General features: G+C 44.5%; 1 protein-coding gene across 1 annotated transcript; it reads right to left on the bottom strand.

Annotated features, from left to right (window-relative positions):
- Nucleotides 1–15,961: 15,961 nt before the first annotated feature.
- Nucleotides 15,962–49,121, bottom strand: LOC309565924 (uncharacterized protein). The gene is made up of 8 exons (XM_082270954.1): nucleotides 49,002–49,121; nucleotides 45,895–46,033; nucleotides 38,962–39,092; nucleotides 34,575–34,710; nucleotides 31,780–31,889; nucleotides 25,104–25,136; nucleotides 17,531–17,609; nucleotides 15,962–16,361 (listed from the first exon to the last, which is right to left on the bottom strand). Exons 1-8 carry the CDS (start codon nucleotides 49,072–49,074, stop codon nucleotides 16,124–16,126), a joined length of 939 nt encoding a protein of 312 aa, XP_082127080.1. The 5' UTR covers nucleotides 49,075–49,121; the 3' UTR covers nucleotides 15,962–16,123.
- Nucleotides 49,122–72,089: the final 22,968 nt, after the last annotated feature.

The following is a 72,089-nucleotide window of genomic DNA, read 5'->3' as shown; positions in this document are numbered from 1 at the left end:
TGCTAGTGTCATTGGTACAGTGACAGTGCATATTTTTAGCATTGATCACTGTATGAGAATCACTGGTCCCCAAAAAAGTGTCACAAAATGTCAGTTAGATGTCCCATCTGTCCGCGGCAATGTTGCAGTCCTGCTAAAAATCGCTGTAAAAAAAAAAATATCCCATAGTTTGTATACGGTATAACTTTTGCGCAAACCAATCAATATACGCTTATTGGGGTTTTTTTTTTACCAAAAATATGTAGCAGAATACATATTGGCCTAAATTAATGAATAAATTAGATTTTTTTCATTTTTTTTATTGGATATGTTCTATAGCATAAAGTAAAAAAATATTGTTTTTCTTCAAAATTGTCAGTCATTTTTAGTTTATAGCGCAAAAAATAAAAACCCCAGAGGTGATCAAATACCACCAAAAGAAAACTCTATTTGTGGGAAAAAAAGGACATAAATTGTATTTGGATGCAGCATCAAACGACCGCACAATTGCCAGTTAAAAAACACAGTGCCGTATCACAAAAAAAATTAAAACCTGAAAGAAAAAGGCATAATGAACTAGTATGCATCACTACCTAGCTTATTATGAAATACTTACCTTATAATGAAGCCCCCGGATGGGTGGAGGGTGGAGTGGGAGCTGCTCCTGGTGGAGGGTCTTATCAGTGGAAGTAAAAATACAGTGGCAAAAATCAAAAACCAAGAGGAGAGTGGGCTGCTCTAAGTTTAATATTATTTATTAAATAATAGAACAAATGGTAAAAATGCACTCATATTTAGTAAGCAAAACAACAGGCAATATACCAAAAATTTGAGCAGGTATGGAATTTTTGGTATTTTGCCTGTTGCTTTAATTATTAAATGTGAGTGCATTTTTAACATACAGTGGGTACGGAAAGTATTCAGACTCCCTTAAATTTTTCACTCTTTGTTATATTGCAGCCATTTGCTAAGATCATTTAAGTTCATTCTTCTTCCTCATGAATGTACACATAGCACCCCATACTGACAGAAAAACACAGAATTGTTGACATTGTTGCAGATTTATTAAAAAAGAAAAACTGAAATATCACATGGTCCTAAGTATTCAGACCCTTTGCTCAGTATTTAGTAGAAGCCCCCTTTTGATCTAATACAACCAGGAGTCTTTTTGGGAAAGATGCAACAAGTCTTTCACACCTGGATTTGGGGATCCTCTGCCATTCCTCCTTGCAGATCCTCTCCAGTTCTGTCAGGTTGGATGGTAAACGTTGGTGGACAGACATTTTTAGGTCTCTCCAGAGATGCTCAATTGGGTTTAAGTCAGGGCTCTGGCTGGGCCATTCAAGAACAGTCACGGAGTTGTTGTGAAGCCACTCCTTCGTTATTTTAGCTGTGTGCTTAGGGTCATTGTCTTGTTGGAAGGCAAACCTTCAGCCCAGTCTGAGGTCCAGAGCACTCTGGAGAAGGTTTTTGTCCAGGATATCCCTGTACTTGGCCGCATTCATCTTTCCCTCGATTGCAACCAGTCGTCCTGTCCCTGCAGCTGAAAAACACCCCCACAGCATGATGCTGCCACCACCATGCTTCACTGTTGGGACTGTATTGGACAGGTGAAGAGCAGTGCCTGGTTTTCTCCACACATACCGCTTAGAATTAAGGCCAAAAAGTTCTATTTTGGTCTCATCAGACCAGAGAATCTTATTTCTCACCATCTTGGAGTCCTTCAGGTGTTTTTTAGCAAACTCCATGCGGGCTTTCATGTGTCTTACACTGAGGAGAGGCTTCCGTCGGGCCACTCTGCCATAAAGCCCCGACTGGTGGAGGGCTGCAGGGTTGACTTTCTACAGCTTTCTCCCATCTCCTGACTGCATCTCTGGAGCTCAGCCACAGTGATCTTTGGGTTCTTCTTTACCTCTCTCACCAAGGCTCTTCTCCCCCGATAGCTCAGTTTGGCCGGACGGCCAGCTCTAGGAAGGGTTCTGGTCGTCCCAAACGTCTTCCATTTGAGGATTATGGAGGCCACTGTGCTCTTAGGAACCTTAAGTGCAGCAGAAATCTTTTTATAACCTTGGCCAGATCTGTGCCTTGCCACGATTCTGTCTCTGAACTCTTCAGGCAGTTCCTTTGACCTCATGATTCTCATTTGCTCTGACATGCATTGTGATCTGGAAGGTCTTATATAGACAGGTGTGTGGCTTTCCTAATCAAGTCCAATCAGTATAATCAAACACAGCTGGACTCAAATGAAGGTGTAGAACCATCTCAAGGATGATCAGAAGAAATGGAAAGCACCTGAGTTAAATATATGAGTGTCACAGCAAAGGGTCTGAATACTTAGGACCATGTGATATTTCAGTTTTTCTTTTTTAATAAATCTGCAACAATGTCAACAATTCTGTGTTTTTCTGTCAGTATGGGGTGCTATGTGTACATTCATGAGGAAGAAGAATGAACTTAAATGATTTTAGCAAATGGCTGCAATATAACAAAGAGTGAAAAATTTAAGGGGGTCTGAATACTTTCTGTACCCACTGTATTTTCCATATTATTTAAAAAGAAAAATAATAATACTACACTTAGAGCAGCCCACTCTCCCTTTGGTTTTGTTTTTTTGCCAATGTATTTTTTACATCCACTTAAAAAAGACCATCCACCAGAAGCAGCTCCCTATCCACCCTCCATACATCTCCATTGGGGACCATCACAGGGATGCCACCTGCTGGACACATTGAGTAAAGCCTGTGTTACACTATCTTCATGTGAGTGCATATCATAATTCATTTTTTAGACAGAAAAAAAAAATGAACTAGGGCCTGATTGCGAAACAATGTAAAGCAGCTGGCACTATACCTAGATACAGAGTACAACAAAATGCAAACTAACAAAGTGCAGCTCTAAGTGAATAATGTATACAGAATTAACCATGAAATAGGCATAGAGGTGAAAACATAAAATAAATCAATGCACAATCTCAGAACTTCGTATAGTGATCAATATGCTTAATGCGTCTCATTAAAAAAATACGTATAGAGCCAAAGGTTCGAGAATGATAAAAATCTCTGCAATTCCCTCTGGTATGCTGGCAATCAACTTTTGGGCCACATCCTGACTGATGGCAGCCCATTCTTCCATAATCAATGCTTGGAGTTTGTCAGAATGTATGTGTTTTTTTTTATTCACCCACTCTTGAGGATTGACCACCAAGTTTTCAATGGGATTAAGGTCTGGAGAGATTCCTGGCCATGGACCCAAAATTCCTATGTTTTATTCCCCAAGCCACTTAGTTATCACTTTTGCCTAATGGCAAGGTGCTCCATCATTCTGAAAAAGGCATTGTTCCTCACCAAACTGTTCTTGGATGGTTGGGAGAAGTTCCTCTCGGAGGATATTTTTGCACCATTCTTTATTCATAGCGGTTTTCTTAGGTAAAATCGTGAGTGAGCCCACTCCTTTGGCTGAGAAGCAACCCCACACATGAATGGTCTCAGGATGCTTTACTGTTGGCATGACACAAGACTGATGGTAGCGATCACCTTTTCTTCTCTGGACAAGGTGGGATGGGAGACCCGGGCGAGCCGCGGAAGGCGGCGGGAGGGGTGGGAACGTCCCCTCCCGCTCCTTGTAATGACAGCCGAGCAGCTTCTCAGCCACATCGGTTGTCATTACAAGTCAGCCGACCGTCAGCTATGGACGCCGGTACCGGGGTGATGCCTCTAGCTGCAGGCATCACTCCGGTACAAGCAATTTCCGAAATATCGGCAATATCGGTAACCTCCGGGGCCGATTCCGATATATCTGGGAAAGTGCATATCGGCCCTCGATATATTGGTGGTGCCGATAATCGATCAATCCCTACTGTATACATCTCCACAAAAAAAATATGTGCATGAATTAGTAAAATAACAGAAAAGTGAAAGTCACATTAATTGTAATATACAGTAAGTCCCAATGGAGAAGAAGAAAAGGATCTTGGTAGAAACCAATGGATGTCAGCAGCAGACATGGATCACAGAAAGTCCTCCAATCCCAGGGAGTCAGTATATCACACCACCCGAGTGCAGCAGGCGGGGGCTGACCAGAATACAATGACCCCCCAATGAAGAGTGGTCAAACAGCGCTTGATAATATGCATTGGTATGTCACATCACCACAGCAGTAACCCAGTTTGCAGCAGAGATGTATAGTAACTAAGTAGAACTACTTCACTACTGTACTTAAGTACCGAAAGGCGGTATCTGTACTTTCCTAGAGTAGAATTTTTTTCTCCTACTTCCACTTTTACTTCACTACATTTTTTCAATGATTTCAATACTTCTACTCCAATATTTTTTTTTTGTGCTGCATAGTTACTCGTTACTATTATAAAAATTACCACTGCCAGAACAGTAGATGGCAGGTTTCATGAAGCTCAAAACATGTGTATTATCAGCGCATACGAAAATAAATGCTACTGTATGTATAAATAAAAGCTGCATTTGAAATAATAAAAAACAATATGATGTTCAAACTTTTGACTTCTTTATTTAATAACTACATAACACAGTACTTGTACTTTTACTTTCAGTAGCTACTTGAGTAGCAATTTTTTTTTCAAAACTACTGGTACTTTTAATTTCAGTACTTGAGTAGCAAAATTTAAAAAAAAACTACTTGCAATACTTAAGTACAAAAAATGTTGAATACTTTAGTACTTCTACTCATGTCACTTTTTTAATGAGCACTTCCACTTCTACTCAAGTCACTTTTTGATCGAGCACTTGTACTTTTACTCAAGTATGGGTTTCGAGTACTTTATACAACTCTGGTTTGCAGGGACCAACAATATTGCTCCACAGACCATCACTCACGCATTAGACACCGCTCACAGAAGTAGGCAATACTCAGTACTCAGACCTTTACTTTTCTGTTATTTCACTAATTCATGCACATATTTTTTTTTTTTTTTTTTGGAGCTGTGCAAATGTTTTGATGTGACGAGTAATATTGATCACTATTTGAAGTTCTGAGATTGTGCATATACAGGCATACCCCACTTTTAAGTACACAATGGGACCAGAGCATGTATGTAAAACGAAAATGTACTTAAAGTGAAGCAATAACTTTTTTCACTTCTCAATCCATGTAAATACACTAGCTCCATAGGAAATCTTGGTCAGCTTGACATGGCATTGCTCCCAAACCATGTGACAAGGACACCAAGCTTGGGGAGCATATTAAGGGGATCCAGGACTATGACATAGTAGATTACCTAGGCAAGCTGGCCAGCCACAAACAGGATATGTTGTAGTCCTGGGTCCCCTCTCGGTGCTCCCTAAGTTTGGTATCCCTGTCACTTATGGTTTGGGAGCAGTGCCATGTCAAGCTGACCAAGATTTCCTATAGACGCCAATGTTAAAAACCGGGAGTAGTGTCATGCCAAGCTGAACAAGCTGTGTCCTTACTCGCGAGTGTACTTAAAGTGAGTGTACTTAAAGCGGGGTATGCCTGTATTGTTTTTTTTTAATGTTTTTACCTCTATGCCTATTTCATGGTAATGTACATTATTCCCTTAGCGCTGCTCTTTTTTAACTTGAATTTTTGTTTTGTACATGTGGATACGTTAACCTTTCTGTTCCTTTATTTCTTTCAATCTTTTTATTATGATTTTACACAAATAATGTAAAAGAAATCATACAAAAGTGAGGCCTGCACCTTGAAAGAGTATAGAAAAAAATGGAGCGTGGCATAATATCAGGACACAAAAGAACATACTGGAAAAATGCCCAAATATCCCAGTATTAGCAGATAGCATACAAGCAATAAAATGGTCATCCATCCCTGAGAGAGGAACATCATCTCCAGAATATCTGTATGCAGTAATCAAAATCACAACCTGTTTGCCAAACAGTGCTCTATACTCTCACAGCATACACCATAAAAAGGTGTATCTGAAACATCACACAAGTGTGTAGCTCCCTCCTAGGTAGGTGCTAGTGAGAAAGTATAGTTTGAGCTCTGTCTGCTTACCAGAGGGGCTGCAGGTAAATCTATATTGTTCTCTGCCTACCAGAGAGCAGGATCTGAAAGTGAGGTCAGCTCATTGTGCTTAGGATGCAACTCGTTCAATCTGGAGAGTGTTTCACGCTGGTCCAATAGGGAGGCATATTGGACAGTGGGAGGAAACCTGACGAATGGGTGCACAGGCTTTTGATACAGCCCTAGTGATTTGGCAGAGGAAAAGTGCAACTGTGCATGCTGGGATACTGTATAAAATCCAGGAGCGCATGTGCTATAGGTCTTTCGTCTAGATAGCGGAGTCCCGGAGGGAGGGGGGCGGCTGCCTCCTCTGTAGAGGTGTCATGCGGCCTCAGGGGGTCGCCCTGAGGGCCTGGAGAGTAGCCTGACGAAGGAGCACGGATGCTCTGAACGCGTGCAACCCCTATCTTCTCCCTACCAGGAAGTGACGTTGGTCAGACCGGAAGCTGGTAGCCAGAGCCCTGCTGAGAACCCTCCACCGCCGCCGCCCAAACCAACGGACAAGCTGCTGAACAACAGCTTCCCCACGGATCCACCGGTACCACTCCACCCTCCTCCACTGCACTTCCCAAGGAGAAGGAGATGGATGATCTCGCCACACCCATCGTACCTGTTTAACCTTACCTCAGAGTAAGTTGCTACATTCATTTTTTCATTAATAAATTTATGCTACACTAAGCCGGCGTCGCTTTTTATAACTCGAAACCCCTTCTTGCTCCAGTTGGCAGCCGCCGAACGTGGTCCCCCCCCCCATCACCTATTGGATCCCTTTCTCTGCTGCGCCACACCCCCTCCTCCTCCTCATCCCCCTTCCTTGTACTACCTACCAATACTAGAGAGCGCCATGACATAACCCACATTCATCAGAGTAGCAGTGAGGAACTGAACTCAGAGGTCCAGAGAAGCTGACTGAGAGGGGAGACACTGGAGGATCTGTCTCTGCAGTACAGTGAGTACAGAATCTTGTGTCAAAGGGCCTGACCTGAGGTGGGCCACCCCTGCTCCTAGGATAGTCAGTGGATGGGTGTTGGTTGAAAGGGGATGCTAGTGAGAGTGTCCTGAAAATAAGTCATCATCCACCAAGTCGCCTTGTTAGGAAGTAAAGAGCAAGAGGATTACCCATTTCTACACTTGTGGCAGTGTGGATTAAGCAGCCTAGCTGTTGCCAATTAACCTAGAAGGCCTGAAGATAGAAGTCCTCAACTAATGTGAATAGTTCAACTGGAGTATCCCGCTATTCCCTTCTCCTATCCCAGTTCCATATAAACACCAAAAATCCAACACCCCTAGACTGTTTATTTGTGTGACGAGCCATCAGGAGCAAGGAGGGATCCACAGACTTTATCTCAAGGTAACCGTGATCTGGTAATCAGGGGAGCCCGTCAAGTCACTATTCAGCAGGCACTGCGGGGACAGTGCTACAAGTGAAATATGCAACAAGAGAGAAGAAAGAAGAAAGTGAGGAAGATATAGGAGGAAAAAGAGAAGAAAGGAGAAAGTAGAGGGAGCCTGAAGGAGAGATCACAAGATGCACTAAAAGGAAAGAAAATAATGCGGATATTACCAATCTCTAAAGATCAATATGAAACTAGCTGGCCCATGGACTCCAGACACTCTCAAAATGTTTAGAAGTATCATGAATTTTGCTGGCTAGGTGTTCATTGAGCATTATCCAAGGCACCTTGCGCCTAAACATAGAAATCGAAATAGAAGGTTGTTTGTACGAGTGAGCTATGGTAAGCTTTGCAGCCAATAGCATAAAGAAAATCAGTCTTTGCTTTGAGTGGGGGATTTTCTCTACCGCTTCATTTAGTAAGTCAATTCTGGGAGTCTGGGGCACTGGGGTCCCAGGAACCCTCCTAATTATTACAAAAACTCTATTCCAGAAGCCCCATAGTTTAGAGCATTCTCACCAGATATGGTACACAGTGCTAGCCGAGTGACAACCTCGGAAGCACAAAGGCAAGGTATTTGGAAAAGCCTCGAAAGACGGGAAGGGACCATATAGCATCTAGTCAAAACTTTTACATTCGCCTCTACCAAAGAGATATTCAACAAACCCTTGTATGCTGAGGGGAAGCAGGTGTGCCAGTGGCCCAAATCCCTCCCGAGGCCAAGTCCAAGTCCTAGACCTGCATGTAGGTCAGTTTGTCAGCGGTGTCCATAAGTAGCTTATAGATAACGGAGATCCCACCCTTCTGACCTGCATCCTGGGCGCACCATGCTTCATAGGAGGTTACCGTGGGGTTCACTAACACCTCCGGTCCTAATGACCGTAAGAAATGGGAAAATCTGATAAAATCCAAAGATCTCGGAAGTGGGCATTTTCAGTTTGGAACGACAATGTTGCAAGGTGAAGGGACCCCCTAGGGGTCAAGAAGTGGCCGATCCTATAGAGGCCCTTGAGCCACCAACTAAATGCCTCTGGATCTAAGCCCAGTGGAAAAGCGGGAATATTAAAAGGGTGGGACAATGGGAAAAAAGGCAATATAAGATTACGATTGCCTCACACCCCATCCCACACAGCCAAGGACTGTTCTGGTAGATCCTAAGAATATTAATAGCATGCAATGCCAAGCTGCGGTTTCCAAAGCAAGCAAAGTCCTTTCTTGTATTAACAGAGGCATGGACTACAGAGTGAGAGATATCATTTTGCCCCTGTACAAATCATTAGTAAGACCTCATCTGGAATATGCCGTTCAGTTTTGGGCACCAGTTCTTAAAAAGGATATCAGGGAACTGGAGAAAGTGCAGAGAAGGGAAACCAAACTGATAAGAGGCATGGAGGAGCTCAGCTATGAGAAAAGATTAGAGGAACTGAATTTATTCTCTCTTGAGAAGAGGAGATTAAGGGGGGATATGATCAACATGTATAAATACTTAAGGGGTCCATATAGTGAACTTGGTGTTGAGTTATTCACTTTAAGGTTATCACAGAGGACAAGGGGGCACTCTACGTCTAGAGAAAAACAGATTTTGTCTCCAAATACGGAAAGGTTTCTTCAGCGTAAGAGCTGTGAAAATGGGAAATAGACCCCCACATGTGGGAGCTAAAACTACTGGTCTGCCTCTTATGGGTTGCCATTTGATAAAATCCAAGGGATCCAAGTGGACAGCTACTTTCTGTATGGCAATCCACTCAGGTTTTTCATGGCGAGAACAGAATTGAGCCAATTGGGCTACTTGATAATATAATACAAAATGTGGAAGACCAAGGCCACCCCTCATCTGCTACTTTTTTCTCATACTTCTGCTTGGCAACCAAGCTCCAGTTATCTTTCGTCTTTGATGCTAAGCTTTTAACTAATAAAAAAAAAGACATAATACGCCAGGAAGTTACTGAACTCTTTTTAGCGCAGCTGGTCGAGTATGGCTTCTGTCTAATACACTGGTACAAATTTGTAATTCTATTGTATATTGATCCATGATTTCTGTATGTCTTCAAAAGTGTCTTAAAGAGGTTGTAAACTCGCACAACTTTTTTTTTTTTTGAAACCTGAAAGACAAACACATAATGAGCTAGTATGCATCGCATAGTAGCTCATTGTGAAATACTTACCTTAGAACGAGCCCCCGCCGTGCCGCCCGCTCATCTGTATGACGGGCGACATGCTCAGTCGCCCGTCTTCCGGGATCGCGGCATCCGGCCATCTGATTGGCCGGAGCCGCGGTGACGTCACTCCCGCGCACGCGCGCGGGAGCCGACAGTCACGGCATGGGGCTCTGAAGAAAGGGCACCAGCGGCCGTTCCTTCAGAGCGCATGCGCCAGTGACGTCACTGGCTGCATGTAAGGTAAATATCTCCTAAACGGTACATGTTTAGGAGATATTTACAGTACCTATAGGTAAGCCTTATCATAGGCTTACCTATAGGTACAAGTGTCAGAGGAGGGTTTACTTCCTCTTTAAGTGTTACAATATGATATCAATAAATATTTTGAACAGGAAAACATAAAAAGAATGAGGTTGCATAGAGTAAATAGTTAGAAAATATTTCAAGACCTAAAATTGGGTGCCCCTGAATTGGGGAAAAATGGCGGTACTCCAATTTGTCCATATGCATCGTTTTACAGCCCTTATAGGCCATCACTTTAGGTTTAACAGTCAAGGATGGTTCTAGAATGATTGCTCCCACTCCAGCGTGCATAGCTATATGCAACACGTGTAAAACAATCTTTTATGAACACATGCGCATCTGATGCACTCATTTGCATTGGGAAGCGTGTATGTCTTTTTCTAAACTTTATTGTTATCACAAGGGGACTGATGAGCCCCCTATGTGATAGCACAGTACAGGTGACTGAGTGTTCTGGATTAGCTTCTTCCCCAACAGAGTGGCCACATACACTCACAAGCCACTTTATTAGGTACACCTGTTCAATTGCTTGGTAACACAGATTGCTAATCAGCCAATCACATGGCAGCAACTCAATGCATTTAGGCATCTAGACGTGGTGAAGATGAATTGCTGAAGTTCAAACCGAGCATCGGAATAGGAAAGAAAGGGGATTTAGGTGACTTCAAACGTGGCATGTTTGTGGGTGCCACTGCCAGACAGGCTGGTCTAAGTATTTCAAAAACTACTGATCTACTGGGATTTTCAAGCACAACCATTTCTAGGGTTTGCAGAGAATGGTCCAAAAAAGAGAAAATATCCAGTGAGCAGCAGCTGTGTGGAGGAAAATGCCTTGTTGATGTCACAGGAGAATGGGCAGACTGATTCGAGATGATAGAAAGGCAACAGTAGCTCAAATACCCAACCGATACAACCAAGGTATGAAGAATACAATCTACTCCAAAGGCCTCCACACTCACCAGATCTCATCCAATAGAGCACCTTTGGGATGTGATGGAATGGGAGATTCGCATTATGGATGCACAGCTGACAAATCTGCAGCAACTGCGTGATGCTATCATGTCAATATGGAGCAAAATCTCTGAGGAATGTTTCCAACACCTTGTTGAATCTATGCCACGAAGAATGAAGGCAGTTCTGAAGGCAAAAGAGGGTCCAACCCGGTACTAGAAAGGTGTACCTAATAAAGTGGCCGGTGAGTGTGCATTGACCAATAAAACACACAGGGCCTGGATCATTCCTTGCAGCTAATAGCCAGTGGAAGGTTCCATACACATCGGAACTGGATAGAAAAAGAGATCCTGACCACGTATAAAAATTATTTGCTTACTACGCAAACACTATGGGGTTGATTTCCAAAAACTGGAGAGTGCAAAATCTGGTGCAGCTCTGCAGAGAAACCAATCAGCTTCCAGGGGATTTCTTTTGTCAAATTGAACAAGCTGAAGTTAGAAACTGGCTACTATGCAGAGCTGCAACAGATTTTGTACTCTCCAGTTTTAGTAAATCAACCCCTATATCTGTACTTTAAGCAGATCTTTACCCATAACAACTTGATAAAAGAGAGAAAGGAACATACATTCCACATTATTAACCACTACTGCAGCAGAGCGGCTCGGCTGGGTCTGTCGACCTACGTCGACAGATACCTGCCTCTCTTGGCAGCGCGTGTGCGCCACCGGAGGATTACTCCCGCTGTGCGGTGCGCAGTCATGATGGAACAGGAAGGGGACAACCCCAAACGGTTCCCACAAAGTTGGGAGCATGGAATTGTCCAAAATGTCTTGGTATGCTGAGGCCTTAAGAGTTCCCTTCACTGGCACTAAGGGACCAAGCCCCTAAAGACATGGATGAGCAAGTTTGGGGTGGAGGAACATGACTGGCCTGTACAGAGTCCTGCCATAAACACGATAGAACACCTTTGGGATGACTTTAGAGCAGAGACTGCGAGCCAGACCATCTCGTCCAACGTCAGTGCCTGACCTCACCAATGCTCCTCTGGAAGAATGGTAAGCATTCCCATAGACACACTCCTAAACCTTGTGGACAGCCTTCCCAGAAGAGCTGAAGCTGTTATAGCTGCAAAGGATGGGACAACTCAATATTGAACCCCATGGACTAAGACTGGGATGCCAATTTTATGTGCGTGTCGGCAGGTGTCCCAATACTTTTGACAATATTGTGTATGTCTACGTATAGTGTGTCTGAACCTGTAAGCGCCTACATTTTTCTTTTAGTTTGGAATTGTGGATTTTTTAAAAACCCCACATTTGGCATCCAGCCCCCGTGTGTCCAATCTTGGTGTTTTCCTATACCCGGGAAGCACAGGTTGTTGCTGTATAAATAAGTGATCAACCGATATCGGTTTTTCATTGCCGATACCGATATTTTGGTCATCGCGTATCGGTATCGCCCGATATGTGCCGATATTTTTGTACATTTTTAAAAAAACTTTTTTTTTTTTTTCTTGACAGGTACTCTTGTGGAGGGATCTGGGGGTCTAAATTACCCCAAACCCCTTCTTCACTTAAAAGCATTCAAAACGCCAAGTTTGGCTGTTTTGAATGCTGTCATTTTTTTAAATCTGGCGCCAGTACCCGGAAGTGATGTCATGACATCACTTCCGGGTTTTTGCATGGATACCCGATCAGAGCCGAATGCAGCTTTGATCGGGTCTGCAGGCAGGTTGCCTGGGTCTCCTGGTGGGACGGGAGACCCGGGCGAGCCGCGGAAGGTAGCGGGAGGGGGGTGGGGGACATGCGTTGCCATTACAAGACAGCCGACCGTCGGCTATGGATGCCGGTACCGGGGTGATGCCTCTAGCTGCAGGCATCACTCCGGTACAGCACTTTCCTGAAATATCGGTAATATAAGTCACCTCCAGGGCCGATTCCGATATATCGGGGAAAGTGCAGATCGGCCCTCGATATATTGGCTTTGCCGATAATTGCTTGATCCCTAGTATAAATACCTGTAATAAATAAAGTCAATTTATTCATCTGTAAGGGAAGAGCTTACATTTTCCTCTCTTATTGATAGAATACTGCAAACGCCGGGTATAATAATTATAGAATAGCTTTATTATTTACATAAGTTACAAGAAAACTATATGCAGTGATCTAACAGACCATGCATGTATTACACATATTAAAAAAAACAAGCATAGATACAACAAAATAAATCCAAGAGCTGAATTATTTTTTTAATTTTTTCATAAAAATATGTCAATAAATAAAATATAGTCACTATTCATATCTTTATCCAGCATTTCATATCTAAAGTGGTATTAAACCTAAAACCAAAACTGTAAAATATTGCGGCTTACCGATCATTAGATGTGGTCGCTGCATTCCTTTTCTTTTTTTTAAGCTTTTTTCTCTTTGCTTTCACCTGGTGATCTGGCCAGTAACACACCTCCTGTATTAGAGCGCCCCCAATCTGCATGAAGGAGTGTACAGGAGTGTACAGCATTGTCGTTCTCAGTGGCGGCTGGTGAATAAAATTTTTTTGGGGGGGGGGGAGCGGCGGCAAAACCAACAACCCCCCCCTCCCGCAGGACGGATGGCTGGCCTGCAGTCTACTGTACCGCCCCCTCCCTCCTTCCTCCCCGCTCCCAGGATGGATGGCTGGATGGATGGCTGGCTGTCGAGCATCTTACCTGCTCCTTCACCGAGTGCCACTGTGTCTTCTCCTCGGCCGTATTTCCCCTCCCTCTTCCTGGCCAATGGCCAGTAAAGTCATGTCTCTTTATAGCCAATCAGGAAAGGGGTCTCATGACCCGCTTGCTGATTGGCTGGGAGACGAGTCAGTGTGAAAATAGCGAATATTCATTCGCTATTGTCACACAACTGGGTCGCCCACCCTTTTCTGAAGCCTATTAGAGCCTCTGGCTCTAATCAGGTGCTTAAAAAAAATCCACATTGAACTCTATGCGTCCGGCGCCCCTGCATGTAGATTAGGGGGCCGGACGCATGGATGGGGGGGCGGCGCCCCTGTGCCCCTAATGGATGGACCACCCCTGGTCGTTCTAGGCGGAGGGGTGCATAAGATGTACTAGCGTATTTGAATATAGAACCAAACTGAAGGTGAACTCCAGCTAATACTTAATAATCAGTAACCGTTGTTTTTCCTTTTGGGATAAAGGTTTTACATTAATAAATAAAAGCCAATCATTTTAAGCACCCCTGTCGATGGTAAATGGTTTTTCTCATCCCTATAACTGCAAGAAATCCTTTCTGTAATAAAACAAACTTACTGGCTGGATCACCAGATAAAAACAGAAGAAAGAAAGCCTAAAAAGGAAACTAATGCAGCCATCACATCTAAGAAATGGTAAGCTGACATATAATAAATGTTTGATTTTTGGGTTTAATACTGCTTTAAATAGCATGTTCCCCCCCAAGAGGAAATCATCACCAGAAGACAAAAAAAAAGATCTTAGACCTAGACTATACATGCCACTAGCCAGTACTTTTTTTGGCACTTTATTTTGGATGTGGGGTTTCTCAAGGCGCTTTGTATGAAAATAGTAAAATTCTTACATTTCCTGAAAAAAATGCCGCTTGATGCTCCCTTTTGAGCTAGTCGCATGAAGATGATCACATGACCTTCATTGGAGGTGAGGATCACAGGTCAGATTGGCTGGTTCTTTTCTCTAGCAGAGATCAGCCAATCCGATTTCTGACCCCCCCCCCCCTCCCCATCGGCAACAGTGACATGCCTATATTTATGTAAAAATATGGAAGCTTTTGTAAGGAGATAAACACTGGAAGGAAACTTGTGGCAGCATTTTCTCCAAGAACTGTAGGTATTTTAGCTTTTCTATCACTCCTTATTAACGCAAGTAATACTGTAAGCACAGATTTATAGTAACATGTGCATATAGGACTAGTATAGGTCCCTTTTAAATATGGCCATAGATAGCCAGCTATCCACATTACCATATGGACGTGCTGAATATTCTAGCTCCAATCCAGCTTCAACTCAAGCTTCCCTTTTCATTCTATCCTGATTCCATCATAAACTGTAGTTCAAGCCCTGGAGAAGGGAGAATCCTTCCCCCAAAATGTGTTGGTGGTATCTGATGTTATTAACCAATAAACATTTTTAATTAATTTCCAAGCAGGATGAATGTTTGTACTGGGCATTCCTAACCACACACCGAGGAGTTGACCATCGATTGAGTGATCAAAGGGAAAGCAGCCTACGACCAGAACCAAGTCCAAACACACCATACTTCCATCAGGATTTACCTCCTTCAAGCAGAATACGATTTATTTTATATTCATTACAACAAATTCTCATTTTAATTGTTTCAGCACTATCGCATTGTCACCAGGCAGAATATTTCATTTTCGATCATATTTTTACTAATTCAATCATATTCCCAAACACTGCAAAGAATACTTCCATCTGTCACTCTGCAGAGTCCCTAAAATAACAGCTAACAGAACAACAAAACCATCAAAGTTACACAAAAAAATTGAATTTCCTGAGCGGATGTTGGAGTTTGTTAATATTACTGATAGCTCTTTAACTTTTTTTTTTAGGTTTAGAAAGAGTTAAAGCGGAGTTCCGGCCTCAAATACCTTTTTTAACTAAAAATACCCCTATAATACTAATCCATCGCCCTTTACAGAACCGCTATTCTCATACTTACAAGGTGTACAGTATTGGATTTTAGTCAAAAGCTTACTTTAAAAAATGCTGTCTGAGTGCGGCCATCTTAAACGTGGGCATCTGAAGCCGCAGTGTAATCTGCTGTGTCCTTCTTCCTGATTCCAGGGAGTGTTCTGGGAGTTCTTCCTGATTCCAGCCTCCTGGGAGGGATGACAAACAGCTCCCAGGATGCAATGCAAAGGCGGAAGTGATGTCGGTGGCCGTGGCCATAGAGGAGGGGGGGGGCAGGAGGAAGTACAATCAAAAATGCCCTGAAAATAAGGTAAGGGACCCCCAAAATAAATTGAAAATGCCCAATTGTTGATCAGCAAAGCGAGCACTCCAGGAATCACTAAAGTTGCAAAATAGGCCGGAACTCCGCCTTAAAGCATCCATTCTACACAACCGCCTTTGTTCGACAGAGGCTTATTAAGGGCTCCTCCCCTTCCTATTTATTTTCATCCTGAAAAAGTCAAAGGGAAATTCACCACTCCTATAGGCCTTCAACGTGAAGAGTTTTCTTGGACTGCTCATGTGAATAAAAGGATTTATTAAGGAGCTGAAGGGGATGCTTTATAGCAAAGGAGGCCCTTATATGTTGTTCATTGATCCCCCTCATTCTTCTCCAATAGTGTCAAAAGCCATGTTTGTGTAGTGGGTCTTGTAGAGGTTCATTTCTGGGCGAATGACAGATGATCGCCCCTCTATGCTGGTTAAGTTGTCATATAGCATTCCCTTGTTGGCTTGGCTAACGCGTCGATAGATGCCTGTATTGTTCCAGGTGGGTGCTGGAGACTGGATGACGTCTTGTGGCTCGGTCTTCCTTGGCCCCATGCAGCAGATAAACCTGTTCCTGAAAGTAGAAAGATAATTAAATCGATTGTACAGTTATTTTATTTTTAAATAACAATCATGATTTTCTTACCTGCTCTGTGCAATGGTAATTGCACAGAGCAGATCCGATCCTCCTCTTCTCGGGTCCCCCACCAGCACTTCTAGCTCCTCCTCTACTCAGTGGGCCCCCGTTGGAAGCCGCTTCCTATTAAGGCACACCTGTGGGCTCGATCCGAAGCCCCCACTGCCTGCTTCTATAGACACAGACAGCGAGGTTTGGCCCTGCCCCCAGCTTCCTTGCCACAAGGTTTGACTGACCGCAGCGGGAGCTCTTGGCTCCGGCTGCTCTCAGCAAAGCCTGTGAAAGTGGGAAGAATAGGAGAGGGCTGCAACAAACTGGCACATTGCTGGATCGAGTAAGGACTCATGTAAGTATGAGGGGGAGTTCTGAGGGGGCCATACACAGTCTGAAATTTTTTTTACCTTAATGCAGGGAATGAAATAAAGTAAAAAATATTTAGGGTTTACAGCCATTTTATACTAATCATCCTCTTAGTCACTGATTCCCTTTGAGGAAAATGTGCAATGAAGGAACAACCCCCAAAGGGCAGAGGCATTACCCTTAAGCACTGGAATAGCTGCCAAGTAAGCATGGGCGAAGCTAGCCCCCTGCGACTGTGTTGGGACTTGCGAGGGACTCTTGTACAGCAGTAATGGACAGACTAACCCCACTGCTCCCCTCATAGGTGGAATAAAACCCCAAACAAAAAGAGAAGAAATCTTCCAATTCCTCATTGTCGTTGATTTACTGTGAGGAAAATGTACGCTGAAGGAGCAACCCCCAAGGGGTAAAGGCACAACCCTTATGCACTGGAATACCTTCAAAGTAAGCATGGGTGGAGCCAGCCTTCTGTAATTGTGTTGGGACTTGCAAGGGACTCTTGTACAATGATACATGGGTGGACTAACCCAGCTGTTTCACTCATGGGTGTAATAGAACCCCAAAACAAAAGAGAAGAATTATTTTAATGGGGCCACCTTTTCAAGTATCAACCAACAAGTGTGATATCTTCTCATTTTGAGACATTTTTCATGTTGGGTCTCTCTGGGCACAAACTTGGGAATAGAGTTTTTTTCTGCAAAACAGTTCATGGACTTTTTTGGTTGTTGAAAGATTTTAAAACTTACCCCTTCATGAACACAGCTGCAAACAGCAATACTATGAAGATCAGGCCCAGGAAGCATGCCATGACGATTATCTTTATGGCTGTAAAAGATACATAGTGGAGGTAAAAGAATGTTCAAAGCCAAATTCCAAGCACAAGAAAAAAGCTACCCTTGCATAAGTGCCCTCCTACTCTTTAAGGGTTAAATGCTCATTAGGTCTAGGGGCAGAGGAAAAAGGACTAATACTTACCCCCACACAGGGTGACTGGTCCCCCAAGCCTCCTCTGTAAAGCTGGCCATACATTATACAATTTTCTTGTACAATTTTCTTTTAGATTTACCAAAACCATACAATATGAGTTCAAACCTAAACACTTAATTTGTGTGCAATCAGGCAGGCCCTTGCACTACATAACTGAAGGTAAATCTAAAGGAAATTGAATAAGAAAATTGTATAATGTATTGCCAGCTTAAGGCGGTGTTGGTTTCGGTCACATGCTCACCTCCTCTACATACAATAAAGGTCTAATAGCTCTGCATTGTACATGGTGACGGAAAAGGGAACAGCAGCAGCCAGGAGCATCAGGGAGAAGAGGAAAGTGCTAAAGGGATATGTAAAGTACAGCTTATTCCTCAATCACCTAGACCAGGGTTCTTAACTAGGGTTCCTCCAGAGGTTTTGGGGGTTATTTGAGCAATTTCTGCCTCTCAGATAGATTTCCACTGACACCATTGATCTTTTTAGCTATCTGTAAGGGAGTAATTCTTTCCAGTGACCACAAGTGTAAGGAGCATTCCTCCCACTGACCATTATACTAACGCAGAGGCGTAACTAGAACCTTCAGGGCCCCGGTGCAAGAAACCATGAAGGGCCCCCTGGACCCCTGGCGCCCTGGGGCCCTTTACTCTAGTTGCGGGGCCCTTTATTACGGTGAGGGAAGGGAGAATTCTGAAGGGGGGGCAGCACAGAAGGGGGGGGGGACCAGGGGAGCACACAGGGGCCCAGAGACAGCAGAACACAAGTATACTGGATAGGAGAAGTGGCGGGGCAGCGTACAGAGGAACCAATCTCCTCCATTTTCCTCCTGCAGCTACAGAAGGAAAAAGGAGGACAGTGATTTCTCTACATGCTGCCCCCGCCACCCCTCCTATTCAGGTGTACAGGGGAGCCACATGGGCCCCCTTGAGCATGGGGCCCGGTTGCGATTGCAACCCCTGCAACCCCTGTAGTTACGCCCCTGTACTAACGTAGATGGAAACATTCAGTATATTTCCTACCACAGCTCTATGTGAAGATATAACTGAGGAGTCATGATCAGAAGTATATATCTCATACAATCCCGACTAAACTGAGGTTATTTTTAAACACTGGTACATACAGTAAATTCTATACAAGGCACTCTTTTATCTTATACTGTTAAAGCGTATCCAAACCCAAGAACAGACATTTAATATATTTCAGCTCACTAGTCCTTAAATATGGTGGCTGCTTTTTTTTTCCAAGAAAAAAAACTTTATTGAAAGTTAGAACCATAGCATTGCCATACAATACAGTGCAGTACACTGCCCGAGTGGGCTACAATTTAAATCAAGCCAAACAGAAACAATGGCAAAGCGTTGCACAGAAAGTGTACCTCTGCTTGTCAAGACCAACATTTAAATACGTGAGGCAAAACAGATTTCATAAAGTACATGCAAATAAATGATATCCTCACCCAGTGTTAAGTCTCAACAACCTGTCCATAATTGGACCTACGGGGGCTAACCCAGGAACATCTAACCAATTTTATTTAACACTGTTAAAATTCGCCTGGCGAAGGAGCACGGATGCTCCGAACGCGTGCAACCCCTATTTTTCTCCTGCCAGGAAGTGATGTCATCAGGGATCAGAAGTCAGCAGCCGGAGCCCTGTTGTGCATGCTCTGCCGCGGCCAGTGACAACTAGCAGCCCCACAGCGGCTCGGCTATACCTCTGGAACCTCACCACCTTCTCCTATGACCACTATCCTGGAAGAGGAAGATGGATGACCCTAACAGTCTTTGTGTACCGGTCTCACCCAACCTCGGACAGTGAGTCACCAATTTTAACAGTGTTAAATAAACTTGTACTATACTAAGCTGGCGCCGCTCTCTCCTTTCTTGCATCTCTCAGGGCTTCTCCACGCTTCAGCCGGCTGCCGCGGACTATAGCTTCCCTACAGTACCAAACTTTGTTCCCCCCCCCAAGCAGCCCCATAACCCCCCCCCCTCCCATCCACCCACATTCCTTGTACCATCTTGGGATATTAGAAGAGCGCCATGACACCCCCCACTTTCACATCTAACCAATTTGCCAAGTCGTTTTTAATACTTGTTCGGTCACCCTCTATGCTAATACTGACACACTTTTAACCACTTAAGCCCCGGAGGATTTGGCTGCTAAACGACCAGAGGGTATTTTGCGATTCGGCACTGCGTGACTTTAACGGACAATTGCGCGGTCGTGCGAAGCTGTACCTAAACGAATTTGGCGTCCTTTTTTTCCCACAAACAGAGCTTTCTTTTGGCGGTATTTGATCACCTGTGCGATTTTTTGATCACGCGCTATAAACAAAAAAAGAGCGTAAATTTTGCAAAAATAGCAATATTTTTCCCTTTTTTTTATATGAAATTCCCCCCAAAAAAAATGTAAAAATCAAAATTTTTTAATATTTTCGGCCAATTTGTTTTATGCTACCTATGTTTGGTAAAAAAAATCGCAAAAAGCGTATTTTGATTGGTTTGCGCAAAAGTTATTGCGTTTACTAACAAAGGGAAAGATTTTTGTCATTTTTGTTGTTTTTTTTTTTAACGCGTAATGGCGGCGATCTGCGATTTTTTTTGCGGTACTGCGACATTGCGGCGGACAGATCGGACCCTTGACTGACATTTTTGACACTTTTGGGGTTACCAGTGACATTTCTACAGTAATCAGTGCTATATATATGCACTGTTACTGTAAAAATACACTGGTAGTGAAGGGGTTAACTTTATTTGAGAGGGAGGGGCTGTGTGTGTCCCTAGGGGCGTGATTCTAACTGTGATTGGCTGTGGCTTCAACTGTATGCAGAGTGATCAATGGATCTACATAGTAGATCCATGTGATCATCTCTCATACAGAGAGGAGAATGACAGGCAGCTTGTTTACACAAGCTGCCTGACTTTCTCCCTCTCCCCCGCCGATCGTAGAGTGGCCGGCGGCGATCGGGTCCGCCGGTCACACACGCGGGGGGGTCCGTGACCACGCGGGAGCGGGAGCGCGCCTCCGGCGGCTCGCGCTCGCTCCCTAAACCCTCACAGGCGAGCGACGTAGACCTACGTCACTTTGCCTGTGAGGGGCTGACCGCCGCCGTAGATAGTCGTGCGGCGGTCGGCAAGTGGTTAATCCATTCCCCAAAGCGTGTGGGGTGGTGGCTGCTTTAGATTTATTTTTTTGTTTATTTTTACCTTTATTTCATTTGAGGATTCTGTCAGTATCACTCTTCCTGTCCTAAAGGGGTTGCAAACCTTCCTTTTTTTTTTTTTTAATAAAAATAACAAGCACGTCTATACTTACCTGCTCTGTGTAATTGTTTTGCACAGAGCAGCCCAAATCCTCTTCTTCTGGGGTTCCCCCGCCGGCACTCCAGGCCCCTCCTCTTCATTCGGGTGCCCCCATGGAAAGCTGCTTTCCCATGTCACTGGATTTGATTGACAGCAGTGGGAGTCAATCTGTCCAATGAGGAGAGAGGCTGCGGCTGAAGCCACTGGGCTCGTGCACATTACTGGATTGGATTGGGCTCAGGTTAAGAAAAAGGGGGGGGGGTGGTCTGTTGGGGGGGGGGGGGGGAGCTGCAGCACAGAAGGCTTTTCACCTTAATGCATAGAATGCATTAGGTGAAAAACCTTGAAGCTTTACAACCACCTTAAAGGTGACAATACTCACTTACTGCACTGTATCTTTGGAGGAGCAGTATTGTCAATCATGGCTGCTCTCCTGATTTGACTACAAATACTCCCCTTTCTCCTGATCTCCATTACATTTTGTGATTCACAGAAGCTAGTTAAGAAAACTGCTAACATTACTTGAATTTTCATTTCAGAGCACAGGACGTTGGATTTCTGGCAGAATAAACAGGTATTTTTCTATACTTGGAGAAATGATTTTCAGCCTGAAAAATAGAAAGACTAATGCAGCCAACACATCTAAGGACTGGTAAGCTGCAATATATATATATATTTTTTTTTTTTGAAATCCTTATTTATGAGTAGCATCAATATTAAAAAAGAATAGCGCGCAAATGCAAAAGAAATTACTACCAATTCTGAAGACAATCCATAAATAAAAATGGGGATTTGGTCCCACCATATGGCCATATCGTGCTCAAGCCCACTACTGCGTCAAAGTACCCCATTATCAGTGGGTCCTACACTATCCATGAAAAAGAGATGAATCCAGCCTTTCTAACCCTTGGAGATAATACTCCTTGCTGGGAAAGATGTGCAAATGCACTACAGGGGACTCCTCCTATATCCACTTGATGGTGGACACTGATTGAGTACAGGTGTGTGTGTGTGTGGGGGGGGGGGGGGGTTACATTGCAGTTTGTATTGTATAACAGGGTTCATATGCATCAACATAAGGACAGTATGAACAATTGACGTATTAAAATTGTTATTACAATTTTTATATACTGTATAGTAACATGACAAACACTACATTTTTCAGGGTCCCCATTAATGTCCGAAACATGGTTTACTCAGAATACCAATGCTACTAGTTTTTGTTGTTGGGGTGGAGGGCAGTAATTAAGGGGTATACGTTTGGCAGCAGGAATGTAGAGAAAGTAGGGAAATGAAAGTGCTGTGAAAAGAAGATAGTGTTAGGGGAAGAATGAGAAGAGACACCAAATTGAAAATCACTTAATTATATAGGGAGAGGGGGTGGACCAATAAGATCTTGGATTGAAAACGGCGTAGAGATGGGTTCTCGGCAATATATTACATTTATGTTTCTTGCTTTAGATATCCTTTAAAAATGTAATTTCAGTCTGTAGCTAGCTGTGACAACTGACAAGAAAGCCCCAAAGTTATTTTCCTTGTAGCCATGGCAACAGTATCAAACTTCTTTTGATCCCTTATTTCTACTCCTGTATTTGATACTTTCACAGAGCTTCTGGTTAAGTTAAAGGCAGCCTGTTGTCTGGTCCATGGAATCCCTATTAATAAACTTAAAGTGGTGGTAAACCTCGCTTGGTCATTTTTAGGCTTACCGGTATTTAAAATGAATAAACCGTTTAGAAGACATTCACCCTGGATGCAGACAGTGACAGACATTGGCGCACGCGCATGCATTCTGAAGGTCTGGCATACCTTGCCGGAACTTCAGAGCTTTGTGTCGGAACCAAGGGCTCCCGCGTACATGCGCAGGAGTGACGTCATCGCGGCCTAGGCCAGTCACATAGCTGGAGCAGGAGAAACATGTCAGTTCTTGTCAATGCCAGTGACTTTACAGCGCTGGAGCGCTTCGTTCCAAGGCGAGTATTTTGCGATGGATACTAGCACATTGCCTTGCAGGTTTTTTTTTTAGCAACATCTGCAGTTTATAACCGCTTTAAAGCTGGGTATACACTAGTGGAATTTCAGGTGGAAATTTGTACAAACATTCTTAGATAAATTCATGCAAAAATTCCCAGAACATTTAAATGTCGTTCGAAATTTGTTCAAGATTTCATTTGCCTTTAACATTCAATTTTGGAATGAATGGACTACCAAAGAAAAACCATATTCACTGTTAGGAATTCGTATATTTAGAAAAAATTTCCATTCCGCTCTTTCAAATTGTGTCGTCACTGCAGTGGACAGTGACCCTACTAATTAGAAAACTGAACAAAACTTTCTTACAACAAAAAATGTAGAATGAAATTTGACTACACTATGTTCACACCTATGCGTTTTGCATGGCTACACCAGCCCATTCAAATGAATGGGCTGCCATCAGGGTTGTTGCTAGGTGGGAAAAAGACCAGGGGGTTGAGCTTGAAAGTAAATTTGATCCCACGACGCCCCCTTTCCGACATCAGAAGGGGGCGTGAAGATCAGCACCAGGGTCCAGACCCCTTTACATTATACAAGCCCTGTACCTCTGCACCCCTTTACATTACACATCCCCTGTACCTTCGGACCCTTTTACATTACAAAGCTCAGGTACCTCTGGACCACCAATGCCCTTCAGTGCAGCCTTGCCAGTGCCCTTAAGCGCAGCCTTGCCAGTGCCCATCAACTCAGCCTTGCCAGTGCCTTTTCAGCGCAGCCTTGCCAGTGCCCATCAACTCAGCCTTGCCAGTGCAAGGGGAGAGGAGAGCCACCGGTTTACATGGAGTGGGGATCTTCAGCTTACCTGGCGCCGCGTGGCCTTTGTAACACTAAGTCCTGCCTCCTGGAATGGCTTCAGTAATGAACATCACACGTCCCGGTACTGGACCAGTGCGACGTCCATCATAGGAGCTGGTCCAGGAGGCAGGACTTCGTATGGCACTCGGCCATGCGGGAGATCCCCGCTCTGTGGAAACAAGCAGCGCTTGCCCCCCCCCCCTTATCTTCAGAGGCAGCCCGGTGTGCACCCGCCCAGGAGCAGCCCTACAAAGCTGCCCCAGGGCCTTGGGACTAATAATTGTCATTAGGTAATACGAGACCCAGGGATTTTTGGGGGCCCACTCGGGGCTATAGCCCTAATCGGCCTCCCTCCTGACACCACTGGCTGCATTTCCTCAAAAAAGGGTGCATACACCTTTTCACAAACGCAGCCACAAGGAAATCGCATGGCCTCTTTGACCATTTGAATACCCTGTGGTTCCCACACCCGTACTGCGATTTACACTTGTAGGAGTGCTATTAAGAATGAATGGCAGCCCAAAGCGTTTCTGCAGAGCAGTGCATTTTCACTGCGGGTAGGTGTGGGAATTGCTGCAATTCCCACACCCGCAGCCACACGCAGAAGTGTGAACCTAGCTTTGGTTTTACTACACTTGGAGTTCATCTCTGTTGAGTCAATACATATCTAAAAGGGATGCCGAAAATCACAGTGGGTAACAGGTGCTGCAATTGTGGTATACATTCCTTGAATGTATAAAGAATATTTACATCATTTAGGGTCTAGGTTCCCCATATAAAGCCCCATATAAAATAATTATTGCATTGGGAGGTCCATAAAATGCATGGCAAGGATCGACAGTGTCTGTTAAAAACCTTCCAACATATACATATAATTTCTCAACAGAACTGGAAAATCTACAAGAGTAGAGGACTTTCCGCATGTAATGGGACAGTGTGTTTTGGTTGGTGAGTGGTAGGTATCCCATGAGAGTAACTTGGGGTCTGGGGTGTGGAGGCATGAGAGAACGAATGAGATCAGAGTCAGGAGTGACGACACATGTATGTAATGCAAGGTTCTCTATCAGGTTGCTATATACATTGGTTTAATAATTCCAAATTTTCTAATAGCTTGTGGTGCTGCAAACATTTAGCCAGCGGTGTGTACTACCAGCCCTACACATCAGGTGGTAGATAAACAGTAATAATCAATATAAATGCTTACTTCGTTCATTGTTGGTAATGATGACATCCGCCACTGCAATGAAACAGAATTAATTATTATTTACAGGTACTGTAAATAGCGCCAACAGTTCACGCAGCGCTTTACATATATATTGTACATTCAAATCAGTTCTTGCCCTCAAGGAGCTTACAATGTCCCTAACTCACATTCATATTAACACATGCTAGGGCCAATTTTAGACAAAAGCCAATTAACCTACCAGTGTGGAGGAAACCAGAATACCTGAAGGAAACCCATGCAGGCACAGGAAGAGCATGCAAACTCCAGACAGGTAGTGGTGGTTAGGATTCTATAGTTATCCGGCTTTATACAGATTTTGTATAATAGTAATGTATGCTCAACACAGCTGACAAGTAACGGTCAAAAGTTTCATACCTCCTCAAGGTGGCAGGTTACCACCATCAGTAGGACACTAAAGTTGGCCACACACTAATTAAAATTCACCACTGGACCGGACAAATTTCGATCAGTAAGTGGGCTCCCCCACTCAACAGAAGTCAATTGCTTGCTGCAGCTTGGCATTGCATTCTATTGCTGAGCCTGTGATCTACTAGGACCCCCAGGTCATCCTCAATTCTCCCAGAGGTTCTTCCCCTAGTGAGTAACTTGCAATTATATTTTTAGCCCCCAAGTGCATTACTTTACGTTTATCAATTTTAAACCTCATTTCTCATGTAATTGCCCACGCCTTTATTTTTATTGAGGTCTTCATGTAAAACCGCTATATCCTATTGTGAAGTTATTACCCTGCTTAGCTTTGTATCTTCAGCTAACACTGAGATTCAGCTATATATACCAACCTCTATATATACCAACCTCTATATCATTTATGAACATATTAAACAGAATTGGTCCCAGGACAGAGCCCTGGGGTACGCCACTTATAACTCCAGACCATTCAGAAGATACAGTATGGTATCACCACCTTCTGGACGCATTCCTGTAACCTGTTTTCTATTTAGGTACACAAACTATCATTGATGCCAACACACCTCGATTTGTAAACTAAGCATTTATGGAGAACTATATTGAATGCTTTGATGAAATCCACATATACCACTTACACAGGTCTTCCTCTATCCAGATTACAATTTACCTCCACATGGTCACTCTGAACGATCTTTGATAAATCAATGCTGGTTACTACAAATTATACTATTTTTGTCAGCAAATTCTTGGATATGGCCCCTATTATTCACTCCAATAGCTTACATACTATTGATGTTAGGCTGACGGGTCTGTCATTTCTAGGTATATATCTTGGCCCTTTTTTTGAATAGTGGTATCTTGCTGGCTTTTCGCCAATCAGCTAGTACCATTCCAGTCACTAAGCTGTCCTTAAAGATTAGGAATAATGGTCTGGCTATACCATGACTAACTTCTTTGAGGACTCTGGGGTGTAAGCCATCTTGTCCTGGTGATTTTTCACATTACGTTTTTCAAGTCTTTTTTTAACACTGGCTTCTCTTAGCCACAATGGTACATTCTGTGTTGAACTACTAACAATACAATCTTGAATAATATACCCCTCCTTTCCTTTATTAAAACTGAGGAAAAGAAAGAATGCATTTAATAAAGTTGCCTTCTCTTTGCCGCTTATTACCAACGTCCCCTGATGATCATTTATGGGGTCAATATGCTCTGACCTCACATTTTTACATATAATATATTTAAAACATTTTTGGGTAGTTTTTTTTTTACTTTCCTCTGTTATATGTCTCTCCTGGTCTATTGTTTCTGCCCTGATTGCACTCTTACATCTCTTATTGCATTGTTTGTAGTGCTGGAATGCCAACAATGACCACTTTGCCCTAAAGTTTTTAAAGGCCATTTTTTCTCATCAATATGCCTTTTTACGCTAGAATGTACACACCTGAGGTTTAACTTTAGTTCTATTAGATTTGTTTTCCATTGGAACACACTGGCCAATACCATTATTTAATATGTCCTTAAAGTTTCTAAAATTTGATCCCATTTTAATGTCATATAGTTTGGAGTGCAGCTAATAAAAGTTGGCTCTCTTGAAATGTAATGTTCTTGTCCTACACTCATGTTGCTGGACCAATCTTAGTATGCAAAAATATCCATACCTGGAGTTCAGCGTTAGTATAACCAAAGAAAACAATTACCAGGAAAGATACTTTTTTCTGAGCTTTTACTTTTTAAAATTTATTAGGTTGGTAATAGGGTCTTTAAAGGGTAAGTTCATCTTTTCATTAAAATGAAAAGGTGAAAAAATTCCAAATACCCTGGCCACCCTTCCAGACCCTGATGAAAATAACGGCTGTTATGCCCCCCCTGTGCTGCTTGTGTAGTGATCTGTACATCCCTCTACACAGAACTGGTGTGAGTATCCTTCAGAATGGATGGAGAGTGCTGTCCATAAGAAGCGCATCTGAGGCTTCTTCTTCCGGTAGTGTGTTTTCATTGGTCAGGGCAGTCACATGGTCATGCTATCCAATGAGTGCTTACCATTGCTAGCATCATGATGGGTACTCACCCACAGTATGTATGGACTGCTACTCTGGCAACATGGGATGCTATGTGCAGCAGGATCCAGAGGGGTGTTTAGGGTACTTGGAGTCCCTTCACCTTTTCATGAAAAAGGTGAATGTACCCTTTAAGTGTCTTGTATGTGAAGGCCTTAGACTCTTAAAACATTCATCAGTAAACTTGGGTCACCACACAGTATTAACCACTTGCCAACTGCCCATACATGTACTTCGGGGCGGCGGCTCTCCTGCACGAAATCACGTACCTGTACGTGATTTTCGCTCTTCCGGGTCTCTTGTGTGCGCACGTGGCGCTGACGGCCAGCACCCACCGTGATTAGACACAGCAGGAGCCAATCAGCAGGTCTGCGGACCTGATGTCCGCCTGGCCTCGCTCCCAAGAAAGGCAGAACAGCAGTCTGCCTATGTAAACAAGGCAGATCGCCATTCTGCTAGTATGGGAGACAAAGATCCTGTGTTTCTGCTAAGCAGGAACACGGATCTCTGGTTTCTTACAGCCAAAGCATCCCCCAGTTAAAAAGCACTCCCTATGAGCATATTTAACCCTTTTATAGCCCCTGATGTTAACCCCTTAACTGCCAGTGTCATTAGTACAGTAACAGTGCATTTTTTTTTAGCACTGATGACTGTATTGGTGTCACTGATCCGCAAAAAAGTGTCACTCAGTATCAGATTTGTCCGCAGCAATGTCGTAGTCCCACTAAAAATCGCTAATCGCCATTATTAGCAAAAAAAAATAATGTTTTAAAAAAAACGTAGCAGGATACATATCGGCCTAAACTGATGAAGAAATTCAATTTTTTTACATTTTTTTTGTTGGGTGTGTTTTATAGCAAAAAGTAAAAAATATTGTTTTTTTTTTCAAAATTTGTTTATAGCGCAGAAAATAAAAAACGCAGAGGTGATCAAATACCACCAAAATAAATCTCTATTTGTGGGGGAAAAAAAGGGCAAAAATGTTATTTGGGTACAGCGTCACAGGACCGCGCAAATGTCAGTTAAAATAACGCAGTGCCATATCGCAAAAAATGGCCTGGTCAGGAAGGGAGGTAAATCCTCCGGTACTGAAGTGGTTAAAAGTGTAAAATTGCCTTGATTTTGGATTTGAATACGTTGATCGGTATGTTTCTGAATATCTTTTGAGTAGTACTTTATACTTCCCAACTTTTTGTGATGGGAACAAGGGACACCTATTAGCAAAATAATGTAAGCGTAGGACACACCCCCTGCCACGCCACCTTTAACCACTTTACGACCGCCCGCCGTAGATGTACTGCAGCAGGCAGCCGCTTCCAGGCAAATCGCCTTACATGTACGGCGCTCGCTCTAGGGAGTCTAGGGGGCAAGCAAGTGCCGCCAGCGGCGTGCTCCCACCCCCGCTCGTCAGCAGGGAAGCCGATGCGCGTGTCAGGCGGCTCCGATTGCCGCCTGACACCCACGATCGTTCCCCACTGAGAGAGAAGGACGGTCGGCTGTTGTAAACACAGCGGACCGTTCTTCTCCCTGTGATGATCACAGAGCTCATGTGATATATAGGATCACGTGTCTCTATGGTCATCTCAGAAGCCACGCCCCCCCACAGTTAGAATCATTCCCCTAGGGTCACATTTAACCCCTTGATCACCCCTTCCCTGCCAATTACTATAGTAATGTCACTGGTACCCCCGAAATGTAAAAAATGTCAGTTAGGGGTCCGATCTGTCTGCCAAAATGTCGCAGTCCAGCAAAAAATCGCAGATCGCCGCCATTACTAGTAGAAAAAACCAAAACAATAAAAATGACATAAATCTTTCCCGTAGTTAGTAGACGCGATAACTTTTGTGCAAACCAATCAAAATACGCTTATTGAGATTTTTTTTAACAAAAATATGTAGCAGAAAACAAATTGGCCTAAAATGTTAAAAAATTTTGATTTTTAATTTTTGGGAATGTCATATAGCACAGTGGTTCCCAAAGTGGGGGTCGCGACCCCCCGGGGGGTCGCGGAGTGGGGAGAGGGGGGTCGCGAGATGCGTGTTATACGCCGATATTAAAAAAAAAAACGGCCAGGAAGCATCGCCGAGAGCAGAAGGGGCGGGCCGGGCCGAGGAGAAGGAAGGACTAGCTGTCATTAGAGCAGAAGGGGCGGCCCGAGCCGAGGAGAAGAGAGAACGAGCGAGCGCAGTCATCGGTAGTCCCGCCTATGACAGACGTCACACGTCTCGGCAGAGGAGACGGGACTTCCGATGACTGCGCTCGCTTGTTCTCCCTTCTCCTCGGCTCGGCCCGCCCCCTTCTGCTCTTACGGTATGACAGCTCGTCCTTCCTTCTCGGCCCGGCCCGCCCCTTCTGCTCTCGGCGCTGCTTCCCGGTCTTTTTTGAAACAAAATGAGGTTAGTTCCAATGGCGCTTGCGATGCTGCATATTTGGACATTGCGCTTGCTAGGCTGCATGTATGGACACTTGGTGGGCTGCTTATATGGACACTTGGTGGGCTGCATGTATGGACACTGCTGGTGGGCTGCATGTATGGACACTGCTGGTGGGCTGCATGTATGGACACTGCTGGTGGGCTGCATTCATTGACACTGCTGGTGGGCTGCATGTATGGACACTGCTGGTGGGCTGCATTCATTGACACTGCTGGTGGGCTGCATGTATGGACACTGCTGGTGGGCTGCATTCATTGACACTGCTGGTGGGCTGCATGTATGGACACTGCTGGTGGGCTGCATTCATTGACACTGCTGGTGGGCTGCATGTATGGACACTGCTGGTGGGCTGCATTCATTGACACTGCTGGTGGGCTGCATGTATGGACACTGCTGGTGGGCTGCATGTATGGACACTGCTGGTGGGCTGCATGTATGGACACTGCTGGTGGGCTGCATTCATTGACACTGCTGGTGGGCTGCATGTATGGACACTGCTGGTGGGCTGCATTCATTGACACTGCTGGTGGGCTGCATGTATGGACACTGCTGGTGGGCTGCATGTATGGACACTGCTGGTGGGCTGCATTCATTGACACTGCTGGTGGGCTGCATGTATGGACACTGCTGGTGGGCTGCATTCATTGACACTGCTGGTGGGCTGCATGTATGGACACTGCTGGTGGGCTGCATGTATGGACACTGCTGGTGGGCTGCATGTATGGACACTGCTGGTGGGCTGCATGTATGGACACTGCTGGTGGGCTGCATGTATGGACACTGCTGGTGGGCTGCATGTATGGACACTGCTGGTGGGCTGCATGTATGGACACTGCTGGTGGGCTGCATGTATGGACACTGCTGGTGGGCTGCATGTATGGACACTGCTGGTGGGCTGCATGTATGGACACTGCTGGTGGGCTGCATTCATTGACACTGCTGGTGGGCTGCATGTATGGACACTGCTGGTGGGCTGCATGTATGGACACTGCTGGTGGGCTGTAATTTGTTAATAAAATAGCCTGGCTTAGAGATTGTGTTCCTTTTTGTTTTAGCTCTGTCAGTATGTAACCAAATCGCAAATCTTACATACGAGGGGGAGGGGGAGGGGTCGCGGGTCGTCAGCAATCTAATATTGGGGGTCGCGGTCTGAAAAGTTTGGGAACCCCTGATATAGCAGAATGTAAAAAATATTGTTTTTTATCAAAATTGTCGCTATTTTTTTGTTTATAGTGCAAAAATAAAAATCGCACAGGTGATCAAATACCACCAAAAGAAAGCTCTATTTGTGGGGAAAAAAAGGAAGTAAATTTTTCGTTTGGGTACAGCATCGCACGACCGCGCAATTGTCCGTTAAAGTAACGCAGTGCCGAATCGCAAAATAGGGCCTGGTCAGGAAGGGGCAAATCCTACCAGTCTTAAAGTGGTTAAAGGAGTAATATATAAAGAAAAATGTGGAGGTTAAACCCACAAGTGCTTTTTTTTTTTTTACCATTACTATCCCTTTATACTGTCTTATGAAATTTACAAATGCAGCAATGTAGAAATTGGATGAAAGGTTTATTACCAGGAAACCCTTTTTGAACGATAAAAAGTGCATTTTATATACACAACTATATATATCAGACCAAAATGAGGGACAAATGAGGAGGAAACAATGTCTCTCTTACTTTGTTACAAATCGGGGTCAGTCTCTGTAAATCAGGGACAGTTGGGAACTATGGTACTTACAGGATGGGTTGTAGCAGAAGGCAGACGCCTGGCTCAATGTATCATAGCACACATCTGGTACAAACTCTCCATTCTGAACTTGTCCAACTCCCCAGTTGTACCAAGCCAGGCTATAAAGAACAAAAGCAATGTGGAAAGATTAGTAAAATTATATTTTGCAAACAACCATCACACTGTAACTAAAGCTAAAAACATATACAGTAAAACCTTGGATTAAGAGTAACTTGGTTTGAGAGCGCTTTGCAAGAAAAGTACATTTTTTTTATAAACTTTGACTTGATCAACAAGCAAGGTCTTGATATACAAGTAGCGTCATGTCACACTGGTCATGTCACAACTGAGTATAAAAGAGAAGAGAGGCGCCTCTAAGTGTAGCAATATGGTTGCATTTAATGAAGGTTCAACATTTAGCAACTCACAAACAGGCACATCTAAGTATGCAGGCATCCGGGGTAAAGCTGTCCACATAGACCGTCCTCCGCACCGCTATCAATGTCATCCCTTCCACACTGCGCTCCACGAACGCTTCAAGCCTCGCTTTCAGATCACTCTACTGCAGAGTAGTCCTCCCGGTTATAATTGCAGGCTGACAGCGATGAGAGATGGCAGTGCGGAGGATGGTCTATGTGAACAGCTTTACCCCGAAGGCCTGCATACTTAGATGTGCCTCTTTAATTCATCAGCCATGTGAGTTGCTAAATGTTGAACCTTCATTAAATGTAACCATATTCCTACACTTAGAGGCGCCTCTCTTCTCTTTTATACTCTGTAGCTGATGCTGGATTTTGCTTCTCATCTCCTTGGGGAGGAGCCATTTGTGGTTGGACATTTTATGGTTACACAACCTATCACATTGCTATAATCTTTTTATATGGACTATAAACTGAAGTTTGTGGAACAAATCATCTGAGTTTCCATTATTTCTTATGGGGAAATGCGCTTTGATATACGAGTGCTTCGGATTACAAGTATTTTTCCGGAACAAATTATGCTCACAATCCAAGGTTTTACTGTAGAGTATATACACACTGCATCTCAAAGAAGCGGCTCCTACAGGCTTTTGAGCTTTTTTGAGCTCCCGTTTTTTCTGCCTGGAAACTCCCCTTCATATTAGCCAATGTGTCCATTGCACACTATGGCTTTTTTTAGGCGTTTACAGTATCGGGGGCCAATATGCACTTTCCCCGATATATCGGTATCGGCCCCGGAACTGGCCAATGTTGCCGATATTTTTGTGATGTCATTCTGCCTTCTTAGGCCGTCTCCCTCGCCTTGAACAGCCTCATCTGGAGTTGGGACTAGTCTCGCGGGAGTCTATCACAGCCATACACCCACCCACAGCAGCCCGGTGGCAGCCAGCCGCCCACATCCACAGGCCCTGTACCAGCCAGCCACAAGCACTGTACCAGCGAGCCAGCCAGCCACCCACAGGCCCTGTATCAGCCAGCCACCCACAGGCCCAGTACCTGCTAGCCACAGGCACTGTACCAGCCACCCACCCACCCACAGGCCCTGTACTAGCCAGCCACCCAAAGCCCCTGTGCCAGCCACCCACCACAGGGTGGCAGCCAGTCAGCCCCCCACCACAGGGTGCCAGCCAGCCAGCGATCCACCACAGGATGCCAGCAAGCCAGCCACCCACCACAGGGTGCCAGCCAGCCAGCCACCCACCACAGGGTGCCAGCAAGCCAGCCATTAAGCATTAAACAAAAATTACCATGTTCAGTACCCGATTTGTGTAAAAAATTGTCTTTGTTTTTCAAAACTTCAAATGTACAAAATATCGGACCATATCGGCCGATACCGATATGTTGTGACCAGAATAGCGGTATCGGTATCGGCACTGAAAAAACCATATCGGTCTATCCCTAGTTTACAGGCATATGCTCTTACAGGCAGAAAAAACTCCCACCAAACCCTCTCATATGAAGAAAGTTGCCACCGCTGCGATAGATAGACTGTAATCGAGGGGTGGATAATATGGACTGTACATCAATTCTCTTTGATTTCCTGGCTTTGGAATTGGAAGAACTGATAGTATGGATCAAATATTTGTATCCTAGAACAATGGCAGGTTTATTGTATGTGCCAGTGGCAAGACAAGGTCCTTGAGCAACCAGGGCAAAAAGAACAAAGTGCCACCTTTCCCCCCTTCCCTCTTCCCATGAGCTGTGATCTACTTCAGCAGCATAGGCTGAAGATCCTGCTCCTATTAGCACCCCCTCCCACTAAAGCGCCCAAGGTGGCTGAATCTTCTGTCTACCCATTGATACAATGAAGCCGGCTACTCTGTAACATCCATTGCAACAGTTCTTTATTGGGTACATAGCCCGATACAGTAAAAAATGCTGACACGTTTCGGCCAAAGCCTTGCTCAAAGCATGTTTGTACAGACATGCAATGAGTCAAGCTTCGCTCAAAATGTGCCAGTTGCTATGAAGCCAATAAAGAATTGTCACAATGGATATTACGGATTGGCAAAAAACCCATCTTCAGACAGCAAGGAAGGTTTAGAATGTCAGGCCATGTTTTTGAATGCTGTCTGTGCTTGCCTTGACCTGTTAACAACTGTTACCCCCATTTTATGTCCCGGTGTCACAGGTACTGGAAGTGAAGCAAAGATCTTCCCAATGGGGATCACAGACAGAAATAAGGGCATAACGAAAATGTAACTGTTTCCCACTATATCCAAAACACAATTTTTAGGCAATTTCAACCCACTCTGGGTCACAAAAATGATAGCTTTCCCTTTGTAAACCAAGGTAGAGGAGGAGACAATAATCTGTAAGACATACATGTTGTTTGGTATTGTACGGCTGTTGTTCCTAACTTGCTGCTCTGTGGCTACTTCACCAATGCTCTTACAGGTCAAGCTGGCATTTTCATATGAAGGGACTTTGTTCTGTTGTATAGTAGCGATTTCTATTGAACCTGAGCGAAAGAAATGAAAGGATAAAGTGAGTTCCATGGATATTGTTGAAGTAATGCCCTCTTTCACACAAGCGGTATAATCAAGTACTGATTGGAAGTGTCTTGTAAGTCTATGTGCTACGTGCATCAGTGGCGTAACTAGAACCTTCAGGGCCCCACTGCAAGAGACCATGAAGGGCCCCCCTGACCCACGGCCAGGGCCCTTTACTCTAAGCCCGGTGGCAAAATGCCAGCGCCCAGTTGCAAGTGTTACCTTTGTGACCCTGGTAGTTCCACCACTGGTGTCAGGAGTTTTTTATTTTTGTTATTTTGTTTTCAACCATTTTTTTTCTACATTCAGAAAAAGAAGGGGCTGGTAAATTACACATTTACCAGCCCCTTCCTTGTAAATGTGTGGAAGGGGCTTGTAAATGTGTCATTTACCATCCCCTTCCTCGCTCTCCATCCTGACAGATCCCCCGCAGCTGGAAATGGGAGGGAGAAACCCAGCAGACGAGGGGGGGAGGTGGGAAAGAGCACAAAGGGATGCAGCAGAAGAAAGCTGGATAGGAGGAGCTGCGGGGCAGCTACATATAGAGGAATCAATTTCTCCATTTATCTCCTGCAGTCACTAAATGCCGGCTTCTCCTCTCCCTCCCGCAGGTATTCAGTGGCTGCAGGAGGAAAATGGAGAGATCGATTCCTCTATATGCAGCCACCCCCACTGCTCCTCCTATCCAGGTGTATGGGGGGGGGGACGCATTGGCCCCCTGCAACATATGGTCGGTTTACCATTGCAACCCCTGTAGGTACTCTCCTGATGTGCATCCACTTAAATCTGTCCAGGTAAAAAAAAAATTGTAAAAAGATCTGCATACTTATCCATCTTTCTGGATCTAAACATGATGTATTGAAGGTAGTCTTAAATAAATGGGCGCGTCTGTTTTTATCTGGCACCCCATAGATCCAACAGGGTCCAGAAGACTTCAGGGTGTAAAAGCAGAAAAAAACACACGGTCCTTTCTGCAGCAATTCAGCAGAGGTTCGTGGATCAGGCTGGATGAGGCTCATTTGAAAGGTGCCTAAGGGCCCTTTCACACGGTGCTGCTGCACTCCGTTAAACAGAGAATTAGTGAGCAGATCCTCTGCTGAATCAGACCTGAATGGGACGGATGTCTGTTCTTTGACATCCGTGTCCATTCAGTTTGTGTCTGTGTATTTACACAGCAGACAGTGTCGGACCCATGATGGCTCTATAGGCGTGCAGATGTAAACGGGCACAAGTCCGTTTACAGCAAGCTAGCTCTGATCCATTATGTTTATGTGAATGAAATCTTGCTCTTGAGATTAGAGGTTACAAGCTAATTCTGGTGACATGGGGACCACGGTTGAAGCTGCAGCCAGACCCTGGGTCAGAAATAGAAGGTGCCAGGATAGATAGAAGGGGCTGCAAGCAGCAATGGGTGGATTTAGTCCAATGGCTGCACTGGTGCCCTGACTACTGGCTATAAATTGGACTAGGCCTACAATGCATTTAGAAAGCATTATTTGTCAAGCTGTAGGTAGCTACTAGGCTGAGCTCTGCAGATGCTTCCTAAATACCTTGCTAAATGCCAACTAAAATGCTAAGCTCTTCACTAGTGTTTGTAAATTAAGTTTAAAACATGTCCTGAGCACCGACCTTCATGTTAGACAACCTAAATCAATGGTCCCAAAACTGTAACCTGTAAGCCATATGCAGTCCTTTGTTTGCCTTTATCTCACCCTGGGATAGGAGTCACTATTCCTCCCACTGACACCAATTATGGGGCACCATTCTTTCTACTGATATCAATGATGGGGCACCATTCCTTCTACTGATAGTAATGATGGGGCACCATTCCTTCTACTAATATCAATGATGGGGCACCATTCCTTCTCCTAAAACCAATGATGGGGCACCATTCCTTCTCCTAAAACCAATGATGGGGCACTATTCCTCCCATTGACACCAATGATGGGGCACTATTCCTCCCATTGACACCAATGATGGGGCACTATTCCTCCCATTGACACCTATGATGGGGCACTATTCCTCCCATTGACACCAATGATGGGGCACTGTTCCTCCTACTGATATAAACAATTGGGCATTATTCCTCCCATTGACACCAATGATGGGGCACTATTCCTCCCTCATACTGACCACAGACGCTATGCAATTTTTTGACTCCCATTGACCACCAAGCCTGAGATGGTGGGGCATTTTGTACTCTCACTGGCCACATTCGGGCCCACCTAAGGTCTGAAGGGCAGTGAAGTGACCCTTTGTTTAAATGGTTTGGAGACCCCTGGCCTATATGTAGCAGTATTTCCACCATCAGTGCTGGATATGGGTCTGCCATGGTTACCGTTAACACCAACAGCACATTTAAACTTGTTGTCCCAAGTGTGAATACTGAGACAATGAACAGTCCTTTTTCACTGCTTCCTCCTGTCCTCCCTGACTGAGGTAGACACTTGCAATTACTGCTGCAACACTTCACACTTTACACTTCAGGGCCCAACCACTGGCACCCCCTTTACTCTTCAGGGTCAACTCTGGAATCCCCTTTACTGTCACCGCTGCCCGGCTAGCTAGCTCCTGGATCCCTCTGACCTTCTCCGGAGTGGTCCCCTCCCCTAGGCAGACCCCCAGGGGCAGTTTGCAGTACCCACGACTCAGAATGCTTTCCTGAAACTTGACCCCAACAGCTCCACTGGTCCTCAGCACACCTGGGTCCTTCTCTGCATCTCAGCTCAGCCCTGTACCCCTTCAGGCAAGCCGCCTAGGATACCCAATTCCTCCTGACAGGAGGAGAGACAGCCGTCACCTCCCTCTTGGGACTCTGCTTCCCGCCAAAGACAATCTGACATGCGCCCCTCACAGACTCATACCCCTTCCCAGAATGCTGTGTGGCAGAATCTGCCCTTCCAGGATGGATACAAGCCCTGGTGTGCTATAGGTCAGATTTCCTCCACTGCCCAATGAGAGCCCTCATTGGGTTACAGTGGGGAGACTCCCCACCACAACAGGCACACCTGGGAACACATGCCAGCCTAGCTGAACAATATGGACCCGCTGTTAACCACTTGCCGACTGCCGTCAGTATATTTACTGCGGCAGTCAGCCCCTCACAGGCAAAGCGACGTAGGTCTACGTCGCTCGCCTGTGAGCCTCTAGGGGGCGCGCGCGCGCCGACGAAGGCACGCTCCCGCCCCCGCTCGTTCGTGGACCCCCCCCGCGCGTGTGACCGGCGGACCCGATGTCCGCCGGTAACTCGTGATCGTCGGGTTGAGAGGGAGAAAGACAGGCGGCTAATGTAAACAAACCCACCTGTCATTCTCCCCTGTGTAAGAACAGAGATCATAGGATCCTGCTATGCAGGATCGTATTTCTCTGTTGTTACACAAACAGCCACATCCCTTCACAGTAAGAAGCACGCCCCTAGGGACACACTTAACCCCTCCTTCTCCAATAAAGTTAGCCCCTTCCCTGCCAGTGTCATTTTTACAGTAACAGTGCATATGTATAGCACTGATTACTGTAGTAATGTCACTGGTACTCCCAAAAGTGTCAAAAACGTCAGTCAGGGGTCCGATCTGTCCGCCGCAATGTCGCAGTCCCGCAAAAAAAAATCGCAGATCGCCGCCATTAGTTGTTAAAAAAAAAATGACAATCTTTCCCTTAGTTAGTAAACGCAATAACTTTTGCGCAAACCAATCAAAATACGCTTATTGCGATTTTTTTTACCAAACATATGTAGCAGAAAACAAATTGGCCTAAAATGTTAAAAAATTTAGATTTTTACATTTTTGGGGGGGGGGGGGGATTTTATATAAAAAAATGTGAAAAATATTGTTATTTTTGCAAAATTGTCGCTGTTTTTTTGTTTATAGCGCATGATCAAAAAATCGCACAGGTGATCAAATACCACCAAAAGCTCTGTTTGTGGGAAAAAAAGGACGGCAATTTCATTAAGGTACAGCGTCGCACGACCGCGCAATTGTCCGTTAAAATCACGCAGTGCCGAATCGCAAAATAGGCCCTGGTCAGGAAGGGGGTAAAATCTTCCGGGGCTTAAGTGGTTAAGCAGGCAAGGCCCCACTATAATTTACCTAGCACCTACCTTGGAGGGGGCTACATCTACATTACAGCTACAGTTATTCGATTATCTCTTCTCCAACATGCCGACCATCAAGGCACACCTGCTGGTAGGTTAGTAGCATATCAGTACATTCTACGAAACTCACCGTTTATATTGCAGAAAACATAAGATATGAGCGGACAATCTCTTATCAAAATTCCCATGTTGTAGCCAGCGCAAGATTCGAAGGGGGTCAACCTCAGCATGACCAGTCTGTTCGTCGCTATCCAGCCCCACCTGGGTAAAAGTGATATCAATAAATTATTATTAGCATTCCTCCATTCTGTATCATGTGTTTAACTAACCACAACTATTGTCAGCCAGCCCTAACAATTATTAAAGCAGAACCCCAGACAGAGCAAAATTCATAGGTGTAATACATAAAAGCGAGTCCTGTTACCTGCCAAGGAATTTGTATGTCAGTCCATCCAGTTCTATGATTTGCACAGCTCCGCCACATAGCATCATTCTGTCTGGCAGGACAGGAGACCTGATTTTTTTTTTGGGTGCAGACAAGTAGCACCCACAGGTCTTGTACCTTCCCCAAACTGTGATTGGACAGTGAAATTAGATGCAGCAGACTCTTGAGCTCCTCTCTGTGATCTCTGCTCCTATAAGCATTTTCCTACTTCCTGGTTCTTTGTGATGCTTCTCCTTCTCCAGTCTAAGCTCTACTTTACAGGAGATTGCAAGATGCTGATAGCAAGTAATAATAAAAATAATATATATATATTTTTATTATTTTATATAGCGCCTTGAAAGGTAGCTTTGGAGTCTTAGCCCCCGTTCACACTGGGGCGACGCTACTTCCCGGGGCGACCTGTGAAGCACCGCGACCTCGGAGCGGCCGGCATGGACCTTATATCATTGAAGTCTATGCAGGTCGCTCCTGGTCGCCCCGAAGAAGCTCCGGACCCTTTTTCTAAGTCGGAGCGACTTGTGTCGCTCCTATTAGAACGGGTCCACAGCTTCTCTATGGAAGGCGACCTACGGCGACCTGTCAGGCGACCAGGTTGCCCCAGTGTGAACGGGGTCTTACACTGCTGTGGTTAATGTGTTAATACAGAGTTGCATTAGTTTGTGTCATTTATATTTGCCTGTTCGGTTCAGATTTATGAAGTAATATGCAGTAATATGGCCTTTACACAGGGCCATCTTTAGTATTGATTGGACCCTGGGCAAATATTTTCTTGGGCCCTACGAAATGCACTTAACAAATATTTATGGGCAGTGTGAGCTCAAGGGGCAGCTGCTTTGGGCCTCACAACAATGGCTGGGCCCGGGGCAGCTGCCCCTTTGGCCCTCTGTTAAATACAGCCCTGCCTTTACATAAAAAAAGACAGCATAAATATGAACTCACATGAGAAAAAAAAGGGGGGGCGGGGCTTACCTCCAACCCTCTGCAGCTTTTAGGAAAAAAAAACAGGACGCGTGTAGATGTGCCACCAGTCTCTTCCAGTTATTTGGGAGTTGACGGGGACCAAAGGTGCATCTGTGCAAATGTGGCTGATTTCTGCGCATGCAAACAAATGCCACCAGCTTTTGGTACTGTATATATGCGCTATAGCACCCCACGGCATTTGCGCACACATACAGCCTTGACCAAAAGTTTTGAGAATGACACAAATATACATTTTTACAAAGTCTGATGCTTCAGTGTTTTTAGATCTTTTTGCCAGATGTTACTATGGTATACTGAAGTTAATCACAAGCATTTTATAAGTGTCAAAGGCTTTTATTGACAATTACATGAAGTTTATGCAAAGGGTCAATATTTGCAGTGTTGACCCCTCTTTTTCAAGACCTCTGCAATGTGCCCTGGCACGCTGTCACTCAACTTCTGGGCCACATCCTGACTGATGGCCGCCCATTCTTGCATAATCAATGCTTGGAGTTGTCAGAATTTTTTTTTTTTTTGTTCACCTGCCTCTTGAGGATTGACTACAAGTTCTCCATGGGATTAAAGTCTGGGGAGGTTCCTAACCATGGCTCCAACATTTCTCTGTTTTGTTCCCCAAGCCACTAATGGCACTTTTCCACTGCAAGTACCGACTCGGCTCTACTCGGCCCTGCTTGGCCCGGTTTGCTTTCCACTGCTGGTACCGCATGGTACGGTGTTGGAACGGTTCGGTGCGGTACGGTTTGCTTTTTCCACTAAAGTAGTACTAAAGTTAAGTGGGTGGGATAACAACGGGGTGGGTGGGATTCTCTGACCAATCAGTGGCTAGTAGTGACTGCATGCAAAGTATTGTGGGATATGGTACCACAATATCCGACCTCATCTGGAGTATTCGGTCCAGTTCTGGTCGCCAGTCCTCAGAAGGGATGTGTTGGAGCTGGAGAGAGTCCAGAGAAGGGCAACTAAACTAATTAGGGGATTGGAGGACCTTGATTATGAGGAGCGTCTGCAATCGCTCGATTTATTCTCCCTGGAGAAGAGACGCCTGAGGGGGGACATGATAGCAATTTTTAAATATCTAAATGGGGATCTAGGCTTAGAAAAAAAGCTGTTCAGTCGAAGGGATTGCATGAGAACTCGGGGGCATACAATGCGATTAGAGGAGAAGCGTTTTAACCTCAGGCAACGTGGGGGGTTCTTTACTGTTAGGGCTACAAGATTGTGGAATTCTCTACCACATGAGGTGGTTTCTGCGGGTAGTATGGTGGCTTTTAAAAGACTCTTAGACGTACATCTCAAGGATCAGAACATTCAGGGGTATGCAAGATGATTACAGCCACACACACCTACACAGGTTGAACTGGATGGACTTTTGTCTTTATTCAACCTCACCAACTATGTAACTATGTAACTATGTAACAATATGGTGGTTATGGTACCTCTTGGAACCACAATCGAGGTGGTACTGTTTTTGAGAGCCGTACCATTTGGTTCCATGCAGTGGAAAAGCGCCACCGTACCGAACCGTTCCTACACCATACCATGCGGTACCAGCAGTGGAAAAGCACAAAAGCGAGCCGAACCGTTCAGGTTCCATGCAGTGGAAAAGCGCCATTAGTTATCACTTTTGCCGTATGGCAAGGTGCTCCATCATGCTGGAAAAGGCATTGTTCCTCACCAAACTGTTCTTGGATGGTTGGAAGAAGTTGTTCTCGGAGGATGTTTTTGTACCATTCTTTATTCATGGCGGTGTTTTTAGGCAAAATTGTGAGTGAGCCCACTCCCTTGGCTGAGAAGCAGCCCCACACATGATTAGGATACTTTACTGTTGGCATGACACAGGACTGATGATAGCGTTCACCTTTTCTTCTCCGGACAAGGTTTTTTCTGGATGCCCCAAATAATCGGAAAGGGGATACATCAGAGAAAATGACTTTACCCCAGTCCTCAGCAGTCCAATCCCTGAACCTTTTGTTTTTTTCCTGGAGAGAAGTGGCCTCTTTGCTGCTCTTCTTGACACCAGGCCATCCTCCAAAAGTCTTCTCCTCACTGTGCGTGCAGATGCGACTCACACCTACCTGCTGCCATTCCTGAGCAAGCTCTGCACTGGTGGTGCCCCGATCCCGCCGCTGAATCAACTGTAGGACACAGGCCTGGGGCTTACTGGACTTTCTTGGGCGCCCTGAAGCCTTCATCATAAAATGCAGTGGAAATGTTAATTTTCATGGCACAGTGGGACTTTGCAATTAATTGCAATTCATGTGATCACTCTTCATAACATTTTGGAGTATATGCAAATTGCCATCATAAAAACTGAGGCAGCAGACTTTGTGAAAATTAATATTTGTGTAATTCTCAAAACTTTTGGCCACGGCTGTATGCGCCACAAAGTTGCGGCCTAGTAATATGTGTGTAGCTGTGACAATCCCAGGAGGTAGTGGGGTCCAGCCTAGACCAGAAACCAGGAAGTGCAACACAAAATGCAACACAAATGGTAAAAGCAACACAAGGGTAAACATTTAGCATTTGTTAGAGAGCGAGGGTAGAGACAGAATAGGAAATTGATGTTTAATTACCCTTTTCAACTAGTGTTTGGGGGGGGGGGGGGTGAAAAAACTGCGCAGTTGAGCGAAGCAAAGCATCAGGGCAGGAATTATATCATTATACCCTTGTCGCATTCGCAAGCACTCTTCCCCATTGAACGCGACCCATGCAACTCAGGCAATGCACGCTGTTGTGGAATGATAGTCTGGTTTTTAGAGGATTAACCACTTGACGACTATTTACTGCGGCGGTCAGCCGCTCCTGATAAACCAACGTAGAACTACGTCGCTCGCCCAGGAGCCTGTAGGGGGCAGGCGCGCACCGCCGGAGGCGCGCTCCCGCCCTGCTCGTTCACAGTGATCCCTGCGCGAGTGACCGGCGGCTCCGATGTCAGCCGGTCACTCGCGATCTCCCGCAGGAGAGGGAGAAAGGCAAGCGGCTGATGTAAACAAAGCTGCCTGTCATTCTCCCTAATGTAAGTGCAGAGACTATGTGATCCTGCTATGTAGGATCGTATGTCTCTGTGGTTACATCACAAGTCACACCCCCCCACAGTTAGAATCACGCCCCTAGGGATACATTTAACCCGCTGATCACCAATAATGTTAACCCCTTCCCTGCCAGTGTCATTTTTACAGTAACAGTGCATATATATAGCACTGATTACTGTAGTAATGTCACTGGTACTCCCAAAAGTGTCAAAAATGTCAGTCAGGGGTCCGATCTGTCCGCCGCAATGTCGCAGTCCTGCAAAAAAAATTGCAGATCGCTGCCATTACTAGTTTAAAAAAAAAACAATAAAAATGACCTAAATCTTTGCCGTAGTTAGTAAACGCAATAACTTTTGCGCAAACCAATCCAAAAACGCTTATTGCAATTTTTTTTTACCAAAAATACGTAGCAAAAAACAAATTGGCCTAAAATGTTAAAAAATTTTGATTTTTAATTTTTTTTGAGAATTTCATATAAAAAATGTGAAAAATATTGTTATTTTTTCAAAATTGTTGAGAAATTGAGAAAGCTCTGTTTGTGGGAATAAAAGGACGTCAATTTCATTTGGGTACATCGTCGCACGACTGCACAATTGTCTGTTAAAGTCACGCAGTGCCGAATCGCAAAATAGGGCCTGGTCTTTGAGCAGCCAAATCCTCCGGGGCTTAAGTGGTTAAGGGCTACTTTGCACTAGCAGTTGGGGGTCAGTAAAACCCTGCAGATAAGCTGCATTCTTACTGCGGGGGATCTATTGTTGCTGGGAGAGGACTATTGTTGTGGGCGGGATTCTATTGGTGTGCGGGGATCTATTGTTGCTGAGGTGGGGTCTATCGAATTCCATACAAAGTACTTAGTAGCATAAAATGATACTTGGTTCTGCATTCTCTAAGAGTGGCAGTACTGGGAGGTGGGTAGGGGCTGGAACCAAGGGATGGTGCTCAGAGGTGGGTAGGGGGCAGAGATGAAGGGTGCGTCAGAAGGGGGGGGTTCCTGCACCTATTCTTTTGAGAAAAAAAAGCCCCCGCTGAGGAGTATAGGGAAGAGTGGACAGCAATGTCTGTTACCTGGTATAAATGGGCCTCTAAGAGATCTTAAAGCAGAACTGCCGTCAAACTACATTGTTTAAATACTTTGATGTGACCACTTCGACCTGCCAAAATATCTGTCATTCTTTTCAGCCAATTTCTGCAGTGCTATACAGATAGGAGGGAACACCACTACTCAGAAGCTCCAGCTCTTCTGCTTCCTGTGTTAGCAGCTCAGAAAACATTAAAGCCAGAGGATCAGAATGACAGCTGGCATTTAGAGAAGGAAGTCATCAGTGGTAGCCTTCATATTTTTACAAGTGACAGGTAGACATGTTCAGAAAGAAAAAAAATTCCTTTTGTTTCGATTCGTTATTTACATAAATTTGTTTAATTCATTTTCAGAATTAGTTGTGTTCATTCGAATTCAAATCGATTCAGATTTTTCAAATTTGAATCAAATTCCATTCAAATTGCATTTGAATAGAATTACATTCTAAATTAAATTTATTCTATTAGAATTTTGAAAGATGGTTATATTTTTTCTATTCCATTCTATTGTTTTTTATATTCTATTTTATTATTTTCTATTCTATTCTAATTCAAATTTATTCTATTTGAAATTTGAGTTTCGTAAAATGGTTATATTGTTATATTCTATTTTATTCTATTTTTTTCTATTGTTAACTCTATTATTTTATTTCCTAATCTATTCTTTTCTATTCGATTCAAAACTAAATTTGAATTTCAGAAGATGGTTATATTAAATTTTTTTCTAATCCTTTTTTCCGTATCTATTTAATTTTATTCTGTTGTTTTATTTTCTATTCTATTTTGTTCTGTTTTACTCTATTTTTTAATTTTCTATTCTGTTCTTTTCTATTCTATTCTAATTCAAATTTATTCTATTTGAAATTCGAGTTTCGTAAAATGGTTATATTGTTATATTCTATTTTATTCTATTCTTTTCTATTGTTAATCCTATTATTTTATTTCCTATTCTATTCGATTCAAAACTAAATTTGAATTTCAGAAGATGGTTATATTACATTTTTTTTCTAATCCTTTTTTTCCCTATCTATTTTATTTTATTCTGTTGTTTTATGTTCTATTCTATTTTGTTCTGTTTTACTCTATTTTTTTATTTTCTATTCTGTCCCTTTTTTTTCCTGTTCTATTATGTTATTATGTATTCTGTTCTGTTTTACTCTGTTATATTCTATTCTTTTATTTTCTAATATAGTTTATTATATTCTTTTCTATTCTATTCCTTTATTTTCTATTCTATTTTATTCTCTTCGGAAATTAAAATTTAATTTGAAAACTATTTGAATTTGATACAAAAAGTATTCAAATTCAGTTAAAAAAACTATTCAAATTTTGCCTAAAATGTTGATTCATTATTTCGGATTTGTTTAAATTAGTTACTATTGTAATTCGGAAATGTAGATACATCAGAATTTCCAAATAATTAAAAATTTGTCCGAGCTTCAATTCGGAATGAAACGAACCGCACGTCTAATGACGGGTATATTTTATGATCTGTAAAGGGTACCATGGTTTATTTTTTCATACTTACTTGCAGTACTCATATCCCTTTTTGAAGGCCGTAGTAATTTCTTCCAGAGTCGCCAATCGGCTGTAGTGCATGGCACAGGCGGCTTTGGCCCCGTCATAGTCAACAGTGATGTTGTTCGGCATGAACACTCCAGAAATAACTGAAACAGAGATAAGAAAGCATAAAGCCCCCTATCAGGTCTCAGCCACCAACCACCATTAAAAAGCCATCAGGACCCACTCACCCGTGCTCGCCTACATTTTACAGCATTACAGTGTATTTCGTATAGTCGGAAATTGCTTTGTAAATAGCAGGTACCAGACAAGTACTTGGAAAACCTCTAAGATTCTACATTTAGAATTACTCCAGATAAAAAGAAAACTTCAATTGAGGTTGGGCAGTCTCCCATGCATATATTCCCACAGAAACAAATCCATAATATGCTTTCAAAAGCCTGAGTAATAGAATGATGATGGCGTTGAAGAACCCGATAAGTAATATATATTGGCCAAAGTTTTTGAAAAGTAATGTCCATAATATTTTGGTGTGAATAACCCAATAAGTAATATATAGGGACAAAAATTTCAAAAAGTAATGTCCGTAATATTATTAAATATTTATTTCAGGGGTGAGATTTTGCACATATTGATGTCCACCAACCAGCAGGATATACAGTATCTCACAAAAGTGTGTACACCCCTCATTTTGTAAATATTTTAATATATCTTTTCAAGTGACGACACTGAAGAAATGACATTTTGCTACAATGTAAAGTAGTGAGTGTACAGCTTGTATAACAGGGTAAATTTGCTGTCCCCTCAAAATAACTCAACACGCAGCCATTAATGTCTAAACCACTGGCAACAAAAGTGAGTACACCCCCTAAGTGAAAATGTCCAAATTGGGCCACAAGTGTCAATATTTTGTGTGGCCGCCATTATTTTCCAGAACTGCCTTAACCCTCTTGGGCATGGAGTTCACCTTAGCTTCACAGGTTGCCACTGGAGTCCTCTTCCACTCCTCCATGACGACATCATGGAGCTGGTGGATGTTAGAGACGTTGCGCTCCTCCACCTTCTATTTGAGGATTCCCCACAGATGCTCAATAGGTTTAGGTCTGGAGACATGCTTGACCAGTCTATCACCTTTACCCTCAGCTTCTTTAGCAAGGCAGTAGTCATCTTGGAGGTGTGTTTGGGGTCGTTATGTTGGAATACTGCCCTGTGGCCCAGTCTCAGAAGAGAGGGGATCATGCTCTGCTTCAGTATGTCTCAGTACATGTTGACATTCATGGTTTCGCTGCATGAACTGTAGCTCCCCAGTGTCGGCAGCACTCATGCTTGACTGTAGGCAAGACACACTTGTCTTTGTACTCCTCACCTGGTTGCTGCCACACATGCTTGACATCATCTGAACCAAATAAGTTTATCTTGGTCTCATCAGACCACAGGGCATGGTTCCAGTAATCCATGTCCTTAGTCTGCTTGTTTTCAGCAAACTGTTTGCGGGCTTTTTTGTGCATCATCTTTAGAAGAGGCTTCCTTCTGGGACGACAGCCATGCAGACCAATTTGATGCAGTGTGTGGTGTATGGTCTGAGCACTGACAGGTTAACCCCCCACCTCTTCAACCTCTGCAGCAATGCTGGCAGCACTCCTGTTCTGAGTGGAACCTGTCCCGTTAAACCGCTGTATGGTCTTGGCCACCGTGCTGCAGCTCAGTTTCAGGGTCTTGGCAATCTTCTTATAGTCTAGGCCATCTTTATGTAGAGTAACAATTCTCTTTTTCGGATCCTCAGAGATTTCTTTGCAGTGAGGTGCCATGTTGAACTTCCAGTGACCAGTATGAGAGATTAAGAGTGATAACACCAAATTTAACACACCTGAAACCTTGTAACAGTAACGAGTCACATAAGACCAGGGCATAACACCAGGGAGGGAAAATGACTAATTGGGACCAATATGGACATTTTGACTTAGGGGTGTACTCACTTTTGTTGCCAGTGGTTCAGACATTTACTTCACTGAATACAGCAAGCGCTTCCTTGAATATCCAGCATATAACACAGAGGAACTAACCCAACCAACGGCCCAGAGCACAGGAAGTGTCCGGTATTTAAAGCCTGAGATAATTGCAGATCTTCTACAGCTGGTTGGGTGGGGAGGTAAAGTGTCCATAAGGAGAGTTGCACAGTACAATACAAAAAAACTGCAACCAAAACCAAGTCCTTCCAAAGGCTGAATGGCTAGGTCTGTGCACTTCCATGCCAGAGACCCAGGTTCAAACCATCAACCGGAGCTGATCTGACAGATATATGATAGTAAAGTGAATATTTTTCTCACCCGCTGGCCGTCCATGTGTATGAACCCTCAGTCACTGACAAAAAAAAAGTAATTGACAGTAAAGTAAAGAATTACAACTTTTATCCCCAGGACAGGAGGTGATGGGAACCCTTGGAATTCCTGTCCTGATAAACACTCTAATTGGGGATTCACTCCCATTGCAGAGCATTGCTCTCAGTGCCTGTTGTGTCTGCAAGACAGAGGGAAGAGAAATCCCCTCCATGGGACATGGACAGCAAAAATAAACTGACTTGGGTATAAACTCACTCTATACAACTGTAATAACAATAAGCACTCATAAGTAATGAAAGGCCTCTACATACGACCTTGCCGGCAAACTAAAGAGGAAACGTTAAGTCAGGGTCTTCTCCAGCCATTCTCAACCGGGGTTCCATAGGGTTCCTCCAGAGGCTGCAAGGGGTTCCTTGAGCCATGACCAATTCTCACCTCTCAGATAATCCACCATTGACAACAATGATCTTTTCAGCTGTCAAAGAGAAATGTTTCTATTGACCACAAATGGAAGGCCAATTCGCAACAGTGACAACATCTTGCTATGGTGATCTATAAATATAGTCATTATTAGCAGGGGATCCCTGACACTGGAATGTTATTTCAAAGGTTTCTCCACGTTAAAAAGGTTGAGAAAGTTTTTTTTAACCTAATGCCCCAGTCCGAGTTTGATAAACAAGCTGCCTGAATATAGATTTCCCTGGATTAAGATATACTAAAGTCAATATACATAGAAGAGATCCTCAGAAAACTAGGAGAATAAAGTTTTTGTTACCTGGGATGTCATCTGCAGAACATATCCCAATCACAGCAAGAAGAAGAGAGAGGCACAAAGATTGCTGAAGCATATTGTCAGCGTCTCTCCAAAGCTTAGGTGTGTGATAAGACAAGCGAGGGAGCCCTACCTGTGTCTATAGTGGGAGGGGTGGAGGATGGGCAGTATGTGACACTCACCTGTGGTTAGGTGTGAAAGAGTGAACATGACGCAGGTATGCAGCTGCACCTCTGTGCGTCACCTCCCCTCCAATCCTACTAAAGTCACCAGTTTCTTTTGGCACAGACAGTAGAATTAGTACCTTTGAATTTCCTAGGAATCCATATCTTCCTGACAACGGCAATTTACATATCAATATAAAAATAAACAATATACCTAGATGGAATAAAAAATGTACAAAATACTTTTTAGATGTAATACAAAATATACTATACAGTTGAAGCAGAGTTCCACCCAGAAGTGGAACTTCCGCTTTAAGTGCACCTGACCCCCTGAAATGCCACATTTGGCATGTCATTCATTTTTTTTGGGGGGGGAGCGGGTACCTAATTTTGACAGGTACCCGCTCCCACTTCCACTTGGGCTGCCTAGGCGGCTTGAGCGGAAGTTCTCCTCTCCCCCTCCCTCCCTGCAATCTTCTGGGACACGTCACAGGTGGCAGAAGATTGCCCGGCCAATAAGGAAGCACAGCACGACTCGTGCATGCGCAGTGCGCACCCGGCTGTGAAGCCGCAAGCTGTCTCAGCCGGGTGGCCACACTTGTGATGTCGGTGCCCACACTTGTGATGCCGGAGCCACAGGGAGAGAATCGAGGATTCTGCCGGCCGCATCGCTGGACCGTGGGACAGGTGAGTGTCTGTTTATTAAAAGTCAGCAGATACACTTTTTGAAGCTGCTGACTTTTAACCACTTCTGGACCAGAATGTTTTGCCTCCTTAACTGGTTGCCGGCCCACCGCCCACCATATAACTGTTATACGGCGACAGGCAACCGCTCCCAGACAAATCACCGTAGGTGTACGTCGCTCGCGTACACAGGGGTAGGGGCCAAGCGCGCTCCCACCCCCACTCATCAGCGGGGTAGCCGATGCAGTGGGCAGGCGGCTCCGATTGCCGCCTGACACCTGCGATCGCTCCCTCCCGCTGAGAGAGAAGAACGGTCAGCTGTTGTAAACACAGCTGACCGTTCTTTTCCCTGCAATGATCATAGAGCCCATGAGATCCTTCTATATAGATGTCTAAGATGTTATATTATATAGGGGGACATCAATACCCTCCAAGATGATAAATTATATAGGAGGACATCAATACCCTCCAATATGTTTATTATAAAGGGGTGACATCAATAATCTCCAATATGCTTTATTATATAGGGGGACATTGATACCCTCCAATATGTTATATTATACAGGGGTGTCATCAATACCCTCCAAGATGTTATATTATATAGGGGGACATCAATACCCTCCAATATGTTATGTTCTATAGGGGGCATCAACACCCTCCAAGATGTTAAATTATATAGGGGTGGCATCAATACCCTCCAAGATGTTAAATTATATAGGGGTGGCATCAATACCCTCCAAGATGTTATATTATATAGGGGGACATCAATACCCTCCAATATGTTTATTATATAGGGGTGACATCAATACCCTCCAGTATGCTACATTATATAGGGGAACATTGATACCCTCCAATATGTTATGTTATATAGGGGTAACATCAATACCCTCCAATATGTTATGTTATATAGGGGTGACATCAATACCCTCCAAGATGTTATATTACATAGGGGGGCATCAATACCATCCAAGATGGCATATAGGGGGACATCAATACCCTCCAATATGTTTAACTATATTGGAGTGACATCAATACCCTCCAGGATGTTATTTTATATAGAGGGGGACATTAATGGCTTCCAAACATGTCATATTTTATACAGGTGACATCAATACACGTCAAATTTATATTCTATAGCTACGGCAACACTATCCTCCAGATATGTCAAATAGGGATGACATCATTAGCTTGCAAGTATGTTATCCTATATAAGGGTGACATCAATGCCGTTGAATTTATTATATAGTGGAGTGGTTACAGCAATACCCTGCAAAAATGTTATATAGGGGGTGACATCAATATGCTTCAAATATGTTATATTTTTTAGGGGTGCCCTTGTTGCTCTCCTGATGTTAAAGTTTACAGTAGTAACATCACTACATTAAAATTTTTTTTTTTTTTTATATATATTTTACATTACTACACTCAAGTTATGTGTTAAATCTTTACAGAAGTCACTACCCTCCAAATTATGTTATTTTTCATAATCGGGAAATCTCTTCCCTTCCAATTTAAATGATACATTTTATATAAATGACATTATTACTGCAAATGTTATATTTTACATGAATGACATAACTATTCTCCATTACCCATGTGAAAAAGCAGTAAAATATACACGTGACATCACTACGAGGGAAAAATTACATTTATTTTTGATTACTAGTATGAATAAGTCAGCGTGACGTATTGTCTTTTTCCTGGGTGACCTGTGTACTTATTAAACCACCAGCACTCCAGCTGACATAGAGAGTGGTTTAAAATGTTACAAGAAGAGTCTGACTAGTCACATTCCTTCTCAGCCAGAACCTACACACCCCAATTTGAAGCTCATACAGAGCTCCTGCCCACAGGCACAGCCCAGAATTCCTCCTAAGTCTGCTATACCAGAAGCAATGAGGACACAACGCTCACTATAGGGAATGTGGAAGGACCTGTTTGGGTATTAGCATTAAACCTGCCTCTGGCTATCATCTAAGAATATGAATGCTGCACAGATACTACTTTTCTTATATAAGATATCTTGTCTCATATTAAAAGACATATCAATTTAAAAAAAAAAAGGACTTAGGGCACTTTCACACTGCGGTTTGGCTACAGCGCAGTGTACCCGCAGTTTTCCTTAGACTTCTATTATAACCCACATTGTCTGTGTGTTTTCTGAAAGTGCACCAAAAGTCCTGCATGCTGCATCTTTTATGCACTTACAAAATAAAAAGGAACTGAAAACACAGAACATAACAGAAGCCTATGAGAAAACACAGGTACACTGCGCCGCAGACAAACCGCAGCAGGTAAGCATGAAAGCATTCTAAATCTACAAAACAGCTATTATCATTCACAAATATGTTCAGTATATAAAACTGGTTAGAGGGTTGGGGAGGATTAAGTAAAGATTTATTTCTCAATCCACTTTCTTTTCCAACTACCTCTGGGGATTTGATATGCGGATTACGATTTCTCCCATTATTCATATTCAGAAAATATCTTTTCAGATTTATTTTCCGAATATACTTGTGTATGTCCATATACACATTAAATTTGTTAACTGGCTTTTTTGCCGCACATTTAAGGCCAGCATTGAGAATGTTAGTCTCTTTATTATTCAGGGACACACCCGCCAGATTATAGATCCCTTCTAATCGACCTCCCTCCTTCTTTTTTTGGAGTCGTTTCCCCGCTCGACATCCTCTTGATGATGGTCTATTTGTGGCCTTTGCCATTGATTGGCGTGGTTCCACTGGGGATCTTGGTTCCAAGCGTTCATGTGGGTACAGGGAAGATCAGAGGGTCTGTCCCTCCGTCGGTATATAGATGATCTGTTCTTTATATGGGTTGGATCTGAGGTATCCCTTAAATCCTTTGCAGATCATCTAAATACTACCTCTAACAATATCAAATTGGAGTACTGCTGGTGTAAAGAAAGTGTACACTACTTAGATGTAGAGGTTATGATCCAGCAAGGGCAGTTGACGACTAAGGCCTATTTAAAGCCCACTGACAGAAATGGCTACCTCCCAATGTACAGTGGCCATCATCCCCTATGGCTCAGGAATATCCCAAAGGGGCAGTTCCTGAGGATACGAAGGAACTGCACCAATGATTCAGATTTCCAAAGCCAGTCAAAAATTATCAAAGATCGTTTCCTTGAGAAGGGTTATGATGATCTGAGGTTGGAAAAGACCATACAAGAAACTAGTTTGTTATCACAAACTATGTGTTTACAAAAGCAGACTACTTCTAGGAATACGAATCATGAATGGGGTTTTATAACAGACTACCATGAACAATATAAGGAGGTAGAGGAAATTTTTTGTAAACATTGGAGAGTTTTGACGATGGATAAGGTTTTAGGAGGGGTAATACCAGCTAGACCTTAGTTTATCTATAGAAAATGTCCATCCTTTGGTGATCGTGTTGTAAAAAAGGTCCTTGATCCGCCTAAGAAACCCAACATGTTTTGGGATAGAAGTGGTTTCTTCTCATGCCGGAGGTGTGTGTCTTGCAGGCAGGTCACTGATAAACAAAGAGGCAAAACATCCTTCACTTCCAGTGGGAATGGTAGGACGTTTGAAATCAAGAAATTGATTACATGTCAGTCCACACATGTGGTATACGGTTTAGAATGCCCATGCGGGATGTTGTATATTGGTCGAACTAAGAGGACGCTCTCAAAGAGAGTATCAGAACATATTACTAATATCAAAAAAGGGTTTAAGGACCATAGCGTTTCTCTCCATTTCAGACGGAAACATAACAGGGATCCGTCTGGGCTGAAGTTTTGGGGTATAGACAAAATCGATGCCACATGGTGAGGTTCTAATATGGTAAGGGAACTCTCCAAGAGGGAAACCTATTGGATATACCTTACCGATTGTATGTATCCTAAAGGCCTTAATGTGGAATTAGACGTTAATTGCTTCATCAGCAACTATTAATTAATTTATTTCCTGTTAGTTTTTTCCTGTAACTGTGATATCTTTTCCTGGGACTTTTGATTCCTGTGTTTTTGCTGCTATGTAATGATAATAGTGATTTTTTTTTATCTGTGTGAGGTCTGTCCGGCTTCCTAGTTATTCTATCTGATTTAATTTATCAGATGGAATATAATACGGATTTAGTTTTAAATTCCGTTGATGTAGGCTCTTTCTAATAGGCTACATTTTTATTGTGGATTTTATTCAATGAATTTAATTATGCCTATTTAGTTTTAGGTAATTTTAGGTATTTTATGCACTTTTAATGTATATTGGTATATTGAGAGCTGCACTTATTAGAAACGATTGATTGTTGTTTTATGCCTATTTTGTGGGTGTGTGGAGTATTACTCACACTGCATATTACGAGCTCAAATGAATATATGATGTATTCTGTGTTATATTTTATGGTTGTGGAGAATTTTATGTTTATGTAAAAACGAGAGGAGATGACGGATGGTGTGTGACCACTATGAGATCTCTGCTTCACAGCATGATTTATACTACCATGTTGGGGTGTATGTCTGCAATTCTTTCCTTTGGTAACAGTTGGTGTCTGCTTGAGGGAGTTTTGCATTGATCGTATTGTGAATGGGGTATATTCCAATGTGATCTGCCTATTGATGAACTCCCATGAACCTTTATGCTTGCCCGGGTTGAGCGGTCATGCTCTGGTGACTGATCGCCCTTAAGGGTTAAGTGATTGGCGAGGAGGGAGATAAATAGCAGGGGTGATTTGCATGCTCACGCCCTCAGTTGAACTCAGCCAATGACGAAACGCGTCAGAGCACGCTATCACCCCAATGATTACGTGCTGTCAGCGAGACGGGAACTCCAGAACGTGGACGGCAGCTACGAGGTTATCCAAACCGTTCCGAGGGAGATCAGAGCGGAGCCTGGTGAACGAAGGTGTCCGAGCGTCTCCGGGTGCAGCAGTTCTGGTCCGATTCTAGGATTCACTGCCGGGGACGGAACAGCATCGGTGAGATCTTGGCCGCATATCATCCGGTCATCTCCATTCGTTTATATGCCTGGTTTTTATATTGACATGTGAGTGTAATGTGATGGGGATGGGCATATTTTATCAATAAATTGTTAGTATTGGATTACTGCCCTATGAGCATTTTTCCTTTATACACACATGTGAAGCTGTTTGGAGTACTGCAGTTAACATTGGGTATTCCTCGAGTGTGAGATTCATGAACATCTGCCGATGTGTAGCATTCAGTGGAGCGATCCTGAGCCTACGATTTCTTTTGAAGGCATATTGATCTCAAGCCTGTGGTGAGTGTTGACTGCCTAGGGGGTCACGTGGTGTGGTGGAAGTTTTTGTTTTCCCAGTCATTTCTTCACGCCGTGGTGATGGGTCATCCCTCTGGAGCTGTTTGATGGACTGTTGTGTGTATATATATATATATATATATATATATATATATATATATATATATAGTACATCCTTCTCACCCATTCATTTATACATACAGTGATATTTTATGTATAATCTTTAAGCGCTGCTTATGTGGTTACTTTTTGTGTCTAGGCTGACTTTGAGGGTATTCATATCTTTATATATCATTTTGGTTTCATTAAGGCAGCAGCTATCTACTAATATACCATTTTGCAATATATATGGTTTTAGCAATAATATTACTTTCTCCATTAATAGCGCAGGGTGATTGAGATATCTGGTCCTTTGGTCTATTATTCTCACTCCTTGTTTTCTATAAAAGATGATGTTATGTCAAGTACATAGATACCAAACATGTCACATTTTAAAATTGTGCATGACCGTGTAACGACGACAGACTTAAATTTTACTTTCCATAGGTGACACTTTAAAAGGTTGTCTGGTCCTAGAATTACTGCCCATGATCTGACGCTCACTGTGATACCTCACATGTGTGGGATGATTACTTTTTGCATGCATGCGTTTGCCTTTGCAGAGGGGGACTTTCCATTACAAAACCATTCATTTTATTTTTTACACTGTTGCTTTAACTTTTAGCACTTTTTTTGCTGTCACAGGGAATGTAAACATCCTTGCGACGGCAATAGGCATGTGACAGCTACTCTTTAGGGAGAGATCTGGGGTCTAAAAGATCCCAAATCCCTCCTCTGCCCTTAAAAGCATTTGTACACACCAAGATCGGTGTTTTTGCATGTTTTTAAGTCCTGAAAATTGCTCCATTGACATCTGGGTAAACCTGAAGTGATGCAGGTCATCACTTGCAGGTTACCATAGCCGGTGGGACAGGAGAGCCAGAGAAAGCCACGGAGGGCAGCAGGAGTGATGGGGGAGTCCCCTTTCGCTGCTTGTAAATGCATTCCAGCGGCTAGTTAGCCTCTAGGATTGTTTTTACAAGAGAGCTTCCCACCGGCTTTAAAAAAACGGTACCAGCTGCAGGCATCATCCTGGTATAACCACTTGAAGTCCAGTGATGTACGGGTACATCGCTGATCAGCAAGTGGTTAGAAATAAAATTGTGTAAGCTGTAAATTCCATATCTTGGGAGTACAGTACAAGACACAGGCAACATTCATATACAATGAATTATAGGCTCGTACGTTCAGATGATTGGATGCTGGCAGGCTTTTCAGTAAACGTTCCCTGGAGTGCCTTTCCTAAAACTCTTCCCTACTCCATGAGTCCTCATTTTTTGTAGCAAGCAATGCAGAGAAAACACAAGGAAAAGAAGGGAGGGTGTCCTGTGTCCTCTATGTACTCCAAGATAAAGGGATTTTTTACTTACCGTAAAATCCATTTCTCTTATGTTCATTGACAGACACAGCTCCTGATCTTCTTAACCATTGGGTTATACTGCCCCCTATCGGAGTAGGACACTAGGCAGAAAAAAAGTCTGACTACACCTATGGGCAGTCCCAGGGGGTATACTCCCTCTCTCTGCTATAGCTACTCAGTTTTGTTACAAGCAGTGTCATAAGAATTACAACTCCACAGAGGGGTGGGTGCTGTGTCCGTCAATGAACATCAGAGAAATTAATTTTATGATAAGTCAAAAATCCCATTTTCTCTTTAGTTCATTGACGGACACAGCTCCTGATCTTCTTAACCATTGCAAAGCAGTGTTAAACATGAGGGGTGGGAACAGCGAAAAAGAAATTCCAAAGGCTAACTATAGCCAACCAGATTAACAGGAGCTCAACCAAAACTGGAGCTCACCTGAAAAATCAATACACCCTCAAAGAGGACCAGGTCCTATAAACAGCAGCCTGCAAAACCTTGCCGCCAAAGAAAGCATCCGCAGATGCCAACACATCCACTTTATAGAACTTTGTGAAAGTGTGCACCGATGACCAGGTGGCCGCCTTGCAAACCTGAGTTACTGACACCTGATGACGGAAGGCCCAGGAGGAACTGAGCGCCCCGAGTAGAGTGCGCCTTGACAGGAAAAGGAGGAACCTGACCCTTGATGGAATAGGCCTGAATCACGGTTTGTCTAATCCATCTGGAAATGGTCGCAGAGGAAGCGGACAACCCTTTCCATAAGCACAAATAGCGAGTCTGATTTCCTAAAAGACTCCGTAGCCGACAGGTACGCACTAATCGCCCGGACCACATCCAAGGACTCCAAAGCAATTTCCTTCAGATGTTTTGGCCTGGAACACAGGGAAGGTAACACAATGTCTTCATTCAACTGAAAAATCAGAGACAACCTTTGATAGGAACGACAGACAGGGACGAAGAACCACCTTATCCCTGTGAACCACCAAGTAAGGTGAATGACAGGATAACGTCGCCAATTCCGACACCCTGCTGCAGAGGTGTTTGCCACCAAGGAGGCCACCTTCTGGGACATCGTAAGCAGGGGAATCTCCTGAAGATTCTCAAAATGAGGCTTCTGGAGGACAGAGCACTAAATTGAGGGGCCAAGTGCCTAATTCTCTGAAGAAAGGTACGCAGCAGGGAGTATGTGGCCAAAGCCCATTGAAAGAAGACCGCTAAGGCCGACACCTGACCCTTGATAGTACTCAAGGCCAGTTTCTGCTCAACACCCGTTGAAGGAAGGTCAAGATCCTAGTCACGAGAAAAAGCGAGGATGAACCCCAAGAGACTCACACCACGCAATGTACGACTTCCACGTATAATGGTAGATCTTCCTAGAAGTAGATTTCCTAGCTTTTAACAGCATTGGAATCACCGACTCAGGCACACTTCTCTCCATCAGCACCTGGCGTTCAACAGCCAAGCCGTCAGAGCCAGTGACTGTAAAGCAGGATGGAAGATTGGCCCTTGGGACAGCAGATCCTCCCTGAGAGGAAGCATCCAAGGAACGTTGGCGACCAGCCGCACCCAATTGGCGTATCAAGCCTGGCGAGGCCAGTCCGAAGCCACTAAGATGTCCAGAATCTCTTCTGCCTCAATCCTGCCTATAAGTCTTGGCAGAAGCTGGAGAGGAGGGAAGGCGTAAATCAGACGATACTGACCCCACGGGGCCACCAACGCATCTGTGGCATCCGCCAGAGGATCCCATGACCGAGCCACAAACCTTCTTACTAATTAAACCATGTGCAAAAGAAATAGTGTCATGTATTTAAGTGAGAAGTTGAGTAAAAAAAAAAACGGAATTTTTGTAAAATCTTACCTGTAAAATTCCTTTCTCTGAGTCCTCCGACAGTCGCCGCCTCTTCATATTCGTCACATATGGGGTATTAGACTTTGCTCCGAAGGAGTAGCTAGGCAACAGAATATGTTAACAATAAAGCTTTAACATATCCCACCCTCAAGGGGTGGTCCCCTCAGTCAATACCCTCCTACTTCCTGCAACCATATCTCAGTTTTAGTGGAATAGCAGTAGAGTATACATTCAAACCCCAAAAGAGGGGCGGGGGCGGCGACTGTCGGAGGACTCAGAGAAAGGAATTTTACAGGTAAGATTTTACAAAAATTCCGTTTTCTCTTACGTCCTCCGACAGTCGCCGCCTCTTCATATTCGTCACATATGGGGACGTCCCAAAGCAGTGCAAACATGAGGGGTGGGAAACGCATCCGCGCCGAAAGGCAACGCAGTCTCCACATCAAAGAAAGGAACCTTACCAAAGGAAGGAAACCAGCTGGGCAACAGCAAAAATAAGTGCTCAACAGGAGCAACAACCCAGGAAAAGACAAAAAAACCAGGGGATACAAAAAACTATCCCAACAGCCAGGAGTCCCCAACAAGGGACCCTATGGAACAGCCGCACTAAGAACCTTGCGGCCAAAGGAAGCATCCGCCGATGCCTGAACATCTACTTTGTAGAATTTTGTGAAAGTGTGTACGGTCGACCAAGTCGCCGCCTTACACACCTGGGCTACAGAAGCCCCATGACGGCAGGCCCAAGACGTACTCAGTGATCTAGTAGAGTGCGCCTTCACAGGCACAAGGGGAACCTTCCCCTGCAAGGCATAGGCCTGTTCAATGGTCTGCCTGATCCATTTGGCAATGGTAGAGGCGGAAGCCGCCATGCCCTTCCGAGGACCCTCTGGAAGAACAAACAAGGAGTCAGTCTTACGAAAAGACTCAGTCGATTTAAGGTAAACCCTTATCGCCCGAACAACATCCAGAGAGTGCAATCTCACCTCCTTCGGATGTTTAGGCTTCGTGCACAACGAAGGCAAAACAATATCCTCGTTAAGATGGAATTCCGAAACTCGTTTCGGTAGAAAAGAAGGATTAGGTCGCAAGACCACCTTATCCAAATGAACAACCAGGTACGGAGACTTGCAGGACAAAGCCGCCAGTTCCGACACTCTGCGAGCCGAAGTGATCGCCACCAAAAAGGCGACCTTTTTGGACAACATAGACAACGAGATCTCCCTGATCTGTTCAAAAGGAGCACGTTGTAACACAGATAGAACTAGATTCAAGTCCCAAGGGGGCAAAGGATCCCTCCTAGGAGGAACCAGATGCCGCACACCCTGAATAAAAGTGCCAACCAAGGAGTTGGAAGCCACGGGACGTTGAAACAGAACGGCCAGCGCCGACACCTGACCCTTAATCGTAGCCAGCGCCAAACGCTAATCGACACCCGTCTGAAGGAAAGACAGCACACGGGAAACCGAGTACGTGCGGGGTGAAAACCCCCTGGACTCACACCAGGCAAAATAGGCCTTCCAAGTACGGTAATAAACCTTCCCCGAGGAAGACTTCCTCGCGTTGATCAAAGTATGAACGACCTCTGGAGAGAGACCCTTCTCCTTCAGGACCTCGGTCTCAACAGCCAGGCCGTCAAAGCCAGCGACTGTAAAGCAGGATGGTAAATCGGTCCTTGAGACAGTAGATCGTCTCGAAGAGGCAGACGCCAAGGAGCGTCGACCGCCAGATTTACGAGGTCTGCGTACCAGGACCGGCGAGGCCAGTCCGGTGCCACAAGAATCACCGTGCTGCGTTCCGAGTGCAACCTGCGAAGGAACCTGGACAGCAACTGAATCGGTGGAAACGCGTACATCAGCCTGTACTGATGCCACGGGGCCACTAACGCGTCCGACGCGTCTGCCCGAGGGTCGCGCGTCCTTGCCACGAACCTCTTCACCTTGTAGTTGAGGCGAGACGCGAACAGGTCCACATCTGGAAGACCCCACTTCGCGCACAACATCTGGAAGACAGCCGGGTGGAGAGACCATTCCCCCTGATCCAGGGTCTGGCGACTCAGATAGTCCGCCTGCCAGTTCTCCACTCCCGGAATGTGAACCGCCGTTATCGCCGGGACATGAGTCTCGGCCCAAGACAGAATGTCGGCCAGTTCTCGAGCCGCTCGGGCACTCCTGGTGCCCCCTTGGTGGTTGATGTAGGCCACCGCCGTGGCATTGTCCGTCTGCACCCGAACCGGGCAGCCCTGCAGCCGGTCCGTCCAGCGATGAAGACAGAGCCTTATCGCACGCAATTCCAGAATGTTGATCGGAAGGGAAGACTCCCCCTCCGACCAGGCCCCCTGGGCGGACAGAACGCCCAGAACACCACCCCAGCCCGACAGGCTGGCATCCGTGGTGATTATCGTCCACGAGATCGGACGAAACGACTTGCCCCCGGACACCAACGGGGACTGGAGCCACCACAGAAGGTTTTCCCTGGTGCGATGACTCAACGAGATCTGAAGATCCAGAGATTGAGGTCGCCCGTCCCACCTGGACAGGATCTCCGCTTGGAGACCCCGCGTGTGAAACTGCGCGAAAGGAATCGCCTCGAAGGCCGAGACCATCAATCCCAGACATCTCATACCCGTCCGCAGAGACGAGTGTGGAACGTCCCTGAGGGACCTGACTTCCTCCTGAAGAGTCCTGAGTTTGTCTTCCGGCAGGAAGACCTTCGCCTGCACCGAGTCCAGTATCATTCCCAGATAGGGGAGACGAACCGACGGACTCAGTGTCGACTTTGGAACATTTATCGTCCAACCGAACTCCTGCAGAGTTTGCATTGTGACAGACAGGTCCTTCTCCAGACCCTGTCTGGTCGCAGACCGAACCAGAATGTCGTCCAGATACCCCAGGACAGAAATGCCCTGGGCTCTCAATAATGCCAGAACCGGTGCAAGCACCTTGGTGAAGACCCGCGGAGCCGAGGCGAGCCCAAAGGGCAACGCCACAAACTGGTAGTGATCCTCCGCAATGGCAAATCGAAGGTACTTCTGATGACCCTCGAATATGGGGATGTGAAGGTACGCATCCTTCAAATCGATGGAGTCCATGAATTCCCCCGGAACCAGGGCAGCCACCACCGAGCGCAGGGATTCCATGCGGAACTTGCGAACTCGCACAGAGCGGTTCAGAGCTTTCAAGTCCAGAATCGGACGAACCTTGCCCTCCTTCCTGGGCACGGTGAACAGATTGGAATAAAACCCCCGAAATCTGTCCCGATGAGGCACCGGAACCACCACTCCCTGAGCCCTCAGGTCCCGCACCGCCAGGTGCAGATCCCGCAGGCGCTCTGGAGACAGTTGAAGATTTGAGGGAAAAAATCTGCTCTCCGGCCGAGAGAGAAACTCGATCTTGTAACCAGATCGAACGATTTCCAGAACCCATCTGTCCCTCACACGGGCCAACCAGGGCTGAAGAAAACCGAGCAAGCGTCCCCCCACCCCAAAACTGGGTGAGGGCGCCCCTTCAGGCCGAACTGTTATGGGCCGCAGGTCCGGATTGACCGGACTTCTGTTTCCCAGACCAGGGCTTCTTCTGAGAGCCTTGGCCCTTGAACGGTTTGCCCTTGTAGTGCGGCCGAAAGGCACGAAAGGACCCCTGAGGGGGCCGAAAATGAGCATGCTTCTTCCCAGAAGCCCCCTTAGCCTTGGGGAAATGGGGCAAGAGAGTGCTCTTACCCCCGGTAATCCCCTTAATCAACACATCCAGGGACTCCCCAAAAAGGCGAGACCCATCATAAGGCAGATTGGCTAAGGTTTTACGTGAAGATTGGTCCACCGACCAACATTTCAACCAAACCAGGCGGCGAGACAACACCGCCACGCTGTGCACACGCGCGGCCAACGGAATCAGGTCCAGGTCCGCATCACACAGATACATGACACCCTGGTGGATCTGATCCACCATATCCAGGGTCGCCGCCGAGGCCGAATCGGCCACTAGGACGCGCCTAAGCATCTGCGTCCAACTTGCGATCGCCTGGGCCGCCATGAGAGAAGCAAACAGAGCCTTAAGCATAGAACCCGTAACAGAATAAGTATGACGGGCAAGAGACTCCAGTCTCCTATCCGTGGCATCACGGAAAACAGGGGATCCCTCTGCAGGGATCGCAGTGGCTTTGTTCAAAACCGCAATAGCATGATCCACTGGCGGAGGCACACACCACCGTTCATCAGTGGCAGGCGAGAAAGGATAACGCAGCTTAAATTTACTTGGTACCGCAAAAGGCTTGCGCAAATCGCGCCATTGGTCCTTAACAGCGCGCTGAAAATCAGCATTGCAGGGAAAAACCTGCGGCGTCCTGCGTTTTCTCTGCGTCCCATAAGCCGCCAAGGCAGCTGGGGGACACACCTCGTCCTGCAAACGTAGCGTCTGCTTAATGGAAGCAATCAACTCATCCATGATTGCAAGCTCTTCAGGCGAGCCAGGGGGAGAATTATCAACCCCCTCAACTTCAGCCTCTACCTCAGACCCCACTAGATCAAGAGAGGAGCGGGACCCCGATAGGGGGGTCCCCGCCAGAACAGCCCCATCACCTTCACCCTCAGAATCAGAGGACAGAGCAACTCTGGGCCGTTTAGTAGATTGAGCAGCCACCAGCATTTGCACCTGAGCAGCAAGGCCAGCCACAATAGTGGCTAAATCCCCCCCTGGGGGGGAAACAGCGGTCCCCTGGCTTTCCACCAATACTGTGGGAAACTTGCCCTCCTGAGAATCCATTGCCCCTGTATGCCAGACAACCAAGGGTTAACTGCCCCCTTACAGCAAGCGCGGCAAGCGCAGCCCACCGCACCACACTCAGGCACAATGAGACCCCCACAGGGAATATACAGACTGAATACAGGCAATGGAACACAGGAATAGAAGGATAAAACCTGAGGAGACTCCGCTGCTGCTGCTGCCTCGATCGGTGCTTCCAGGAGAGAGGAAGTGATGCTGCCAGGGCGCTCTATGTAAGCCTATGGAGGCTACAAGAAAATGGCCGCCGTGCATGTAAACCATGCGGCCGGAGCGGGCGCCGGTAAAATGGCGTCGTTTGGCGCCGAAATCGCCGCTCCACAGTGCATAAAATCACACACAATATTATCCCATTATATGGATACATGTTAGATCGCCGCAGCGATCGCTGTATATGCCCCAACATGCCATTAAAAACATGCCCCACAGCACACAGCTCCTCACACTGCCCAGCCTGACATACTCAGTGTCATACAGCTCCCCCCCCCCCCCCTTGCAGCCCACAGCATGCAGCCGAGAAATAGGGAGACAAGCAGTGTGATTAAAGGCAGGTTACACAGTCCCAGACTGAGACCCCCCCCAGACAGACAGGTCCCCACATAGATACACTTACCTCACATGGCGTGGGGAACCCGCACAGGCGAACAAGCCGCTGCACATGAGGCAGGGAGAGTCGCAATTCAAGACGCACACAATGGCGGTTCAGAAACCGCACAGCGTCCGGTGAGGTAGCCACCTCACCAATCATCCCTGCACCGAACAGGGATGGGTCGTTCACTGTGCCAGGAGCGTTACCTGGCTGAACGCTCGATGGCAGACTGGGAAGCCACTGACCCACGACCTGCGACCAGGGGGATCAGCCCGAGACCCAGTCCGCATGATCCTCTTCGTCCGAAGAACTAACTAATGCTGACAAAAATAACAGCTAAGTAAAGGTAGAGAGAAAACTCAAACAAAATATCAAAAAGAAGAAAGAGTCTGGGACAAAAAGTCCCAGCACAGAGAGAGCCAGCCACTCCTGACAAGCTAGACATTAAAACTGAGATATGGTTGCAGGAAGTAGGAGGGTATTGACTGAGGGGACCACCCCTTGAGGGTGGGATATGTTAAAGCTTTATTGTTAACATATTCTGTTGCCTAGCTACTCCTTCGGAGCAAAGTCTAATACCCCATATGTGACGAATATGAAGAGGCGGCGACTGTCGGAGGACGTAAGAGAAAAATGGAAGCTGTGCTACTTTCCAACACGGTTTTGCGCCGTATTCATGATATTGCTGATGACATCCATACTGAACTAATTTCTCAACTGCATCAATGTGATAGGCACTCACTGCAATTAGACAAGTCCACAGATGTTGCAGGACTTTCAGTTTTCTTGGTTTTTGTTAGATATAATTTTGACAAACAGATTGAAGAAGACTTGCTTCTGTGTGAAACTTTGAAAACTCATACCACTGGTGAGAACATATTTAACTGTATCCAGAAGTTCATGGACACACACCGTATAAATTGGGACAAATGTGTAGATGTGTGCAATGATGGAGCCACAGCAATGGTTGGGGAAGTGGCAGGTGCTGTGACATAAATAAAAAATTTAGCAAAAAACAGCACCAGTTCTCACTGTGTTCTTCACAGACATGCACTGGTAACTAAAAATATTTCAATCTCACTTAAAACTATGCTAGACGAATCAGTCCAGAATATTAATTTTATAAAAAGTCGACCATTACAGTCACGACTATTTAAAATGATATGTGAAGATATGGGTAGTCACCACTCTACTCTGCTTTTGCATTCAGAAGTCGGTTGGCTATCACAAGGTAAAGTCCTTGTTAGAATGTTTGAATTGCTTCAAGAGTTGTTTGCATATTTCCAGGATCATAAGGTTGGATTATCTGATCGATTAACAAACACTGTGTGGTTATCCAAATTAGCATATCTTTCAGACATATTCACAAAATTAAATGACGTATGTTTATCACTTCAACGAAAAAAACACTAATATTTTTAATGCAAGAGATAAAAAAAATGTCACCGTCTCGTAAAGCCCCGTACACACCTACCGATTGTCAGCCGTAAATATTTGGCAGACGACCGATTTTAGGCTTGTTAGTATGATGCTTCCGACAGCGCATTTTCGGCCGAACAGAATCTGTCGTGCAGGCATTAAAATTTTTGTTGGCCGATTGTTCGCCAGTCAGTACAGATTTCGGCCAACAGACAGCAGATTAGCAAGACTGGGCATGCTCAGAAAAGAAAAAAGACAAGGAAAGTTAACCATCACATGACATCACTTCTGCAGTCGGCTGTTGTTGGCTGACAAAATTCATGTGCAGTCTTTTGCAGTTTTCAACAGACACGACAGCCCTGGACAAAAGACGGCCGATCGTTCAGCCGACGATCAGTACGTGTGTACGGGGCTTAAGCTGCAGTTTTGGACCTCATCTGTTGAGCAAAATAATTTAAACTCTTTGCCAACACTTAAGGATTTTCTTGAAGAATCAGAAATTTAACTTGAAGATGAAATTCGCAATGAAATTGTAGACCATCTTCCCCATTTATTTTTTCCAAATTCTTTATTTATATAAGTCATACAAAAGAAGAAAACAAGTAGCAAAAAAACAAAAAAAAAAAAAAAAAAAAATACTGCAGGATACAATTAACGGTATCGGTAAACAGCAATCCCAGAAAGTGCATGACATCAGAGATAAAATCTATAGGGGAAGACAATATACCCGTAAAATATCCATATGAGGTAAACATTCCCGTTTTTTCCAGACCGGTATATAGACCGGAGTATAATCAACTAAGCTCAAGACAATCACTGCAATCGTCTCGAGATGTGCTAGGGAGATGCAACATGTCTCACGCACACGGGATCTCAGACATCCAAAGGTGTTTCCATCAAACATCAGGAGAGATAGAATAGAGGGATAAATGCAAACATGCAGGGTAAAAGGAAGAAGGGAGAGGGGGTGAGTAGGGGACAAGGGGGGGGGGGGGGGGGAAAGAAAGCAGTGGGGGAAGCTCCGGCATTATGCCGGGAGACAGGGAGACAAAGCGTGGGGCGGGTAAGTAGGGAAGGCCAGTCAGGTGTCATCAGTGTCCTCCTGCGCGGGTGACCCCGCTGTCAATCACGGCTCCTGCCCCGAGGGCAGTCCCTGAAGTGCCATCCCCTCAGCAGAGAATATGAATACATTCCAGACGGACCAAGTCTTGGAGTACTGTTCCTTCCTACCCTGTGCAGTGAGCACCATGTCCTCCAAATCGTTTATCCACTTGACTCTCTGCAACCAAAGGGCAACCGTCGGGGGAGAGGGGCTCTTCCAGCAGAGGCTGATACATGCTTTCGCTGCATCGGCAAGATGCCTCAACACCGAGCTTTTATAGTGTTCATCTTCCCCATTTAATCACATCTATTAATCAGTAGTTTCCATTCCTAAATGAAAACAAGAATGACTGGGTTCGAAATCCATTCATAGAAGACAAGCCAGACAATTTTTTTGATGTAGATTTTGAAAATCTGATCGATATAACTTCTGACAGTCAATTAAGCCAAAAATTTAAAGAAGTTTCTCTTATTGCTTTTTGGGGTGATTTACGCAAAGAATACCCAGAATTGTCCAAGCAGGCAATCACAGTTCTGTTGCCATTCGCCAGCACATACTCATGTGAAACTTGATTCTCAACAAAAACAAAGTATCGTAACTGCAGACATGCGAATACAATTGTCAACAATTAAACCAGACAAAGAATTTGCCAGCAAAAAAGAGAACATTACATTCTGCGCATTGAAAGGTTTGCTCTGCGCTACTCTACGGCACATATTTTTTGTTGGGGTTCCACAGTTTTGCTATACCATGTCAAAGGGTTCCAAGAGGAAAATTAATTGGGAAAACCTGGTTTAGATCAAAGCATTTTCATGTGTTAGAATGGTCCAGTCAAAGTTCAGACCTAAATCCAATTGAGAATCTGTGGCAAGACTTGAAAATTGATGTTCACAGACACTCTCCTTCCAATCTGACAGAGATTGAGCTATTTTTATATTATATTAAGTATTGACTCAAGGGGGTGAATGCAAATGCATGCCACACGTTTCACATGTAAAAAAAAATTGAAAACCATTTATAATTTTCCTTCCACTTCACAATTATGTGCTACTTTGTGTTGGTTTATCCCATAAAAAACCCATCTGAAATTAATTGCCAGTGACATTACTAATAATATGCACTGTCACTGTACTAATGACACTATGCAGGAAGGGGTTAACATCTAGGGCGATCAGAGAGTTCAATTTGTGCCTAACAAGGGTTTGGGTGTGTACTGTGTGCTACTTTTACTGGGGATCTAGCAGTTTTCATTCCCTGCTTAGCAGAAATATAGTGGTGCGATATAACACCTGGTCATGCACCTGAGACTGTGCTCTGAGTGGTTCAATTTCAGCACCAAGTTTGAAAAGTTGACACTGAAGTGAATACATTCCAAACAAATCCATTTATACAGTAACCCTGTCTTACTTGTCCACAATGCTGGAATGTATATAAAGTCCACAATTTGCCTGTTACGGTGGGCAAACCCACAAAGGGGTCTTCAGGGACTAGGTTCCATTGGGGTGGAACACAGCCCTGGACATGCAGCCAAGACGTTGCACCAAGGCTGTTCCCACAGTGCAAGGTTTGGTTACAATGCCCAAAGTCTTACTGAGGTTGCACTGACTCGGACGACTGGATGAAGATGGAACAGCCATCAAGGAAGCTTGCGGACATGGCATCAGGTGGGGAGGTAAGCCTTGTAGACTTTAGTTTCACTTGTATTAAAACAAAAACCTTCAATTACATACGAGTATGCCATCCCATATCCATTCCTAATGCCACTTCTGGGAGTGGAGACCAGTGATCTGCCGCTACAGTCTAAGCCTGCTACTGGCCAGTCTTTCCATTGGCCCTTGTCACTGGTGTCTTCTGGAACCTGTGAGGACCCTGCCTCTGGACACCCAATGGAAAATGCCAATGTCCACCCAGACAGAGATGTAGGCACCATAAGAAGGAACTATCCACTCTGCAGTACAGAAGAAAGAAGACTCTAGCTTCAGGTTGTCTGAGGTCTGTTCTGCCATTACTGACCTCCTTAAAATGTTGCAAGTGCTCCAATTTCAGTAATTTCTGACCCAGAATAAGCACGCAAGGAAACTTCTGATCTCCAGGTATTTTGTGAGTCAGTAACCCAAACACTTTAAGGGATTGGCTTTAATTTAAAGAATTTCAGTCATTATATATTTTTTTTTTTTTTACATAGGTCCAGCTTGGAACAATGTGACTATGTATATACCATATAGGACCGATGCCCCTGGAAGCTGGAAATCACTGAAATGGATGCCGCAACTTCAGGGAACTCAGCTTGCTTCCGGGTCCCCTGCAGAGAGGCTGGCCTGATGCATTGTGACTGCAGGAGGGTAGACACTCAGCACTGATGTCATTCAGAGCATGCTTTGCATTTTGTGACCTAATGTAAAGAGTTTCCTGATTGGATGAGGTGGAGAGGTGGGGTGGCGACGTCATGCTCTCCATTTGATCCAATCAGAGAATTGAGATGCAAAGCATTCTCTGATTGGATGAGGTGGAGAGTGTGACGTCACCACCCCGCCTCTCCACCTCATCAAATGAGAAAACGCTTTTCATTCCTTTAAGAGTTCCAAAGCATTCTCTGAATGGCGCCTGTTCTGAGGGTCCAACAACCTGTATTCACAATGCACCAGGCTGTATGCTCAGTATAGGACCAGAAGCAAGTGATCCCTTGCTAGCCAACAGGACAAATAAAGAGAACCTTTGTCCAAAATGGACAAAAGGGTCTAAATACATATTAAAGTTTTGATTACAGAGTTGGGGGGGGGGGTGTTGATGTAGGGAGGCCCACGATGCAACAGCTGGGCACTAACTCAGCGAGTGGCAAAGGTGGGGGGGGATTCTTGGGTATGTTAGTCAGACCACATCCCTCCTGCAAAGCTCACCCCTGATCACACACAACGTCCCGCAACATACCCCATGCACTGACAGGATCCCTCTGCACAACTTACCCTGCTCAGACCACTTTACTCTGGCACACTTTTACCTGCTCAAACAACCCTAGCTGGAGTTAGAGTTACATACACTTTCACCCTTCATCCAATTGAGCACCTTACTATCATGCCCACCTTCAGTATATTCTGAAAGCCCACCTAAATAGCTTTCCAAATATCACACATGCTCTCTGCTATACTGAATAAAAAACAGACACATTAAATCAAGTCAATTTGTTCTTAAACCTTTTTTTTAATTTTATTTGTTTTAAACAAACATATTATTTACTGTATTCAATATCATAAAATTAGGTTATATAAATTAGGAAAAATTGCAATTTTTTACACACAAGCCTAAATTCGCAATAAGCTGCGTTATTGAAAGTTTCTGATCTGATATACATAGCAGAGGACATATCCACCTTTACAAGGCAAGAAGCTAAAATAGCCTTATAAAAAAGGATGAGATAGGCCTTGACAACAAGGATACTTGTACCTCGTCCACCAGATTGCCGCAGCAGTGTTGTAGGATGTAAATATTTAGTCGCAGCCATTTTGAAGCATCAGCCAATATTCGCAGGATATGGCAAAATCACTGCAAATATTGCTTCAGTATATTTACAAAAAAAAAAAAAGGCTGCTTTGGCTTTTTTGGAATACAGAGTTCTGAACATTTGCAGTGTAAACTCCATGTTACTCTGTAGTAAAGCAAACAGGTATAACAAAAAAACATTGCAACTATATCAACATCCATGTAAAAAATATTGCCACAAAATGTAAGAATTGAGAGTTCAGAAACTTGCGGTTTAAAGGAAACGTCCACTTAAAGTAACTCCAGGACAAGGGCCCTATACCAGAGAACTTGCCTACACCTGTGGCTATGGTGGCAACCCTGCCCAGCCGATGCAAAGCCTCTGCTTTTGGTAGGTGCTTGTGATGTAAAATGTAAGGATTGGAATGAGGTCTGGCATATATATATATATATATATATATATATATATATATATATATGTGTGATCGACCGATTATCGGGTTTTTGTTGCCGATACTGATATTTTAGCCAATGCATATCGGCATTGGCTACTATATTGGTGTACATTTAAAAAAATGTTTTTTTTTTTTTTGACAGGTACTTTTGTGGAGGGATCTGGGGAACTAAAAGACCCCAAACCCCTCCTCTGCACTTAAAAGCATTCAAAATGGCAAGTTTGGCTGTTTTGAATGCTGTCATTTTTTTGAATATGGCGCCAGACTGTACCCGGAAGTGTCGCTCATGACATCACTTCCAGGTTTTTGCATGAAGACCCAATCAGAGCCGAATGTGGCTTTGATTGGGTCTTCGGCGGCCATGCAGGCTGGTTGTCTGGGTCTCCCAGTGGGACGGGAGACCAGGGCGAGCCGCGGAAGGCAGCGGGAACGCCCCCCTCCTGCTTCTTGCAATGACAGCTGAGCAGCTTCTCAGCCGCATCAGTTGTCAGACAGCAGACTGTCAGCTATGGACGCCGGTACCGGGGTGATGCCTCTAGCTGCAGGCATCACTCCGGTACAGCACTTTCCCGAAATATTGGCAATATCTGTAACCTCAGGGGCCGATTCCGATATATCGGGAAAAGTGCATGTTGGCCCTCGATAATCGGTTGATTATATTATATATATATATATATATATATCCTAGCTGGTCCTGATCTGTATGCTTGACATCACCTGTGCTTGACATGTTGTAGTGGATGGAGCACTAGATGCAAACAACCTTGTGTCAGCTTTGCTATGGGTTCAGGTACTAGGTATTTATAAAGCCAAACTGAAATAAAATAAAAATAAAACAGGAAAATTTTTTTTTTTTTTCCAAAAAGAAGAATTAGGGGAAATAGAAACATACTAGAAAAGATTGAAAAAGCATCAAAAACGAAATGGAATGCATAAAAAAAAAAAAAAAAAAAACACGTATGCAGAAACGCATCTGGAACGAATTTCTGTGGTGTGAACCGGCTCTCAGGGGAAGGAAATCAAAGAGCAGGGCAGGCTGCGATATTCACTCAATCCGGAGTCATCCTCCACATTAAATAATACCCAGCATTTTTATGCAATTATATAGATAGTGACCACTCTCTGTATCATAGAGGCCACCTTTTGCTGGGCAAAGACCAAAGACGCCGGAATACCTGGTGCTTAACCTGTGCCCCTTTAAAGCCTGTTGTCCAGCCCTTGGACCCCAGAAGTTAGTAGCGGGAGTGGCAGCATTGATTTCAAAATTGGTAATAGAAGTGATCTATTCTGGCCTCAGGTAATAAGTCCCCAATCCCTCACTGCCTTCTGCAGCATGTGTCCAGTCTCCAACCACACCTGTAGCATGTTCCCAGTCTGACCATTATGTCTGCAGACTTTTTAGCTTTACATATATAAAACATTGTGTGTGGCACTATGGTAATAGAAGGGACTATAATTGACACACCTTACTAGTTGAGGCCCAGCCTGTCATGTGACTAGTCAGAACGAAGCCGTTGGAGAAAAAAAGGCAAGTATTACAAAAAGGGGGGGCTGGAGTATAAAATACTACTGTGGGACCTCTAAGGATCAAAAACTGCCCTATATACTCTGGCGCTGTTAGACCAGGAACAATCTACTGAAAGTGGACTTTACCTTTAAACCAGTTTTGCTTCAGTGTTGCACTACAATATGCAAATGCTCAATGGAAATAAAACGAAATTCTTAACAAAGACATTTTTTTTTTTTCTAACGAGCCTAACACCCATTTCTGAGTCAAACTGAAATTACCCACCAGAAAGATTACTTTAGAAATAAGATACAAAAAGGGAGAAAAAAAAAAAAAAAGGGATATGT

The sequence above is a fragment of the Pelophylax lessonae genome (genome assembly GCF_965119305.1).
Source record: "Pelophylax lessonae genome assembly, chromosome: 10".
In the NCBI taxonomy this organism is placed as follows: Eukaryota; Metazoa; Chordata; class Amphibia; order Anura; family Ranidae; genus Pelophylax; species Pelophylax lessonae.
Note: the sequence above shows the minus strand (reverse complement) of the source record. Positions and strands in the feature narration are given on the sequence as shown.

Bases quoted from the DNA above. Each gene is read 5' to 3' on its own strand.
- LOC309565924 (XM_082270954.1), bottom strand. From the start codon at position 49,074: ATGCTTCAGCAATCTTTGTGCCTCTCTCTTCTTCTTGCTGTGATTGGG. The intron at 46,034-49,001 runs GTAACAAAAACT...TCTCTGTTTCAG, and splicing joins TTCTGCAGATGACATCCCAG to TTATTTCTGGAGTGTTCATG. The intron at 17,610-25,103 runs GTAAGCATTTAT...TATCTTTTACAG, and splicing joins CATTACCAACAATGAACGAA to CCATAAAGATAATCGTCATG.